Below are 72,089 nucleotides of genomic sequence, written 5' to 3'. Positions count from 1 at the left end.
GCAAAAAGGGTCGAACAGTGGGCCAAAACCTCTGACAGCAGGACCTACATGTGCAAGACCAAATTGTTTAAAACCTAAATATTAGAATGGTTCCTGTAATTGCACAATAATGTGCTATTAGACAACGGACCATGCACGTGCTAACCTCGATTGTAAACCTCAGTGCTTCCCATTATTTCCCTGCAACACATATAAGTTAGTTAGTCATCAGGTTAAGTAAGGGTTCGTATGCTATCAGTAAAATATGTTGATGAAAAATAATCACATTGGAGATTCATCAGATTAATTCAAGCCACAGGGAAACCCCATTTACCCAAACCAAGCATGATTAAGAACTAGGAAATATAGCACTTGTATATGTTTCTCATGTATTAAGTGCAGCCAAATTCGATTTATTCCTCACATGCACAACAATACAAAATTCTACCCACGACAATTGGACATCGCATTGCAGAATTGAACCAAGCAGTTAACTAAACACCACAACAAATGAACCAAACATTAACTGAGCACCACATTGCACAATATAACATTGAACCAAGCAGTTAACTAAACACCACAACAAATGAACCAAACATTAACTGAGCACCACATTGCACAATATAACATACTCCTAATAGAAGATCAGACAGTTAACCAAACAGTTAGCTACATCCAATTGTAGCAATTGTATTTGTTTCTCATGTATTTACTACAACCAAATTGAATTTATTCCTCACATGGTATACAATAACAGAATGCACCCACAATTTTGTAAAGGTAAATTTGATTTATTTCTCACATGGAAGACAATACAAAATTGCAGCCTGAAGAATTGAACATCACATTTGCAGAATTGAACCAAACAGTTAACTGAAGACGACAACTAAACAATTAATATGTGAGCACCACACTGCACGACATATAGAACATATACACTAGAGCAATAGATTGCATGGTAAAATTAGATAGCACAATTCACTATAATTTGTGAAGGAAAGGCAGGAGCAGCACACGCAACGGGTAAACCGAGCATGCTTAACCGGCGAAGCTAGCAAATGGCAAGGTGCTCCGTCAAGATTTGGGGGTCGGCACGAATGGCAGCCATCGTAACCTCATCCGCGCGTGCGACCGTGATTTGTTAATCCGCTGCCAAATGCTCCTTGAGGTCCTGGCTATACTGCGTGCACCATGGCTTAGGCCGGCGCTTATTTGGTGGAGGGGTCGGTGATTTGGGTGGAAGGTGTCACGCTCACACCGGCGGTAGGGGGCATGTGGGATGTGGAAGGAGGAGGAGGATGGGGGCGGGTGTAGATTACCTACCTGGATAGGTGAGGCCGAGGAGCGTGAAGTAGGGTCGCCGGTGAGGAGGCGGCGGCGCTGCAAGCAGGGAGTGAAGGTTTCAACTTGGAAAGGAAGGCGGAAAGAGGGGAAATGTGGCTTTTGGTAAGGGGGAGGGGGCGGGGAGGTAGATATTTCCGCGGAAGCCGAAAATTTGGAATCGCTTCAGCCAAAAAATTGGCGCGCAAAGTGTCATCAGACACGGTCCCTTATTCAGAACCGTACGTGTACGATATGTGAACATCACAAACAATTCAGATAGCTTAACCCGTGTGTGTTGAGTTTGAACGTCAACAATTTTGGTTCGAATTTCCCTGGTTATAGTGGTCATCCACATCATTGCATAATTTGGGTACACAAAGGAGACTAACTTCTTAATCGAGCAAGTTCAGCAATTAAACAGAGCTAGCTGACCTAAACATTACTCTAACAAATTAAATACCGGCACTCTTAATTAAACAAAACAAAGAGTAATACTACGTCTGGCGCTCGTCAATCTCCGCCGCCGCCTCCATGTCCAGCTCGCGCCCGACGGTCTCCTGAGGAAGGGGCTCCATGGCATCAATTGCACCATACTCGGCAAGCATCTCACCATCCGCGTTTGCCATATCTTTGGAAAAGGCCGCCACGAGCTGGGCGTGGGCGGACGCCATGTGGGCTCTGGTGGGCTCTGTTGTGGCAAGGTATGCCGCGCAGGAACAAACGGCTGCTCGAACTCTCTCGGCGATTGCCAGCTCTTCGGCTGTGGGTTGCCGACCGTTGTCGGAGAAGCTTCGTTCTATTTGTGCGGTGATCGCCACGGCCTGGGTGTGGACAGCCTCGATATGGTAGTGGGCGGCCTCCAGCAGGGCTAAGGCCGCCGCTGCAGAATGGACAGCTGTTGTGCCGCTCCCGCCAGTTGCTATCCCCGAGGCAGATGCTGCCGCCGCCGCCTGAGAAGCAACAGCGGCCGTTTGGGCTGCCTTGGCCGCCCGGACGCAGACTGCGGTCGCCCTCACGAAGCTTAGCACGCGCCTGGCGGCTGCGGCCGCGCTCTCGCTGGAGTGGGCCGCCGAAGTTTCCCTCATGACATGGGTCCACGTCCCCATCTTTCACCCGCGACGAATGAACAGTGAAATGATATTTGGGGAGTGAGCTAGCTAGTGTGCTTGCCACGCCGGCTGTGGACTGTAGCCGGCGCACCTTCACTCGTAAGGCATGGGCGTACTATACACCGACGGTGCTCCAAGATATTTTGTGCTGCATCTCACACGGTTGGAGATAATAAACTGTGTGCGGTCTACTTGATTTATCGTCTTGATCATTTGAATTACGTAATGGGGTCACAGCTACAAAGGATGGTGTTTGAATTGTTAGAACTTTTATCTGCAGTGAACATGCAACTATAGGTGTGTCGTCAAAAATATTGGAATTATTTAGGGTTCGTTTGTCCATTTTTATACATTAACTGGGTTTTCCAGGCATTTTATGCGCATAATTCAAATTTGAACTACATGCACATGCTCCAATGCCTATAAACTTATTGACAAATCAAATATGTGTCCTTGGTTGCACGCTTAGGTCCCATGCAAGAAACGGGAATGAATTTCAAACACCCTGCCACCGTCACTCGGCCGCAAACATTGAGATACCTGGTTTTTAAATTCTAGTAAATCCAGAACTCGTCTGAAATTCATGAAACTTGGCATGATATCATGTAGCGGCATCAACATGTCGCGGTAAATTTTCTGTCCCATTTGGGGCAGGTTTTGGTCTATGCTTCTCACAAACCGGAGCTTGTCACAACAAGCATGATAGTTTTCGGTAGGGAACGTCCCACCTTTGCGGACGGAACGATATCCATTGCCTCTTATTGCTTTCAAAATTTTCTCTCGTGTCAACATAGATACAGGAGTGTTGTGTGAATTTTTGTGATTTTTGGGGTTCGTTTGGACATTTTTATGCATTAACTGAGTTTTCAATGCATTTATGTGCATAATTAAAATTTGAACTACATGCACATGCTCCAGTGCATATAAATTGGTTGAAAAATCAAATCTGTGTCCTAGGGTGCATGCTTAGGTCCCATGCAAGAGATGGGAATGAATTTCGAATACCAGGGCACCGTTGATTGCCGACAAAACTTTGAGATGCCTGCTTTTTAAATTCTAGTAAATCCAAAACTCGTCTGAAATTCATGAAACTTGGGATGCTATCATGGAGCGGCATCAACATGTCGTGGTAAATTTTTTCTCCCATTTGGCACAGATTTGGGCATATGCTTCTCACAAACCGGAGCTTCTCACAACAAGCATGATGGTTTTCGGTAGGGAACGTCCCACCTTTGGGGACGAAACGATATCCATTGCCTCTTATTGCTTTCAATTTTTTTTCTCGTGTCAACATAGAACAACAGGAGTATTTCATGAAATTTTGTGATTTTTTGGGGTTCGTTTGGACATTTTATGCATTAACTGAGTTTTCAATGCATTTGTGTGCTTAATTCAAATTTGGACTACATGCACATGCTCTAGTGCATATATATTGGTTGAAAAATCAAATATGTGTCCTAGGGTGCATGCTTAGGTCCCATGCAAGAAACGGGAATGAATTTCGAACACCAAGGCACTGTTGCTTGCCGGCAAAACATTGAGATTCCTGGTTTTTAAATTCTAGTAAATCCAAAACTCGTATGAAATTCATGAAACTTGGCATGCTATCATGGAGAGGCATCAACATGCCGTGGTACAAATTTTGTCCCATTTGGGGCAGGTTTGGGTATATGCTCCTCACAAACCGGAGCTTCTCACAACAAGCATGATGGTTTTCGGTGGGGAACGTCCCACCTTTGGGGACGAAACGATATCCATTGCCTCTTATTGCTTTAAAATTATTTTCTCGTGTCAACATTGAACAACAGGAGTGTTCTGTGAATTTTTGTGATTTTTCGGTGTTTGTTTGGACATTTTTATGCATTAACTGAGTTTTCAATGCATTTATGTGCATAATTCAAATTTGAACTACATGCACATGCTCCAGTGCATATAAATTGGTTGACAAATCAAATCTGTGTCCTTGGGTGCATGCTTAGGTCCCATGCAAGAAATGGGAATGAATTTGGAACACCAGGGCACCGTTGATTGCCGGCAAAACATTGAGATGCCTGGTTTTTAAATTCTAGTAAATCCAAAACTGGTCTGAAATTCATGAAACTTGGCATGCTATCATGGAGCGGCATCAACATGCCGTTGTACAAATTTTGTCCCATTTGGGGCAGGTTTGGGTATATGCTTCTCACAACAAGGATGATGGTTTTCGGTAGGGAACGTCCCACATTTGGGGACAAAACGATATCCATTGCCTCTTATTGCTTTTCAAATTTTTTTCTCGTGTCAACATAGAACAACTAGAGTGTTGTGTGATTTTTTGTGATTTTTCGGGGTTCCTTTGGACATTTTTATGCATTGACCGAGTTTTCAATGCATTTATGTGCATAATTCAAATTTGAACTACATGCATATGCTCAAGTGCATATAAATTGGTTGAAAAATCAAATATGTGTCCTCGGGTGCATGCTTAGGTCCCATGCAAGAAATGGGAATGAATTTCAAACACTAGGGCACCGTTGATTGCCGGCAAAACATTGAGATGCCTGGTTTTTAAATTCTAGTAAATCCAAAACTCGTCTGAAATTCATGAAACTTGGCATGCTATCATGGAGCGGCATCAACATGTCGTGGTAAATTTTTTGTCCCATTTGGCACAGATTTGGGCATATGCTTCTCACAAACCGGAGCTTCTCACAACAAGCATGATGGTTTTCGGAAGGGAACGTCCCACCTTTGGGGACGAAACGATATCCATTGCCTCTTATTGCTTTCAATTTTTTTTCTCGTGTAAACATAGAACAACAGGAGTATTTCGTGAAATTTTGTGATTTTTTGGGGTTCGTTTGGACATTTTATGCATTAACTGAGTTTTCAATGCATTTGTGTGCTTAATTCAAATTTGGACTACATGCACATGCTCTAGTGCATATATATTGGTTGAAAAATCAAATATGTGTCCTAGGGTGCATGCTTAGGTCCCATGCAAGAAACGGGAATGAATTTCGAACACCAGGGCACTGTTGCTTGCCGGCAAAACATTGAGATGCTTGGTTTTTAAATTCTAGTAAATCCAAAACTCGTCTGAAATTCATGAAACTTGGCATGCTATCATGGAGCGGCATCAACATGCCGTGGTACAAATTTTGTCCCATTTGGGGCAGGTTTGGGTATATGCTCCTCACAAACCGGAGCTTCTCACAACAAGCATGATGGTTTTCGGTGGGGAACGTCCCACCTTTGGGGACGAAACGATATTCATTGCCTCTTATTGCTTTCAAATTATTTTCTCGTGTCAACATTGAACAACAGGAGTGTTGTGTGAATTTTTGTGATTTTTCGGTGTTTGTTTGGACATTTTTATGCATTAACTGAGTTTTCAATGCATTTATGTGCATAAGTCAAATTTGAACTACATGCACATGCTCCAGTGCATATAAATTGGTTGAAAAATCAAATCTGTGTCCTTGGGTGCATGCTTAGGTCCCATGCAAGAAATGGGAATGAATTTCGAACACCAGGGCACCGTTGATTGCCGGCAAAACATTGAGATGCCTGGTTTTTCAATTCTAGTAAATCCAAAACTGGTCTGAAATTCATGAAACTTGGCATGTTATCATGGAGCGGCATCAACATGCCGTTGTACAAATTTTGTCCCATTTGTGGCAGGTTTGGGTATATGCTTCTCACAACAAGGATGATGGTTTTCGGTAGGGAACGTCCCACATTTGGGGACAAAACGATATCCATTGCCTCTTATTGCTTTCAAATTTTTTTCTCGTGTCAACATAGAACAACTGGAGTGTTGTGTGATTTTTTGTGATTTTTCGGGGTTCCTTTGGACAGTTTTATGCATTGACCGAGTTTTGAATGCATTTATGTGCATAATTCAAATTTGAACTACATGCATATGCTCAAGTGCATATAAATTGGTTGAGAAATCAAATATGTGTCCTCGGGTGCATGCTTAGGTCCCATGCAAGAAATGGGAATGAATTTCAAACACCAGGGCACCGTTGATTGCCGGCAAAACATTGAGATGCCTGGTTTTTAAATTCTAGTAAATCCAAAACTCGTCTGAAATTCATGAAACTTGGCATGCTATCGTGGAGCGGCATCAACATGCTGTGGTACAAATTTTGTCCCATTTGCGGCAGGTTTGGGTTTATGCTTTTCAGAAACCGGAGCTTCTCACAACAAGCATGATGGTTTTCGGTGGGGAACGTCCCACCTTTGGGGACGAAACGATATCCATTGCCTCTTAGTGCTTTCAATTTTTTTTCTCGTGTCAACATAGAACAACTGGAGTGTTGTGTGAATTTTTGTGATTTTTGGTGTTCGTTTGCACATTTTTATGCATTAACTGAGTTTTCAATGCATTTATGCGCATAATTCAAATTTTAACTACATGCACATGCTCCAGTGCATATAAATTGGTTGAAAAATCAAATCTGTGTCCTAGGGTGCATGCTTAGGTCCCATGCAAGAAATGGGAATAAGTTTCGAACACCAGGGCACCGTTGATTGCCGGCAAAACATTGAGATGCCTGGTTTTTAAATTCTAGTAAATCCAAAACACGTCTGAAATTCATGAAACTTGGCATGCTATCATGGAGCGGCATGAATATGCCGTAGTAAAATTTTTGTCCCATTTGGGGCAGGTTTGGGCATATGCTTCTGACAAACCGGAGCTTCTCACAACAAGCATGACAGTTTTCGGTAGGGAACGTCCCACCTTTGGGGACGAAATGATATCCATTGGCTCTTATTGCTATCAATTTTTTTTCTCTTGTCAACATAGAACAACAGGAGTGTTGTGTGAATTTTTGTTATTTTTCGGGGTTCGTTTGCAAATTTTTATGCATTAACTGAGTTTTTAATGCATTTATGTGCATAATTCAAATTTCTACTACATGCACATGCTCCAGTGCATATATATTGGTTGAAAAATCAAATCTGTGTCCTAGGGTGCATGCTTAGGTCCGATGCAAGAAATGAGAATTAATTTCGAACACCAGGTCACCGTAGGTTGCCGGCAAAATATTGAGATGCCTGGTTTCTAAATTCTAGTAAATCCAAAACTCGTCTGAAATTCATGAAACTTGGCATGCTATCATGGAGCGGCATCAACATGTCGTGGTACAAATTTTGTCCCATTTGGGGCAGGTTTGGGTATATGCTTCTCACAAATCGGAGCTTCTCACAACAAGCATGATGGTTTTCGGTAGGGAACGTCCCACCTTTGGGGACGAAACGATATCCATTGCTTCTTATTGCTTTCAATATTTTTTCTCGTGTCAACATTGAACAACAGGAGTGTTGTGTGAATTTTTGTGATTTTTCGGTGTTTGTTTGGACATTTTTATGCATTAACTGAGTTTTCAATGCATTTATATGCATAAGTCAAATTTGAACTACATGCACATGCTCCAGTGCATATAAATTGGTTGAAAAATCAAATCTGTGTCCTTGGGTGCATGCTTAGGTCCCATGCAAGAAATGGGAATGAATTTCGAACACCAGGGCACCGTTGATTGCCGGCAAAACATTGAGATGCCTGGTTTTTAAATTCTAGTAAATCCAAAACTGGTCTGAAATTCATGAAACTTGGCATGCTATCATGGAGCGGCATTAACATGCCGTTGTACAAATTTTGTCCCATTTGGGGCAGGTTTGGGTATATGCTTCTCACAACAAGGATGATGGTTTTCGGTAGGGAACGTCCCACATTTGGGGACAAAACGATATCCATTGCCTCTTATTGCTTTCAAATTTTTTCTCGTGTCAACATAGAACAACTGGAGTGTTGTGTGAATTTTTGTGATTTTTCGGGGTTCGTTTGCACATTTTTATGCATTAACTGAGTTTTCAATGCATTTATGTGCATAATTCAAATTTGAACTACATGCACATGGTCCAGTGCATATAAATTGGTTGAAAAATCAAATCTGTGTCCTAGGGTGCATGCTTAGGTCCCATGCAAGAAATGGGAATGAATTTCGAACACCAGGGCACCGTTGATTGCCGGCAAAACACTGAGATGCCTGGTTTTTAAATTCTAGTAAATCCAAAACTCATCTGAAATTCATGAAACTTGGCATGCTATCATGGAGCGGCATCAACATGTCGTGGTACAAATTTTGTCCCATTTGGGGCAGGTTTGGATACATGCTTCTCACAAACCGGAGCTTCTCACAACAACCATGATGGTTTTCGGTAGGGAACGTCCCACCTTTGGGGACGAAACGATATCCATTGCCTCTTATTGCTTTCAAATTTTTTTTCGTGTCAACATAGAACAACAGGAGTGTTCCGTGAATTTTTGTGATTTTTCGGGGTTCATTTGGACATTTTGATGCATTAACTGAGTTTTCAATGCATTTATGTGCAAAATTCAAATTTGAACTACATGCACATGCTCAAGTGCATATAAATTGGATGAACATCAAATCTGTGTCCTTGGGTTCATGCTTAGGTCCCACGCAAGAAATGGGAATGAATTTCGAACACTAGGGCACCGTTGATTGCCGGCAAAACATTGAGATGCCTGGTTTTTAAATTCTAGTAAATCCAAAACTCGTCTGAAATTCATGAAACTTGGCATGCTATCATGGAGTGGCATCAACATGCCGTGTTACAAATTTTGTCCCATTTGCGGCAGGTTTGGGTATATGCTTCTCACAAACCGGAGCTTCTCACAACAAGCATGATGGTTTTCGGTAGGGAACGTCCCACCTTTGGGGATGAAACGATATCCATTGCCTCTTATTGCTTTCAAATTTTTTTCTTGTGTCAACATAGAACAACTGGAGTGTTGTGTGAATTTTTGTGATTTTTCGGGGTTCGTTTGGACATTTTTATGCATTAACTGAGTTTTCAATGCATTTATGTGCATAATTCAAATTTGAACTACATGCACATGCTCCAGTGCATATAAATTGGTTGAAAAATCGAATCTGTGTCCATGGGTGCATGCTTACGTCCCATGCAAGAAATGGGAATGAATATCAAACACCAGGGCACCGTTGATTGCAGGTAAAACATTGAGATGCCTCATTTTTAAATGCTAGTAAATCCAAAACTCGTCTGAAATTCATGAAACTTGGCATGCTATCATGGAGCGGCATCAACATGCCGTGGTACAAATTTTGTCTCATTTGGGGCAGGTTTGGATATATGCTTTTCAAAAACCGGAGCTTCCCACAATAAGAATGATGGTTTTCGGTAGGGAACGTCCCACCTTTGGGGACGAAACGATATACATTGCCTCTTATTGCTTCCAAATTTTTTTCTCGTGTCAACATAGAACAACAGGAGTGTTCCGTGAATTTTTCTGATTTTTCGGGGTTCAGTTGGACATTTTTATGCATTAACTGAATTTTCAATGCATTTATGTGCATAATTCAAATTTGAACTACATGCACATGCTCCAGTGCATATAAATTGGTTGAAAAATCAAATCTGTGTCCTTGGGTGCATGCTTAGGTCCCATGCAAGAAATGGGAATGAATTTGGAACACCAGGGCACCGTTGATTGCCGGCAAAACATTGAGATGCCTGGTTTTTAAATTCTAGTAAATCCAAAACTGGTCTGAAATTCATGAAACTTGGCATGCCATCATGGAGCGGCATCAACATGCCGTTGTACAAATTTTGTCCCATTTGGGGCAGGTTTGGATATATGCTTTTCAAAAACCGGAGCTTCTCACAACAAGAATGATGGTTTTCGGTAGGGAACGTCCCACCTTTGGGGAAGAAACGATATCCATTGCCTCTTATTGCTTCCAAATTTTTTTCTCGTGTCAACATAGAACAACAGGAGTGTTCCGTGAATTTTTGTGATTTTTCGGGGTTCAGTTGGACATTTTTATGCATTAACTGAGTTTTCAATGCATTTATGTGCACAATTCAAATTTGAACTACATGCACATGCTCAAGTGCATATAAATTGGATGAAAATAAAATATGTTTCCTTGGGTGCATGCTTAGGTCCCACGCAAGAAATGGGAATGAATTTCGAACACTAGGGCACCGTTGATTGCCGGCAAAACATTGAGATGCCTGGTTTTTAACTTCTAGTAAATCCAAAACTCGTCTGAAATTCATGAAACTTGGCATGCTATCATGGAGCGGCATCAACATGCCGTGGTACAAATTTTGTCCCATTTGGGGCAGGTTTGGGTACGTCCCTCCTTTGGGGATGAAACGATATCCATTGCCTCCTATTGCTTTCAAATTTTTTTCTTGTGTCAACATAGAACAACTGGAGTGTTGTGTGAATTTTTGTGATTTTTCGGGGTTCGTTTGGACATTTTTATGCATTAACTGAGTTTTCAATGCATTTATGTGCATAATTCAAATTTGAACTACATGCACATGCTACAGTGCATATAAATTGGTTGAAAAATCAAATCTGTGTCCTTGGGTGCATGCTTAGGTCCCATGCAAGAAATGGGAATGAATTTCAAACACCAGGGCACCGTTGATTGCTAGTAAAACATTGAGATGCCTCGTTTTTAAATGCTAGTAAATTCAAAACTCGTCTGAAATTCATGAAACTTGGCATGCTATCATGGAGCGGCATCAACATGCCGTGGTTCAAATTTTGTCCCATTTGGGGCAGGTTTGGATATATGCTTTTCAAAAACCGGAGCTTCTCACAACAAGAATGATGGTTTTCGGTAGAGAACGTCCCACCTTTGGGTACGAAACGATATCCATTGCCTCTTATTGCTTTCAATTTTTTTCTCGTGTCAACATAGAACAACAAGAGTGTTGTGTGAATTTTTGTGATTTTTCGGGGTTCGTTTGGACATTTTTATGCATTAACTGAGTTTTCAATGCATTTATGTGCATAATTCAAATTTGAACTACATGCACATGCTCCAGTCCATTTAAATTGGTTGAAAATCAAATCTGTGTCCTTGGGTGCATGCTTAGGTCCCATGCAAGAAATGGCCATGAATTTCAAACACCAGGGCACCGTTGATTGCCGGCAAAACATTGAGATGCCTGGTTTTTAAATTCTAGTAAATCCAAAATTTTGTTAACCAGTCACGTGATGCCATGTGTCTTGGTTTTAATGGCTGTAGGAGGTGCCGTGCAGACAGCTGCTTGACCTTGACTGAACGGGATTTCTGCAGCTCTTGATCGCAAACGATTTAGATAGAACACCCATATGCAAAGTGAGAGCAGCGCAGGATTTGTGCATCCCTTCAATGCAAACGGTTGTTCTGGATGACCCGTGTGGAACCACGTACAAACAATTCGGTAAGATTTGCATCTGTCATATTGGGTATGTTGCCATTTGTCAAACTGGAAAGATTTACATTTGTTGATCTAGTAACGTTGCCATTTGTCAATCCTTGTAACACTACGATTTGTCAAAATATGCAGCTAGAAATCATTAGCACTATGTCATTTTTGCAACTAAAATTCAGTAATTAAGCATAGATTTCATTCATAGATTAAGCATTCGTTCTTAATTTATACAAAGAGTTCAACTCGACAGCTGAACCCACCAAACTTCTCCCCAATTTATACAAACAGTTCAACTCGAATGCCCACTGCCGCTCCAGACGATCCCTCTTGAAGTGGCGGGACTGCTCGTAGATCTCCTAATTCCTCGCCTCTACGTCGGCGTGTGCTGCGGCCACGGCTGCGGTAAGGCTCTTTGCATGCTCGACGCCTCCTCCTCCCGCAGGAAATCGATGTAGCGCGCAAGGTCGCTAACGCATGTGCGGTCCTCCACCTCCGCCTCCCTCCTTCGGGCGGCGGTGACGGAGCGGGTGATGATCCCGGCGGTCGACGGTGGGCTGGCGGCCACGGTGGCCGATGATGGGCCGGGTGGTGGCCACGACCACCACCTCCCGCCTTCGGGCCGCGATGGCGAAGCGGGTGATGGCCACGGTGGCCGGCAGTGGGGTGGCGGCCACGACGGCCACCTCCCGCCTTCGGGCTGCGACGGCAGAGCGGGAGATGGCCCTGGCTTTCGACGGTGGTGTGGTGGCAATGGCGGCCGGCAACTGCTGCTGACGGGCAGCGGTGGCGGATTGTGTGGTGGGTGTTCCGCGCACACCAACAAGGACGCCACGTGCACTACACTACGCCGGGGACTACGCCGCCGCCGCGTTGTAGCCTCCCAGCTAGAGTTGTCCTCTGATGATGGCGGAGTGGCTGAGCGACGACGACGGACCGGTGCCATTGGCGATTGTGGGAGAAGCGGATGAGATAAGCTACATGGAGGGAGGGGAAAATGCAACGCGGGACTCGCCGGCCGTGAGGGTTTTTATAGCAGGCCGGTAAGCATTGGGATTTTGGGGGATTTCACCGACTCGGGCGGGAAGCTTGCGCGGGAACGGGCTCAACGACGATTCATTGGTGCCACCGTTAGGCCAAAAGAACGCCCCCGCGCGCTACGCAAGCTTGCGCTGTAAGCTGTCTGCGGCAGCGGGGTGACAAGACGTGCGAGAGGAGGACGAGAGGACACGTACACATACAGTTAATAAAAAAACGTTTGCGATTTAATTACCTACTATACCCCGTCCTGGTTTATAAGTAGGATTTAACTAATAAAATGCGAATACATGTCGCCATAGATTATATCGTTGGAGTCGTATTTGAACATAGTTTCTAGCTATACAATTTTTGTAACATGCATTAACACTTTTTTGGTTAAATTTCAGGTTATACACCAGCAGGCGTTTGCCCGCAACACACACGGCTTATTCCATCACAAACAGCTCTGATGGATCAACTGTCTGCCATGTATCGCACACGCAACTCTAATATGATTCGTGCTTGATGTCTCCGTCATCGCTCGCACACTTTGTATTATTTTCCACGTATCACTGTGCCGTCCTCTGCTCGCGTCCCTCGGCAAGCTCTGCTCGCCATGAGGCGCCGCAGCGCGCTGTGCTCACCGTTAGGTGCCGCGACGCGCTCTGTCGCGTCCGTTGGCGCGCTCTGCTCGCGTCCATCGGCGCGCTCGGCTTGTGGACAACTTTTCCTTGAGGCGACCGCGCAGCGCTCTCCTCGCGTCCCTTCGCGCGCGCTCTGCCAGCGGTTGGGCGTGCGTACGATCACGCCTGGGGCCCCATACACATGCGGTTGCGCCGAGCGTGTTGCCGCGCGATGCAGTTACGTGCGGCACGATGGAGTTTCATGCTGCAAATTAGAACTGCCATCAGGGCCTGCCGATATTCCTGGCCGTCCGACATCCCCTTTAATTCCCATGGCCATTATAACCTTAGTCTCTTCAACCTTTCGATCGTGCCCCACAACACAACAAGCACACCCACGAAGACACATAGAGAGGGGATGTCTGGCGGCGCTCCAATGGAGTTCGACGAGCATACAGTTGAGACCCACGCGAGGGAGACGGATCTCTCGGTGATGTACACCATCGACCCGGCCGTGGTGGACGACTACATCAACGGCGTTGAGCAGTTGCTTGCTGGAGACAAGTACAAGGTTTTTTTTTGACAGAAAGACTGTAAGGGAACCCCTTACAGTATAATTGGTGCAACAAACCCAAATTGCAACTACCATGCCTTGAACCTGGGTGGGTGGGAAGGCATCAGCCCCTTCCCACCACTAGGCTATGCCTTAGTCTGCGAGACAAGTACAAGGTGGTCGGCATCGACCTCTAGTACACCGCCGGTCATCCCGGCATAGATCAGAAGGCTGCCGTCGCCCAGTTGTGCATGCGCCATCATGTCCTCATCTACCACTATTGCATGGCCACAGAGCCTTGCGACCGTTTCAACAGGTTTGTCAACAGCACTGACTACAAGTTCCCCACGGTGGATACCAAAGACGATGTAAAAGCGCTCAGTGTTACGGGCTTGGCCTACAAGAACCTTGTCGAAATCCGTGACCACTACAGGGTCTGGGGCAGCACGAAGCAGGACTCCCTGGTCGAACTCGGCTCGGCCATCATCGACCCCTACTACGAAAAGATGAAGCAGGATGCCTAGAGAACAAGTCCCGTATCCTGGCACAAGGCCTGGATGCGGCAACTGGATGAACCTCACCTCAGGTTCGCGGCCAAGAGCGTGTACACATGATACGAGATGCATAGGTGGATCGTTGATATGAGGAAGTGCCTCGTTACCCAAATCGACGAGCCCGGATCGAGCCACAAGAAGAGCAAGCGTCACAAGAAGTAGATGATGATTAGATGATTGTTTATGCTAGTTAATCATGCATCTAATATATAGTTTACTTTATTGGTGTGTGTGGAAATGTCATGTGTGCAGTAGCCACCTATGTAATTATGCATGTAATAGTTTACTTTGGTGTGTGCAAATGCCATGGTTGTAGTAGCCACCTATGTAAGTGGATGTTTAATTTGGTTATGCAAGCATGTCCTTATAAGTGTGTGTATATATATATATGTTGTTGTTCTGTATGCAATCCCATCGCACAACACACACGTCTTATTAGCAGCAACCGTGTGTGTTCTTATCGGTCTTCAGACACATTTCTGATTACACACCTGTTTGCCGCGTATCACACACATCTTGTTAAGTTGAACCATTTCTGTTCTCATGTCTCAACGCAAACAGTTCATCCGAGTGAACCGCATGCCGTATATCGCACACACCTTTGATCTGGCTGACAGTTTCTTTTGTGTTGCCTAATCACAAATAGTTCATCCGAGTGAGCCGTATGCTGTGTATCGCACACGCCTCCATCTGGCTGCCCATTTCTTTTGTTCCTCCTCATCGCAAACAGTTCATTGAACTAAAACCGTATGCCCTTCATCGCACACGCAACTAAAACCTGAACCGTGTTTGATGCATCCGTCATTGCAAATGTTTTACACATTTCTGACGGTTTTCATATAACACGGTTTGCGATTATGGCATCGCACACAGTTTCTGGAAGGGTCTCTGATCATAGTGTCACGTTAGCAGCATCCTGCAGTAGTGTAAAATCATGCATAAAATAATTTAGAGAAGATTCAAATAATATTCATAGATAAGCTGATCATAAATCCACAATTCATCGGATCTCGGAAAACACACCGCAAAAAATTATTACATCTAATAGGTCTTCAAGAACATTGAGGAGAACATGGTATTGAGAATCAAAGAGAGAGAAGAAGCCATCTAGCTACTAGCTAAGGACCCGTAAGTCTGTGGTAAACTACTCACGCTTCATCGAAAGGGCAATAGAGTTGATGTAGAAGCCCTCCGTGATCGAATCCCCCTTTGGCAAGGTGCTGGAAAAGGTCCCTAGACGGGATCTCACGGGTATAGAAGGTTGCGGCGGTGGAAAATTGTTTTCGTGGATGCCTCTGGTGGTTTGGGGATATTTGGGAATATATAGGCGAAAGAATTAGGTCAGAAGGAGCACGGGGGCCACAGGGGTGGGGGCGTGCCCTACCCCCCTGGGCGCGCCCTCCGTCCTTGTGGCCGCCTCGTGGCTCCTCTAACTTCATCTCCAAGTCTCCTAGTTGTCTTCTGGTCCAAGAAAAATCATCGCGAAGGATTCATTACGTTTGGACTCTGTTTGGTATTCCTTTTCCACGAAACTCAAAAACAGGGAAAAAACAGGAACTGGCACTGGGCTCTGGGTTAATAGGTTAGTCCCAAAAATAATATAAAATATCATATAAATGCATATAAAACATCCAAAACAAATAATATAATAGCATGGAACAATAAAAAAAATTATAGATACGTTGGAGACGTATCACCTCACCGTGTACAGTCCTCTTCCGATGGCTGTCGTTCATTGACCGCGTTGACCACGCCGCGCGGACAGCACCAGGCGGTGGATGACGGTGAGGCAGGGAACGATGCAGTGCCTGGGAACATGCGGAGGGTAGTACAAGGGGTTGACTGGTTCGGCTGCGGTGTGAGGCTGCCGTCGCCGCAAAATAACAAGGGGTGTGGGTGAGTAGAGGGATGGCCTGGCCAGCGGTGGAGTAGTGGGGGCGGTGAGGCCTGCGTGACAGCACAACCGGCCACGGGAGGCAGGAGCACGCGGTGGTTTGGACGACTGGAGCATGAAAATCAGAGGTTGAAGAAGCAGGACGCCCGTTGGATGTTAACAATCCAATGGTCACTGGTGATAGAATCGTTTGTTGACTAAGTTGACAAAGCCCTGCATATGCGTCACCTTAGTAGGGCCACAAGTCAGCCTCAAAATCTTGTGGGCCCAGGTGTCATGGGGAGCACTCATTATTTTTCGCTTAATAAGGAGGCACTTCCTTCCGTGCCAAGATATAGCTGGTGAGTCCCAACTGTCATTGGGAGGGTTCATTCTTTTTAGCGTAATAAGGAGGTACTTGCTTGCGTGCGGCCATGGACCAGGTGGGTCCCAACTTTCAGCCTCTCCATGTACATCCCTCTTCCGATGTTGTTTTTTGTTGACAACGATGACCATGCCGTGCCGAGAACACTAGTGCGATGGACGACAACGAGACCCAGGAAGGGAATGACCCAGAGGCGGCGCAGCCACATCAGCGGAGGGACGTGGGTGAGTAGAGGGATGGGCTGGCCAACGGTGGGAGTAGTAGGGGGCGGTGAGGCCTACACGGCAGCACAGCCGGCCATGGGAGGTGGGAGCAGGCGGTCCCGCTGGCGCTGGATTTGGCGGCTGGAGCAAGAAGATCAGAGATTGAAGAAGCATGACGGCCGTTGGATTGCCATCCAACGGTCACGTCTGCTAGAATCTTTTGTTGACATATATAATAAGTAAACAAATCTTGCATACGCGTGAACTTAATAGGCCCACAAGTCAGACCATTCCCTATTTTTTTTAATAATGTACAGCTCATTGCAACTTCTTATGCAATTTATTGCAGTCCCCTTTTTGTTGGCCAGGGCGAGGGTAAAAAGTTTAAACGAAATTTGGCATATGTCGGTGGGGTCCAAACTATTTTTAATACCGAAATGTCGAGCCATATTTAAAGTACTTTCAAGATATATTTAAGTTAGGTTAAAGCCTAGTGAAATTGGAATATGAAAATGTGAAAAAATTCAGAAATTTGAAAGTAATTGCCAATTTGTCATCTGTTTTTAATATTTACAGCCCATTTCATATTACTTTGAAGATTTGAAGCAATCTTGAAAGAGTTGCAGCCCATCACGGTATAGAAAAATAAGTAGGCCTGCATTGGGTATTCTTCAGAAAAAATAAACTGGGCTCACTTTCACAAAGAAAAAATAGCTGGGCAGGTCATGTGGTAAAATATAAGCCTGATCTAGATGGGCCACAACCTAGTTGAAACGCTGCTCCGTCTCAACAATAACAAAAAACAATACTGCTCGAGCAGCTACATCCCAGGTGTCAGGCGATCTTGTGTTGTTCTCTTGTCTATTGACTATATACGCTGATAATGTCGTGGGTCCCAGATGTCAGCAAACCACTAGGAGGAAGCATTTTCTTTTTGGGACAATTACATTTTTACCCCTAGTTGGTTCCTACCCACGGGTTTTGCCCTTACTTTTCGAGCTTACTCAGTTTTGGCCTTACTTTTTCCGTCGAGGTCCCTCGAATGCCCTTTGACCGTTTGACCAAAACTTTGAAAATTCATAACTAATTCATATGAACTCAGAAAAATGCAAATAAGATATAAAAATGTTCAGATAAACCTTACATTTATGTGCATATCATTTGCATTCAGGACAAATGCACCCTTTCAACTACCTGAGTTAATTAATGTTATTAACATTATTAAAAATAAAAAGGTATAAACAATTTTTTTCATGAATAAAAATTACATGCAAATGTAGCTGATGTTTCTGAACATCCTGATATCTTATTTACATTTTTCTGAGTTCGTATCAACTTGTTATGAAGTTTCCAAATAATGGTCAAAGTCGTCAGAACATTCTTAACAAGATGATACGAACTCAGAAAAATGCAAATAAGATATCTGGATGTTCAGAAAACATCACCTACATTTGCATGTAATTTTTATTCATGAAAAAAATATTGTTTATACCTTTTTATTTTTAATAATGTTAATAACATTAATTACCTCAGGTAGTTTAAAGGGTGTTTTGTCCTGAATGCAAATGGTATGCACACAGAAGTAGTGTTTATCTGAACATTTTGATATCTTATTTGCATTTTTCTGAGTTCATATGAATTAGTTATGAATTTTGGTCAAACGGTCAAAGGGCATTCGAGGGACCTCGACGGAAAAAGTAAGGGCACAACTGAGCAAGCTCGAAAAGTAAGGGCAAAACCCGTGGGTAGGAACCAACTAGGGGTAAAAATGCAATTGTCCCTTTCTTTTTCTATACACTGACAATGGAGTATATAACAAAAAATGAGGAACTTCCTTGCGTACGGCAATGGACATGGTGGGCCCCTACTGTCATCCTCTCCACGTACAGTCCTCTCCCGATTGCACCAAAGCGCACGGCGAGAGGACGGCGGCGCGGCGAGTGCACCAAAGCGCACGGAGGATGACGGCGAGGCCTCGGACGTCGGCGTTAACGATTTAGGAGACGGTGGGACGGCGATGCGTGCGCTGAGGCGCAGCCAGCCGTGGGAGGTGGAAGCAGGCAGCCCTGCCGGCGCTGGTTTGGTTTTGGCGGCTAGAGGAAGATAGGGATGAAGAAACATGACAGACTGTAGAAGCAGTATGAGTACTTAACAACCTTAACTGAAACCAGAAGGGGCACTTAACAACCATATCTAAAAGCAGTATGAGTACTTATACAGGTTCAACCTGATGACCCACAAGTATCGGGGATCTATCATAGTCCTTTCGATAAGTAAGAGTGTCGAACCCAACAAGGAGTAGAAGGAAATGACAAGAGGTTTTCGGCAAGGTATTCTCTGCAAGCACTGAAATTATCGATAATGGAGAATAGTGTGATAAGATAATTATCGATAACGGAAAATAGTGTGATAAGATAATTCGTAATGGGTAACAACAAAAGTAACTAAGGTGCAGCAAGGTGGCCCAATCCTTTTTGTAGAAAAGGAAAAGCCTGGACGAACTCTTATATATAGCAAAGCGCTCCCGAGGACACATGGGAATTACTGCCAAGCTAGTTTTCATCATGCTCATACGATTCACGTTCGTTACTTTGATAATTTGATATGTGGGTGGACAGATGCTTGGGTGCTGTCCTTCCTTGGAAAAGCCTCCCACTTATGATTAACCCCTCTCGCAAGCATCTGCAACTACGAAAGAAGAATTAAGATAAATCAAACCATCGCATGAAACATATGGATCCAAATCAACCCCTTACGAAGCAACGCATAAACTAGGGTTTAAGCTTATGTCACTCTAGCAACCCATCATCTACTTATTACTTCCCAATGCCTTCCCCTAGGCCCAAATCATGGTGAAGTGTCATGTAGTCGACGTTCACATAACACCTCTAGAGGAGAGACAACATACATCTCATCAAAATATCGAACGAATACCAAATTCACATGATTACTTATAACAAGACTTCTCCCATGACCTCAGGAACAAACGTAACTACTCACAAAGCATATTCATGTTCATAATCAGAGGAGTATTAATTATCATTAAGGATCTAAACATATGATCATCCACCGAATAAACCAACTAGCATCAACTACAAGGACTAATCAACACTACTAGCAACCCACTGGTACCAATCTGAGGTTTCGAGAGAAAGATCGGATACACGAGATGAACTAGGATTTGAGTGGAGATGGTGCTATTGAAGATGTTGATGGAGATTGACCCCCTCTCGATGAGAGTATCATTAGAGAATATTCAAATACCACAAAGAGCCAGCTATATTAGGGTAATTATGTTAGAATTAAGCCGGATAGCTTCTCACTTGCTATGGCTTGGACCTTTTATGGCGGATCTCGGCGCACAGACTCCTTTTTTCTATATTTTTAGAGAGAGAGAATTAATATATGATCTATTTGAAGCTGCTATAGGTATGCGAATGTGATGACGATGGCTTCGATTTCCCCCTCCCGGAGGGAAGCTTCCCCGGCAGAACAGCTCCGCCGAAGCACTAGATTGCTTCTGCCCACGTTCCGCCTCAAGACGGCGGCGCTTCGTCCCGAAAGCTTCCTTCTGATTTTTTCCAGGTGAAAACACATCATATAGAAGAAGATCGGCATCGGGGGCCTGCCAAGTGGCCCACAAGGCAGGGGGCGCGCCCAGGGGGTAGGGCCCCCCCACCCTTGTGGATAGTTGGTCGCCCCCCTCTGGTGCTTTCTTAGCCCAATATTTTATATATATTCTAAAACAATTCTCCGTGAAGTTTCAGAACTTATGGAGTTGTGCAGAATAGGTCTCTAATATTTGCTCCTTTTCCAGTCTAGAATTCCAGCTGCCGGCATTCTCCCTCTTCATGTAAACCTTATAAAATAAGAGAGAAAAGGCACAAGTATTGTGATATAATCTGTAATAACAGACCATAATGCAATAAATATCAATATAAAAGCATGATGCAAAATGGATGTATCAACTCCCCCAAGCTTAGACCTCGCTTGTCCTCAAGCGAAAGCCGAAATCGAAAAATATGTCCACATGTCTAGAGATAGAGGTGTCGATAAAATAAAATACGGACATGAGGGCATCATGATCATCTTTAGAACAGCAACATATATTGTCATATAATTTCTTACGTTAAATTAAAAATTCATTCACAAGGTAAACTATGAATCAGAAACTTCATTGTAAATGAACAAACTATGATCTCAGTCATCGAAGCAATTGCAATTTATCATAACATCGGAAAGAGTCAATTCAAGAGCTTTTCAGCAAGTCCACATACTCAACTATCATTACTCATTCACAATTGCTAACACTCACGCGATACTTATGGGTTCAAGGCTTCAATAGGACACAGAAAAATAGGGGCTTATAGTTTCGCCTCCCAACCTTTTACCTCAAGGGTAATGTCAACAATAATACTTTATGATAACCTACATCCGAGTGCATATATGTATCCAGATCTCTCCAACACATAGTGCTTGCCAAAGGAAAAAGTGTAAAAAGGAAAGGTGAAGATCACCATGGCTCTTGTATAAGGGTAGAAGATAAAAGTAAAACATAGGCCCTTTGCAAAGGGAAGCAGAGGTTGTCATGCACTTTTATGGTTGGATGCACAAAATCTTAATATTGCCGCTTGTGATAAAGAACTTTATTATGAAGTCCGTCGCTTTTATTTCTTCCATATCACAAGTTCGTATAAAGCATATTTTCTGCACATTAATAGAGCATACATATTTAAAGAGCATTTTTTATTGCTTGCACCGATGACAACTTACCTGAAGGATCTTACTCAATCCATAGGTAGGTATGGTGGACTCTCATGGCAAAACTGGTTTAAGGGATGTTTGGAAGCACAAGTAGTATCTCAACTTGGTGCAAAGAATTTGGCTAGCATGAGAGGGAAAGGCAAGCTCAACATGTTGGATGATCCAGGATAATATAACTTCTATCCGGATAAAAGAAAACATAACCCATTATGTTGTCTTCCTTGTCCAACATCAACCTTTTTAGCATGTCATATTTTAATGAGTGCTCACAATTCCAAAAGATGCCCAAGATAGTACATTTATATGTGAAGCCTCTCTTTCTTTATTACTTCCTATTAATTGCAACAAAGACCAAAACTATGTTTGTCAGTTCTCAACAACTTTTATTCATCATACTTCTTGTATGTGAAGTCATTACTCTCCATAAAATCACTATATGATCTTTTTACTTCTTTTTATTATTTTTATTTTTATTTAATTACCCTCAAGATCATAGCAACATAGCAAAGCCCTCAACTCAAAACTCTTTATTATATATAAGTCATGGACTCGATTACATAGATAGAACTCCAAACAAAACTCAAAGCTAGATCATAGTAAAAACTTTATTCTACTAGATCAAGATATAGCCAAAAGGATCGAACTAAGAAAAACGATAAAGGTAAACGTGTGATGGTGATACGATACCGGGGCACCTCCCCCAAGATTGGGAGTTGCCAAGGGGAGTGCCCATACCCATGTATTTATGTCTCTTTCTTCGGAGGTGGTCATGTGATATTCTTGGCGATGATGCCCCTTAGGATGCGATTCTCTTCGGAGGTGGTCATGTGATATTCTTGGCGATGACTATAGCTCCATTCACCCATGGATGTTTCATAGCTACGGGGGGGGGGGGATAAACACTATTTTTCATATTTTCATAAGAGAGAAATTAACATTAGGAGGGATGACCGAATTTGGTATTGCTGAGCTCTGAAGTTCCTCCAGCATGAATCCTGTCTGAAGACGAGAGGTAACTTCTTGATCCTCCTCGATGGCATCCACCCTTTTCAAGTTGTCCTCCATCTCTTCCTCCCTGGATTGCCCAAAGTGGTCAGCTTCACCGTTTGCTCTTGGGCCTGGCGTCGGATGAGAGACACGACTGTCCCCGACTGACTCTTGTGAAGACATCTTGCTCCAAATCTGCTGCAGGAACAACTCAAAACGAAAACATGGGACTTTGTCGTGGTACGATGGTCAAAACCTTCGGGATATTATATAACGAATTTTTACGGACCAAAAGAAGTATCATGCAAGAAATCAGAGTCCGGAGGGCACACCCCGTGATCACAAGGAAGGGGGTGCGCCTAGGGGGGGGGGTAAGGCGCGCCCTCCATCCTTGTGGTCTCCTTGTGTCTCCTTCGTACTACTTTTAATTTTTCTAATTTTTTAAATATTCCAAAACGGAGAAAAATTGCCATTAGAACAGTTTTTGAGTCGGTTTACTTACCGTACCACATACCTATTCCTTTTCGGAGTCTGAAACGTTCTGGAAAGTATCCCTTATATACTCCTCCGGTGTTATGGTATGAATTATATTGGTCTCTACATTTATGGGAGTACCTGAGATATAATGTTTGATTCTTTGACCGTTTACCACCTTCGGATTTGTGCCTTCGGCATTGTTGATCTTGATGGAACCGGAACGATAGACCTCCTCGATAATGTAAGGACCTTGCCATTTAGAGAGAAGCTTTCCTACAAAAAAACTTAAACAAGAGTTGTATAGCAAAACATGATCACGTACATTAAACTCACACTTTTGTATCCTCTTGTCACGCCATCTTTTAACTTTTTCATTAAACAACTTAGCATTGTCATAGGCCTGGATTCTCCATTCATCAAGTGAGATGATGTCAAATAACCTCTTCTCATCGGCAAGTTTGAAATCATAATTGATCTCTTTGATTGCCCAATAAGCTTTATGTTCTAGTTCTAGAGGTAACTGACATGCTTTTCCATAAACCATTTTATACGGAGACATACCTATAGGGTTTTTATAAGCAGTTCTATTAGCCCATAACGCATGATCAAGCTTCTTAGAACAATTCTTTCTAGATCTATTAACGGTCTTCTGCAAAATCAATTTAATCTCTCTATTGGTCAATTCTACTTGACCACTAGACTGAGGATGATATGGAGATGCAATTCTATGGTTAACTTCATACTTAGCAAGCATTTTACGGAAAGGACCATGAATAAAATGTGAACCACCATCAGTCATTAAATATCTAGGGACTTCAAACCTTGGAAAAATAACTTCTTTAAGCATCTTAATAGAAGTGTTATGATCAACACTACTAGTTGGAATAGCTTCTACCCACTTAGTAACATAATCAACAGAACTAAAATATGTGTACACCAATTAGAGGAAGGAAAAGGTCCCATATAATCAAAGCCCCCAAACATCAAATGGTTCAATAACAAGTGATTAATTCATAGGTATTTCCTGACGCCTACTAATATTACCAATTCTCTGGCATTCATCACAAGACAAGGCAAACTTACGACCATCCTTGAAGAGAGTAGGCCAATAAAACCAGGTTGCAATACCTTAATTATGTGCAGTTCTATCTCCAGCATGGTGTCCTCCGTAAGCCTCAGAGTGACACTTGCGTAGGATATGTTCCTGTTCATGCTTAGGTACACAATGTCGAATAACACCATCTACTCCTTCTTTATAAAGGTGTGGGTCATCCGAAAAGTAATGTCTTAAATCATGGAAAAACTTTTTCTTTTGCTGGTATGTGAAACTAGGTGGTATAAATTTAGCAACAATGTAATTAGCATAATCAGCATACCATGGAGAATTACGAGAAGCATTTATGACAGCTAATTGTTCATCAGGAAAGCTACCATCAATAGGCAGTGGGTCATCAAGAACATTTTCTAGCCTAGACAAGTTGTCTGCAACGGGGTTCTCAGCTCCCTTTCTATCAATAATATGCAAATCAAATTCTTGTAACAGGAGAACCCGTCTAACAAGTCTAGGTTTAGCATCTTTCTTTTCCATAAGATATTTAATAGCAACATGATCAGTGTGAATAGTTACTTTGGAATCAACAATATAAGATCTGAACTTATCACAAGCAAAAACAACTGCTAAAAATTCCTTTTTAGTAGTAGCATAATTTCTTTGGGCACTGTCTAGAGTTTTACTAGCATAATGAATAACATTCAATTTCTTATAAACTCTTTGCCCTAGAACAACACCAATAGCATAATCACTAGCAACACACATAATTTTAAATGGTAAATTCCAATCAGGCGGTTGAACAATAGGTGCAGAAATCAAGGCTTTCTTAAGTATTTCAAATGCTTCTACACAATCATCATCAAAAACAAAAGGAACATCTTTTTGCAAGAGATTAGTGAGAGGCCTAGAAATTTTAGAGAAGTCTTTAATAAACCTCCTATAGAAACCAACATGACCAAGGATACTTCTCATACCTATGATATCTTTAGGACACATCATCTTTTCAATAGCATCTACTTTAGCTTTGTCAACTTCAATACCTCTTTCATAAATTTTATACCCCAAGACAATACCTTCATTAACCATAAAGTGGCACTTCTCCCAATTTAAGACAAGCATAGTTTCTTCACATCTCTGCAAAACTCGATCAAGGTTGCTTAAGCAATCATCAAAAGAAGTTCCGTAAATGGAGAAATCATCCATGAAAACCACAACAATCTTTTCAGAAAAAGTCAGAGGATATAGCAGTCATACATCTTTGAAAGGTAGCAGGTGCATTTCATAAACCAAAAGGCATACGTCTATAAGCACAAGTACCGAAAGAGCAAGTAAAAGTGGTCTTTTCTTGTTCCTCTTTTTACATAGGTATTTGAGAGAAACCAGAATAACCATCTAGAAAGAAAAAATGTGTATGTTTGGATAGTCTTTCTAGCATTTGATCAATGAAAGGTAGAGGGTAATGATCTTTCCTAGTAGCTTTGTTTACTTTGCGAAAATCAACTACCATTCTATAACCTGTAATAATTCTTTGTGGAATCAATTCATTCTTATCATTAGGGACAACAGTAATACCCCCCTTCTTAGGGACACAATGAACAAGACTTACCCATCTACTATCTGTAATAGGATAAATTATACCTGCCTCCAGAAGCTTTAATATTTGATTTCTTACCACTTCTTTCATCTTAGGATTTAACAGTCGTCGGTGATCAACAACTGGTTTAGAATCATGCTCCAAATTAATTTTTGCTGGCATAGAGTGGGACTAATGCCCTTAAGATCATCAAGAGTATATCCAATAGCGGCATGGTGCTTCTTCAGAGTTTTCAATAATTTCTTTTCTTCATGCTCTGAAAGGTTAACACTAATAATAATAGGATATATCTTCTTTTCATCGAGATAAGCATATTTCAAAGTATCAGGTAATTGTTTAAGCTCATACACGGGATCACCCTTGGGTGGAGGAGGATCCCCAAGGATTTCAACAGGCAAATTGTGTTACAAAACAAGCCCTAGATTAAAGAATATTTCATCTATTTCCTTTCTTTCATTTATGGACATATCATTTTCATGGTCTAGCAAATATTGTTCTAAAGGATCAGTAGGAGGCACGGCAATAGAAGCAAGACCAATAATTTCATCCTTACTAGGAAATTCTTTATCATGGGGGTGTCTACGAAATTTAGAGAAATTAAAATCATGAGACATATCCCCTAAACCGACAGTAACAATATCTTTCTCGCAGTCAATCTTAGCACTTAACAGTATTCAAGAAAGGTCTACCAAATATAATGGGACAAAAATCATCTTGTGGGGAAGCAAGAACAAGAAAATCAGTAGGGTATTTTATTTACCCATACAATACTTCAACATCTCTAACAATCCCAATTAGTGATATAGTATCTCAATTGACATGCTTAATAGTAACATCAATATCTTCTATCTCAGCAGGTGCAATATCATTCATAATTTCTTGGTATAAGGTATAAGGAATTGCACTCACACTAGCACCCACATCACATAAGGCATGGTAACAATGATATCCAATTTTAACGGAAAAAAAGGCATGCCAACAACGGGTCTATGTTTATCTTTAACATCATATTTAGCAATTCTAGCAGCTTCATCACAGAAATAAATAACATGCCCATCAATATTATCAACCAAGAGATCTTTAACCATAGCAGTACTAGGTTCAACTTTAATTTGTTCAGGGGGTGTAGGTTTTCTAGTATAACTCTTACGAACCACAGTTGAAGCTTTAGCATGATCCTTTATTCTAACAAGAAAAGGTGGTTTCTCAATATAAGCAGTAGGAACAATAGGATCAACATTATAAGTAATAGTTTCTTCTTCAACTTTAATAGGTTCTACTACTTTCACTTCAATGGGAGGATGATATTTAAACCAATTCTCCTTAGGGAGATCAACATGACTAGAAAAATATTCACAAAAATACGCTACTATCTCAGAGTCAAGTCCATATTAAGTGCTAAAATCACGAAAAGCATCGGTATCCATAAATTTTTTACACAATTAAACCAATAGGTATCCATAAAAGCATCACGAGTTGTGTTTAATTCTTACCAATGAATCCCATTTGAATTCAATATCCTTCTTCATAAAAGAACCAGTACAAGAAGTATCCAGCATGGATTGATCATTATGAGAAAGCCGAGCATAAAAATTATGAATAATAATTTCTCTTGAGAGATCATGAGTGGGGCATGAATATAACATTGACTTAAGCCTACCCCAAGCTTGAGTGATACTTTCTCCTTCACGAGGCCAAAAATTATATATATAATTCCAATCACGATGAACCAGGTACATAGGATAAAACTTCTGATGAAATTCCAATTTCAATCGGCTGTAGTTCCATGATCCAATATCATCACATAGCCTATACCATGTCAATGCCTTTCCCTTCAAAGATAAAGGGAAGACCTTCTTATTGACAACATCCTTGGGCAAACCTGCAAGCTTAAATAATCCACAAACTTCATCCACATAGATTAGGTGCATATCAGGATGTAATGTTCCATCTCCTGCATAAGGATTAGCTAGTTGTTTCTCTATCATACCTGAAGGAATTTCATAATAAATATTTTTAGTAGGTGCATTAGGTTGAGGAGCAACTCTTTGCTCTTCCGGTCGAGGTGAAGATACCCCGAACAAGCCCCTCAAAGGATTATTTTCCATAGTAACAAGTGACAGTAAATTTCAGCACACTATATAAATGTTTCCTTACCAAATTCCACACACCAAAGGCGCTTCCCTCCCCACAACGGTGCCAGAAAAGAGTCTTGATGACCCACAAGTATAGGGGGTCTATCTTAGTCCTTTCGATAAGTAAGAGTGTCAAACCCAACGAGGAGCAAAAGGAAATGACAATCGGTTTTCAGCAAGGTATTCATTGCAAGCACTGAAATTATCGGTAATAGATAGTTGTGTGATAAAATAGTTCGTAACGGGTAACAAGTAACAAAAGTTACTAAGGTGCACCAAGGTGGCCCAATCCTTTTTGTAGCAAAGGACAAGCTTGGATGAACTCTTATATAAAGAAAAGCGCTCCCGATGACACATGGGAATTACTGTCAAGCTAGTTTTCATCATGCTCATATGATTCACGTTCGTTACTTTGATAATTTGATATGTGGGTGGACCGGTTCTTGGGTGCTGTCTTTCGTTGGACAAGCCTCCCACTTATGATTAACCCCTCTCGCAAGCGTCCTCAACTACGAAATAAGAATTAAGATAAATCTAACCATAGCATGAAACATATGGATCCAAATCAGCCCCTTACAAAGCAACGCATAAACTAGGGTTTAAGCTTCTATCACTCTAGCAACTCATCATCTACTTATTACTTCCCAATGCCTTCCCCTAGGCCCAAATCATGGTGAAGTGTCATGTAGTCGACGTTCACATAACACCACTAGAGCAAAGACAACATACATCTCATCAAAATATCGAACGAATACCAAATTCACATGATTACTTATAACAAGCACTACAAAAAAAAGACTCATCCGTGACATTTTGGGCCGAACGAATTTTTTTTGTCATACATATGACACTTCTATGACGATAATTGTGACAAAACCCGGTATCATCATAGATGTGGTGGGCTCCTACTTCTATGACAAAAAATCATGACAGAAAATGGGCTTTTCGTCCTGGGCGGGCCGGAGACGCAGCTGCATGACATTCTTTGGGCCGTCCATGACGGAAAAAACCGTGGTAGAAGCGAGGGCGAGGAAAATTTTGGGGAGTTCCCGGTTACGGTGGGAGGTCGGGGGCCGAGCGATGCGCGTTTCTCTCGTACACGTACGCGCGTGTGTGCGAGGCGTTGGCTCTAACTGAACCCGAGCGAGGCGTTGGGCTCTAACTGAACCCGAGCGATTGCACTGCAGGCTACGCGTTACTCAACCCGAGCGATCGATCGATGGCTGTTAACTGAACCCGATCGAGCGATTCCTTCGCTATTGCTGCTAACTGAAGCTGATCGATGCTGCCTCTGGGATGAACAGTGAGCGTTGCGGCGGGGGGGGGGGGTTTGGATGAACAGTGAGCGGTGGCGTTGCCTCTGGATGAACAGGACCCCGTGGTGTGGTGGAGGGCTAGATGAACAGTAGACGGTGGAGGGGTGCCCGTGGAGGGGTGGTTGAACAGGACCTCGTGGTGTGGAGGGCTGGGTGAACAGTAGACGATGGAGGGGTGCCCGTGGAGGGGTGGTTGAACAGTAGCCGGTGGAGTAGCGCGCGGTGGAGGCTGGATGAACAGGAGCCCGTGGAGGCTGGAGGAGGTTGACGGTGGAGATGACCAGTATCCCGTGGAGTCCCGTTTTGCGGTACACCACACCCCTCCCGATGAACAGGACCCCCGTTTCGACCGTAGGAGGTCCGTTTCGTCCGTTTTGCGGTACGCCACACCCCTCCCGATCAACAGGACCCCGTTTCGACCGTAGGAGGTCCGTTTCGTCCGTTTTGCGGTACGCAACACCCCTCCCGATCAACAGGACCCCCGTTTCGACCGTAGGAGGTCCGTTTCCTCCGTTTTGTGGTACGCCACACCCCTCCCGATCAACAGGACCCCGTTCCGAACGTAGGAGGTCCGTTTCCTCCGTTGTGCGATACGCCAGGCCTCGTTTCCATCACCTGTTCCGTCCAAGCCCTCCCGATGAACACGACCACGCATTCCATTCCGACCCAGCCGGTTGGCTCCCACGCGTTCCGTTGCCTCCCGATGAACACGACGCATTTCGTTGCCTCCCCATGAACACGACGCATTCTGTTGCTTCCCCATGAACACGACGACGACGCTATTTCTCCGTTCCGACCCAGCCATGTACACGAGCCCTGGCCATACGTATGCGCGAGTAGGCGTTCGAGACCCCGCCCGTATGTACACATACATGGCCGTATTTTGTTTCTTGCACCCTGGCCGCTGTACGTACGTGTACATGCTACGTGCGCACCTCTACTACGACACGTACGTGCCTCTACTACGACACGTGCGCGCCTGTACATCCAGCACTATATATGTACGTACACGTTCGCGACCAGAATGACACGCTACGTACACTTCGACCAGGTGGGTCCCGACTGTCACGCACTTCCTTGCCTGCGAAGATGTAGCTGGTGGGTCCCAGCAGTCAGGGGCAAACATTTTTTTCGCGAAATATGGTGGCCCGTCCGGTGGGTCCTCGCTGTCAGATGGAGGAATAATTATTTTGCACGTAATAAGGAGGCACTTCCTTGCTGCGGCCGTGGACCCAGCTGTCAGCCTCTCCACGTATAGTCCACGTCCGATGGAAGCCGTTCCTTGACCACGTTGACCACGCCGTGCTGAGAGCACCAGGGCGGTGGACGACGACAAGGCCTAGGAAGGGGACGACACGGAGCCGGGGAAGATGGGGCAGTGGATGCCCACGCGTAGAGGAGTACGAGGGTTCACTGGTTCGCTGCGGTGTGAGGCTGCCGTTGCCGCAGAATAACAGGGGGTGTGGGTGAGTACATGGACGGCCTGGTCAGTGGTGGGAGTAGTAGGAGGCGGTGAGGCCTCCGCCGCATCGCAGCCGGCAACGGGAGGCAGGAGCACGAGGCACTTCCGACGCTGGTTTGGGCGGCTGGAGCAAGAAGACCAGAGGTTGAAGAAGCACTACGGCCGTTGGATGGACATCGTATGGTCACTGGAGCTAGAATCGTGCATATTGACTAAGTTGACAAAGCCCTCCGTCCCCGTCAACTTAGTAGGCGCACAAGTCAGCCTGCCACTATACTGGGTCCCAGCTAACAGGGGGAGTATTCATTTTTTTGTGCGTAATAAGGAGGCACTTCCTTGCGTGCGAAGATATAGCTGGTGGACCGAGCTGTCAGCGGCGGTAACATTTCTTCGCGAAATATAGAGGCCCTTTCGGTGGGTCCCTGATGTCAGGTGGAGGAATCATTATTTTGCCGTAATAAGGAGGCATTTCCTTGCGTGCGGCCGCGGACCCAGCTGTCGGCCTCTCCACATACGGTCCACTTCAGATGCATGTCGGTCGTTGACCACGTTGACCAGGCCGCGCCGAGAGCACCAGGGCGGTGGATGACGGCGAGGCCTAGGAAGGGAACGACACGGAGGCAGGGAAGAGTCGGCAGTTGTTTCCCACGCGGAGGGGAGTACGACTGTACGAGGGTTTACTGGTTCGTCTACCGTCGCCGGAGAATAGCGGCAGGTGTGGGTGAGTAGAAGGATGGCTAGGCCAGCGATGGGAGTACAGTGGGGCGGTGAGGCCTGCGGGGCAGCAGAGCCGGCCGTGGGGAGGAGGGAGCAGGCAGTCCCGCCGGCGCTTGTTTGAGCAGCTGGAGCAGGAAGAGCAGAGATTGAAGAAGCACGACGGCCGTTGGATGGCCATCCAACAGTCACTGCTTGTGCGTCAAATATGTGGAAAACAGCATACAACCCATCTGCCATTATTTCTAATAATTTACAGCCCATTTTCTAATTATTAAGGGTTTTTTTGGAGCCCATATTCTTTTTGTTAGCATTACAGCCCATATTGTGGCCACGGTTAAAAAATTATACGAAATTTTGCATATTTCGGTGCGGTCCGAACTGTTTTTAATCCTGAAATTTCGACTCACATTCAAACTGATTTTAAAAATAAATGTATATCAATATAAAATCCAACAAATTCTCCACGCATAAAAATTAATGTAATTTAAAATCTCGAAATGAAAAAAAAAGATATTTGAAACTAATTGCCGGTTTGATGTGTTTTAAAAATGTACAGCCCATATCTCATTACCGATGGGCCATTTTCTCGGCCAGCCGAATGAGAGCTCTCCTCGTCTTGAAAGATTTTCAGCCCAACAGGCCTGACAAAGCGACTTACTTGGCAAATCACAAAAAAACTGGGCTGTGGTCATGGACCCAGCTGTCAGCCTCTCCACATACAGTACTCCTCCGATGGAAGTCGTTCCTTGACCACGTTGACCACGCCGCGCGGAGAGCACCACGGCGGTGGACGACGGCGAGGCCTAGGAAGGGGATGACGCGGAGCCGGGAAGACGCAGCAGTGGAAGCCCGTGCGAAGAGGAGTACGAGGGTTCACTGGTTCGGCTGCGGTGTGAGGCTGCCGTCGCTGCAGGGCCTGGCCAGCGGTGGGAATAGTAGGGGGCGGTGAGGCCTCCGCGGCAGCACAGCCGGCCACGGGAGGCAGGAGCATGCGGCATGACCGACGCTGCTTTGGGCGGCTGGAGCAAGAAAACAGAGGTTGAAGAAGCACTACGGCCGTTGGATGGACATCGTACGGTCACTGGAGCTAGAATCGTTCATATTGACTAAGTTGACAAAGCCCTTCGTCCCCATTAACTTAGTAGGCCCACAAGTCAGCCTCCCACCAAGGTGGGTCCCAGCTAGCCGGGGGAGTATTCATTTTTTTGTGCGTAATAAGGAGGCACTTCCAGTGGGTCCGAGCTGACAGCGGGGGGAACGTTTTTTTTCACGAAATACGGTGTCCCGTCAGGTGGGTCCCAGCAGTCAGGGGGCAAACGTTTTTTTTTTTTGCAAAATACGGTGGCCCGTCCAGTGGGTCCCTGCTGTCAGTTGCAGGAATCATTATTTTCCGCGTAATAAGGAGGCACTTACTTGGTGCGGCCGTGGACCCAGCTGAGACTCTCCACGTACAGTATACTTCCGATGGAAGTTGTTCCTTGACCATGTTGACCTTGCCGCGTTCCATTGCATGCATGCGTCCATGGGCGTGGTGCGTCCCCACTGTCAGCCTCTCACGTACAATCATCTTCCGATGACTCTCGGTTGTTGACCACGTTGACCACACCGTGCCGAGCGCACCCAGACTGGAATGACCCAGAGATGGGGAAGACGGGGCAGTGGAGTCGCAGATGGAGAGGAGTGGGAAACTTCACTGGTTCGGGTGCGTGGCAGCACAGCCACGGTGCCGCCCACAGGAGACAGGAGCAAGAACAGAGGTTGAAGAAGGAGCACGACTGTTGGATTAACATCCAACGGTCCCGCTGCTAGAATCATTTGTTGATTAAGTTGACAAAGCCGTGCGTACACGTCCGCTTAGTAGGCCCACAAGTCAGTCACCAAATCTGACGGGTCCCAGCTGTCAACGGGATGAATAATTTTTTCGCAAAACAAGGAGGCACTTCCTTCCGTGCGAAGATACAGCCGGTGGGTCCCAGCTGTCAGGTGGAGGAAACATTTTTTTTAGCTTAATAAGGAGGAACTTTCCTTGCGTGCGACAATGGACCTCGTGGGTCCCAGCCGTCAGGCTCTCCACGTACAGTCCTCTTTCGATGACTCTCATTTGTTGACCACGCCGCACCGAACGCAGCGAGGCGGTGGACGACGGCGAGGCCCCGGACGGGAACGACTCGGAGATGGGAAAACGCGGCAGCGGAGTCGCAGATTGAGGGGAGGAGAAGGGTTATAACTGGTTCTGTTGCGGCGTGGGGCTGTAGTCTATGGAGAATAATAGGAGGTGTCGAGGGGTGGAGGGATAGCCTGGCCGGCGGTGGGGTAGCGGTTCGCAGCGATGCGTGCTAAGCAGAGCCGCTAGCTGCCGGAGGCCGGACCAGGCGGTCCCGGCGACGCTGGAGGAAGAAGACGAGAGATTGAAGGTGCATGCCGGCCGTTGGATATAAATCCAATGGTTGTGGATGACACAATCATTTGTTGACCAAGTTGACAACGCCCTGCGTAGGCTTCGACCTATTGGCCCACATGCCAGCCTGCAATAATGTGGGATATATTTAACCCATGTTTTGTAGAATGTACAGTCCATTTGCTGGGCTGGGTGAACAAATAATTTCGCGTCAATCAGGCCCATTTATATTTTCTAAGAAATCCCAGCCCATTTGCACTTCCTTGAAATACACGTATTAGGTGGGCTCCTTATATATACAATGTTATGTTAGAAGGAGCAATTAATATCAAAGAATAAACCGGAGAGGCACATTATATATATATATATATATAATTAAGAAATTAGTGAGTTATTGCTCAAAATAAAAATGAGCGCGTTATTATTAAATTGGTCCTTAAAATCTTCGCAAGCTTTTGTACGCAATCACCAGGATTTTCCTTGCCTGTGAGTCAAAAACAACCAGGATTTTCCTTGCCAACTTCCGTTAAACATTTACTTTTATAAGTTAATAACACGTGGGATGTTTTTATAATGTATATATAAGTCTCTATAAAATATACGATAATAGTAATAATATAAATATATATAATGTGTTTAGAAGGGAAAACATAAATTGGACACAGCATTACTTTTATAAGAGACCTGCGTTTTATACCCCACAGTAGGCATACTAACAAGTTCACACACAAATACAACAGAAAAGGTAAACATTCATATCAAACTCAGGTTCACAGGACACGTTCATATTCATAGCCAACATTCACTATCAACAACTCAAAAGATTCATATATACACAAGCTCAGCATATCTATGCATCCAAATGATTGATAGATCACACGACAATATTCATACATAATTCACAAAAAGATTCAGATATACACATGTTCAGTATGTTTATGCATCCAAATGATTGAGATCACAGCTAATATGATCCATGGACGAACTATAATTACCTAGGGTACAGACTGGTAAATGGTGTTCAATCGGAGGTACTTCTTGCTAAAATTAGTTCTTGTACGAGTAAACTGTCGAGTACATAAGAGGCAGCACAGACAATCTGAACTTTGCTTGTAGGTTTATCCTCAAATAGTGGCCTCGTGCCGAGGGAGGTTTGAGAAACTTGGCCACTACTTTCATCCAACTAGTTTACTGGCTCATCTTGGTCCTGTATCTCGCCAAAATTCTACATTGAAGACGAGAAAGGAGGCGGTTGAGAAAATGAACTACCCAAATTTTTTGTGCAGTTCAACTGAAATGGAGCATCCTTGGCGTGCAGAGTGATTAAGTGCCAGATGAATATACGCGTCAACCAACTTGTCTAGAATCTTTAGACTACATGCCATATAGTTCGCTACCATATGTGCCGATAACCAAAAGGCACAAGTTGGGACCAAAGACTGGACTGCGTTTTTCTGGGCTATGCACCAAGGAATATTTTTGGCGTTCACTCTCCTAATACTTGGAGTTTGACAATTGGTTGACGCCGGTTGATACTCGAATGAATATAGGCACTTCTTGTCAACACTGATGCTTGTCTGAGTGAACTTTGGAGTACATAGCAGCAGCATAAGTACCTGTCCATCTGATCATTTTGTGCAGTTCTACTGAAATCACCCGATGTACTGATTTTCCTGCGAGTTCAGGCTCCAAATTAATCCTTTATGAAATCGGCAAATAGTAGCACAATACCAAATTACCAATACATATGACAGGCACAATAATCAGGATAAAGACCAGTACCAACCTGTGTGAGGTAGCATATCAATTACTATTTCCTTTGACTGGAAGCCGAGATAAGCCAAGCGACTGACAGCAAAGGAAGAAAGCAAGCGGAGATTAGCAACTGACAGGAAAGGACGGAAGCTGTCGAGGCAATGAAGCACCCAATGTTTTTGTGCAGTTCCACCAAAATCGAGCATCCCTGTTGGCACATATATTGAGAGAGTGAGATTACTGTAATAGTGGGGCTAGTTGATGAAACATACACTAACAAATAGAAGCACCCTCCTTATCTTAATGGGTAAAGTTAGCAACATAGTAGTCTTGCTTAAAGAGGGGTATTAGTTTATTTAATCAGTGCCAATTAGCTTAACTCAACACTCAAAGCATTGCCATTTATCATAGGTTGCAAAACTTTAACGTGCAAAGATAAAGGAGTTTCTCATGACAGTAGCATGATACAAATAGAGATGACAGCAAACTAATATGGATGAAGGCCTTAGGCCCGTACCAACCTGAGAAAAAAAGCTTATTCATGTAGTCCCATAAGAGATGATAAAGCACTCACTGGAATCACACAATAGTATATATTTTTGTGCACTTCAAATGTTGGTTGAAATCACTCTTGTTTACCAGTGCTGAGATTATATCGAAAGATTATCAAGAACTTCCAGCAGAGTTAAAGCACTGGCTGGGATACAGTTCATTGTATTGTCTTGTGTAGTTCCACTAAAATGTATGATTGGCACAACATGATCCCTGTTTGCACAAGTAGGAACAAGGTGAAATCTTCATTAGCTTAGTGAGAAAGGATAGGAAGACATTAGCATATTACTCAAACAATAGCATCAAATTCATGATAGACAATACACAAAACATTTCCTCATTGAACCAATGGCAATAAATTGACATGCAAAATAATAGCACTATTTTGTCATGACACTAATAATATTCCCTCCCTGCTCCACCACATGATTCACCTCCATAGACAAACATACACACGTACATGATTCAGCATAGGGTCCTACTAAAGATTTGTTTAACTCCAACAGGAAAATTAGGCAGTAATAAATTAGTGGTACTTAAGTACTCCTAATTAATTAAGTGAGACAGCAGAAGTGGAAGGGCTCCCTGGAGGATCGTCTCACATGTAAGGTAGTCATTGCCGGAGCCCTTGAATGGCCTCGACCGAGGCCTCTGGCTTCAGCAAGATCGCCTTGGCACTGTTTATTCTTCTTCTTCTTCCTCTTCATGCTCTGTTTCTCTTTCTCCTCACCAGTTGGTGAAACCAAGTACATGATTGGCCTTCTAATTCAGGATTGGTTTTGTCAGTGAGGGAGTACAAGTGTACTAGTAAAAAACAGCATTATTTTCTCATGGCAGTCGGAAAATAGAGATGAACACATGCATTAAATATCATTCTTACCTAAAGGAAGGTTATGGCGCCAATATGGATGATGAGGATTGGAACACAGATCTCCCTTTGTGCAGTTCCACCAAAATGAACCAACTGTTCCATTCTGACATTCTAGTTAAACAGCACAAAAGTCACTTCTTTTAAGAAGAGTTTTGTGCAGTGCACCAAAAGGTCACAACAGCAACCAGGTGAATTGGATATCCCTGTTTGCACAAAAAGGCACAAAGGAAACAGTCAGAGTCTCAAACAATTACAGGCAAAACACATTTGGCTAAACTTGTCATGGCTTATAACAGTGGCATGGCTTCATTTTTACCAGGAACATTAGATTAAGAACAGCTAAGGCTGCGTTCGATTCACAGGTTTGGCGCAGGATTTCGTAGGAACACAATTCCTACGGTATTCTTTCCCTTCCAACCGTTCGGAACACGGGAAAGGTGAATAGTGTTTCATAGGAAAGCTGGTCTGGTAGTACTGATTCCATAGGATTAGAAACATCCACGCGCTGCTCATTTTTTGGGCAGAAGCTCGAGGCAGGCGCTCGCTGCCATGCGTTAGACAGCTTGCTGTGCTGTGTTGCCGGAATAAAAAAACAACCTATGTGTGGTACGTGAGGTGAGGACAAGAGTAGTCACTGTGCAGCTGAATAAAAAAAATAGCATCTCATACTGCCAAGCATGCTACTCTAAAAAAACAAATCTCTACATTTCGTAGTCCATCCGAACACATTCTCTTGAGAGTTTCCTCCGGTTCGCTGTTCCATAGTTTTATACCTACATTCCTTTCCTATTCCTCTATTTTCATCAAGACCTATGAGTTCTGTCCCTTTATTCCGAACGGAGCCTAAATATTTGGTATAAGGGCATGGGACAGTGGGTGCACCAGCAGTCCAGCACCATGTACGTAAACAGGGGCATAAAGTGGTGATTCATAGTTTGTTGCCCCGAGAAACAAACAACCAAGAAACATATCTGGGTTGGTCCCATTTTTGTTCACTCTAGCCACATACTCCTATGTGTGGATAGCAAATCTAGTCCTGGTCATACCACTGTGTACAGCGTTACCCCTATATTTCCCTTTTCGACCAAGAGACCGGTTGGATGACTAGTCTGTACTACTTTCACCCCCTTTCCTTCCTATTTGTACCATGTCCGATGTACATACTAAATTCCCCCACCCCCACTTTATTTCTTGTTTGAACCAAGTACTCCCTCCGTCCGGAATTACTTGTCATCAAAATGGATGTGTCTAGAACTAAAATACATCTAGATACATCCATTTCAATGACAAGTATTTTCGGACGGAGGGAGTACAAGATTCGACTCCATGAAGTAGCTTTACCTCTAACAATAGAAGAAAAAAATATGTGACGTTGGACCATCCGATCGAGAGGGGCTGAGAGGTAGAAAATGATGCACATGCAGCCACGTAGCGAGCTGAGGAAGTAGAGCTAAGGCGGTTTCGAACGAAGATATATCTGAAGGTCATCGGGATGTGGATAGGTCGGCGGTGGGAGGCCGGATCCGCCCACAGGCAACGACGAAGGGATCGGAGCACCTCCTGCGCCGGCGCTCGGCCAGAGATAACGGTGCATCCGGCAGTGGGTCTCCTCCCTCGCTGTCGACGATGGCCTAAACGCTGCCTCTCCTCCCCTTCATCGATGGAGGGGGATACGTCCGGATCTGTAACCAGCGGTGAGGATAGAAAGCCAGTGTTTTTTGAAGGGAGAAAGACAGTGTTACTACCCCTATCTTGTTTAGATCTGGAGAGGATGAGAGTGTGTGAATAGAGCAACCCTAGCAAGCAAGCGCGGAGGCTCCGGCCTATATATACGTAGTGGGGTAGTTTTCCTTTTTCACTCCATCAAAACAATCGTTTAAAATTGTGTACTACCACATGCCAGGTCGCAGTTTTTTTAGTTGTTGATTGTTTTTTGAGATAGCTACCCGCTTGTTCCAAGTGCTGTTACGGTGTGCCTGGTTGCACTTTGCATCGTTCAAGTCTGGTACTACAAGTCCCTCCATTAAATGAACAACCACCCCCTCGTAAAAATTGTGAACAAGCCCACGGCTAAAATTAGCGGAAACGTGGGTTGCCCCAACATGCATTATTATTTATATTTTCTACTCCCTCCGTTCCTAAATATAAGTCTTTTTTATAAGCCACACCTAAGACAAGAATTTTTTTATTAGCAGTGAACCCCACATGTCATAGACACAAAAATTGTGGCAAGATTCCCTTAGGCAAGCCAAAGTGTGTCTAATAATTTGAGCAACTCAGGTTAGGCAAGTGTGGGAAAAATAATGTGGCAACATAAGACAAACATAGTCACAATCCAAACAGCCCCGTAATTTTTTGTGACATGCATGAAAATTTGGTTAGTTAAATTTATAGTCAAAATTTGGCAAGGTGCATCAAATCAACACATGCAAGTATCAAAATGAATGTCACGGCATGCATGCATGCGTTGTACTCCCTCCGTTTCCAAATATAAGTCCTTTTAGAGATTGCAACAGGTGACTACATACGAAGCAGAATATGTCTACTCCTACATACGAAGTAGCCCATTTGAAATGTGTAAAAAGACTTATATCAAGTGCAGTGCTTTGATGTGTCGCGTCAACTCGTACAAGACCGAGAAATTTGATTACTACAACGCCCTCTCCCTCGCGGACTGAGCTCCGGTGCCTTAACTGCACCTGCCTTTGGCTTCATGACAGGAGGGCCAACCACCTGTTGGGCCCACCTGTCATAGACGCAAAGGCAGGAGCAGTAAGTAGAAGCTTTCGCTACACGCTATCCCTCCCGCACGAGGTGGACGGACATGCAGCAGTGGATTCGATACTGTAGAAGTAGGAGTAACGTCATTGTTCGTCTTCTCGAAGAGGCGAAGAGCCAAGCGCAACCCGAACGTGGCAGTTGCGAACGCTCGCGTGGTGCGGTTCCTTGGAGTACTAGCCAGGCTCTTGAATGAGACAAAATTGCTATTGTTTAACAATTAAACTCCATTATCCATTGGTTGATACTCATTCTACATAGGTCCATGCGCTTAGCACCGGTTCCTCCTAGGGTCACCCATGTTTATTTGCTAATTAATAGCATTGCATGCAATGAACTAGCCATTGCAAGTCATTAAAAGCCTGCACACCTCTCATCTCTTATTGGTTGATATGTCAAGAAACAAGAAACAAGGTAGAAGTTAATGCACCGCGCCTAAGTGTTTTGGGACTATTTGGTTTTCGTAAGATGACTTACACACCTAGACGGAGGGAGTAGTATAGCCCTGTAAACCGGAAAGGAGTATTTGCCTTTCTAGAGATTTCAACAAGTGACTAGACTACACCGTGTGCAGTACTCCCTCCCTTCCGGTTTATAGGGCTCAAATCTCAAATCTCATGAACCAAGGCATTTTGCGATTTGAGGAATGTATCTCGTACTTTACTAAACTACCCTAATTAAACTCATGCATTAATTACGTAGTTCTCTCATTTTCCTCTCCGTCTTGGTCGCGGTGGACAATATTGAGCACTCCTATATGACTAGCCGCTCTATCTACATGCGGGACATTTCAAAGCATCCAGGCCCGCGTGCCATCCACCAAATCACAGCGAGGTGCTACAGGCGAGACTCACCTGTCACCCCGGTGTGGCCGTCATGACCCGTCATATCACAAAACCCACACCTTTACGAGCAGTGGTAAGGTGGCCTCCAAGTTGGACTGGACGAAGCAACCATCATTTCACTGGAACGCTCGTTCAAGCCCTTTCTTCCCTTTCTTGAAGAAAACCTCACTCCAGGCTACTCACTTCTGCCATTTTTCTTCTGTACCGACGAAGGAAAGGTGGGCGAATCAGTTATGCTGCTATATTTTCATTCCAAGAATCTTCTTTTTGCGAAGCACCGACCGATTCTCACATCCTATTCTTTTCCCGTTTTCATTGCTATTGTGGTTTTCTTTCGATTGCCTTTTGTTTGTCAGTTCATTGATGGATCCTGGAGTACTAGGCAAAGAGTTGTCGGCGGACAACCCACTGGAGACAGCGATCTCCAGGAAGCGAGCACCGACCAACGAGTTGACCATGTTGGCGGGCCAACCCATGGAGACGAAGAACTCCAAGAAACAAGCACTGGCCAAAGAGTTAAGGACGTTGGCGGACGAACTCCTCAAAGAAAGTTGGAAGAACAGCAAGGGCCCCACCGTGCCTACCCCAGGAACTCTGGTTGCCACCTATGTGAGGCTCAAGACCGAGTTTGAGGAGATAGTCGCCGTTGAGAAGCAGTATTCCCCTCGCAAGGTGATGGCCCCCATCGAGGACGAGGAGATGGCCCCCGGAGGGATGAGCTCCCCCGGTGAGCTGCACAAGGTAAAAAATAATGGCTTATTACCATAGTTGTGGTTTTTGATTATTTGCAATGTGCTTGCTAATATGTTAGGGTTGTGCAGGTGCCGGTGGACGTCCTTGATGATTCCGATGTCGTGGCCCGTCCTGTTGGCATCGCCCCGGAGATCGATTCCGATGCTGCTGTCCATCCTGTGGACATCGCCCCAGAGATCGATTCCGATGTCGCGGTCAGTCCTGTGGACATCGCCCCAGAAATCGATTCCCATGCCGTTATCCATGCTGTGGTCATTGCCCAAAAGATCGATGACAAGAAATAGTTGGTCGCGCTAATCCTTCGGGGTAGTTTGCATTGCCCTGTGTTTAATTACCAGAACGATGCGTGTTATCAAACCATCTTAGGGCTAGTGCACTGTCTTGTGTGGGCGGATCTTGCTACTTTTGTTTGATAGTGAATCATGCGATGACTCATGCGAACCCTCTCCGAGTTATGGAAACAGATGTATCCTCACCAGCTTTTGATGTAATATATGGCATGCTTAGATGTAAGTTTGAACTGTTTATCATATCAGCAGGGCTTGTTTGATGATTCTTGGTGTTAGTAGGCTAGCTACTGTGCGCTCTATAGTACTTGCAAAACACTCACCGAAGAGAAACGTTGGGGCTGATGAGCTCGTGGTACGCTTATACTTATCCCTCGTCGATCAACCAATAGCCCAAGCTCCTAAAATTGTAGGCTTAGCGATCGATCAGAAAATAGTCGACATACATTCAGGCCTCATTTGGTTCATAGGGTAGGAAAATCGTAGCAAAAGTACAGAGAACGTGCAACACAAAATCATAGCAGTGTAGAGACGTACTCCCTCCGTTCCAAAATAGATGACCTAGGCGGGCTAGTTTGGCCTAGTGGGTTTCAGTGATATGACATGGTACAGTGCCGTCTAGTCTTCGTGTGTGGTAGCAGTATTGCGGGTACAGTAAGTTTTCTTGAAGAAGCGGAATTCAACGAAGTCATGATGGTTCCTTCGTCCGAACAACTTACAGTGGGAAAGGTTGGGCCAGCGATACGACCGGGGTAGACCAGGATAATTTTGTGCATGGCAGGTGGACCAGGATGGTCGACGTCCCACATGTCGGCGAATGAAAGTATTCTTTCCGATATAGAGGACGAGCAACGAGTATTCATTGTTTATTTTTGATGAAAGCTATTGTCTCCACTGTTACGACGGAGGAGTGTGAAACACGGCAGCCCGATGAACTTGGCATGTGCACCACTCCCTCCTTCCTCATGTAATGCCCAGGTTACAGCTTTTTCTGACTTTCTCTCTATCTATTTCCTCCCAAATGTTTTTTACCTTTGTTTTTTTAAGACACATTTGTTTTTTATGCCTTTTTTAGAATTATTATTTTATACCTAGGAGAACGTGTAGAGACGGGCTCTTGCAGAGCCCACTCCTTGACTTTGTCAATGCCTCTCTCTCCTCCACATAAGGAGTACTACTTGCTATGCATGCATGCGGCGGGCAGCTGGCGTCTTGAGGGGCCAGGGCGGTGAGATCGGGCTCCGGAAGCGGTCCGGACTCCAGCATGGCCCACCTCACATTATCACCATATATTTCTTGGAGTCCGTGCGTGGCGGGCGGGCGATCTCTTCTCCCTCCCCCGTTTCTCTCTTCTCAGCCGACGCCCGCCGAGCGATTAGATTTCGGCTATCGATGGTTTATTCAATTACGGTCCCACATGTCAGTGAAATTGCAAGACAACGCGTGTTCCCTCTAGTGAGCGGCGTGCGAGCCGGACTGTCGGGGTTGCGACGCGTACGAGTCGTAAGTGTGCCGCCTTTTCCTTTAGAACTTGCGAAGCGTAACATTTTCGCGCGATCGATCGATAGAAATCCAGAACAAAATGACGAGGGCGGTGCTTTCCCGCTCGTTAGGCGGGCTAGTTCGAGTGATATGACGTGCTACAGTGCCGTCCACTTGCTCCATTTTTATGTAAGCAAGAGTTTACACTCTTACGCGGGAGGAGTGTGAAACACCGCGGATCTGATTTTGGTCGAGGGATAACTGTTCCTTGCCAAATAATGGAGGATTGTTAGCGATTATAGCATGATAGTTAGGGCATCTCCAGCGCTGGCCCACAAATTTACACCGGCATCTGTCCGAGGACACTGATGGATGCCATTCGATGCTGCCCGCATACCTTTCGACAACTATATGAACTAACCGGACGAAATTCGTGCAAACAAAGCAAATTTCAAATTAACCGGATGAAATTCATTACATTTCGAAAACTTTACCTACAAACTGGACGAAATTCATTACATATTTTGCACAAACCGTACTAAAACCTACTGTAAACCTAATCTAAACGATCGCCGGCGCCCGACCACCATGTCCGGCCATGAACCCGAGAAAGCCGGCCATTGCCTTTGCCTCCTCCTCATCCGCCTCGATAACCTCCTCCTCCGGAGCACAAGGTTCTGAAGATTTCCGCTTCCACGTCGCCGTTAAGCGGCTAATCGGCCGCCGATGTTTACCCCACCAAGCTTGGCGTCGACTGAGTGGAGTAGCGGCGGCCTTCCCGGGACCAGAGCGGCGGCGACCTACTGTGTACTACTCTTCGTCGCTGCCGGCTGCGCCCTCGCACACGCGCCGGCTTCGTGGTCGTGGCGGCAGAGGGCGGCCAGGGGGGTGCCGGCGATCTCCTTCGTTTGCTCCTGCGACAGTACGTTGAAGAGAGCTTTGGAGCGCGCCCAGAGCGGAGCCGCCGATGTCCCTCGTCTGCTCCTGCGACAGTACGTCCAAGAGAGCTTCGGAGCGCCAGGAGGTCATGGTTGAAGTGGTGCCGACAGAAGGAAGGGACCAAAGGAGAATAAGTGTGGGTCTTTGGCTATGGCTGGGAGCTGGGGCTCAAGTTAATATAGCGGGCGAATGGCAATGAGCCGCGGCAGACGGATGGACAACTAGCGTCGGAGTAGGTTCGTCGGGTGTGAATGCGGATGCTGCTTTAGTAACTTAACTGCAGATGCGTTTGGGTTACTGACATGTGGGCCCAACGGGCATTTGGCCCGCATGTCAGTGACACACCAATTGCACCTGCAGTTAAGTCCGGTGAATGCGGCATTGACATTCTGGAGAGACGGTGACCGTTTCAGGCGGGAAGCGCGCGCTAGCGATGGAAGGGGTTTCGGTGTGCAGTGGCACTAAGATCGGTCGCTCACGATAGTACATACTCCGTACCATACTACCATAGTACCCTCTCTAGCTTAGGCTGTTTCATAGATTGTCGTTGTGATGGACGATATACATGAGCAAGGCGGTCCGAGTATGACCGTTGGTGTTGAGCCAGGTGAATACATGCTCGGCGTTCGCGTAGGCCTCCATCAAACGTCTAAACAGTAATGTCAGGCACCGCCAGGGCGCGCAGGTGATAGGCTCACCGTTTGCGTTGCGCCATGAGCAGGACTTTGATTTAGAGGGCGACGTGCATGCATTAGCATGCTTTGACAGCGTGAGCATGAGTGTCTGACGCGAAGTATTTCATTTTCATTTGGCTGACGAGGGTGCGTTGCAGCGACGAGTCCGTGGTTTGATTCCCCACATACGCATATTTTTGGTTTTTACAGTATTTCTTTCTCCATTGACAGGTAGGCCCGCGTATATAGATAAAGAACACGAGCTGATGAGGCGCATGCGGACTGTTTGACTGGTCCACCAGACAAATACGGAGCTATACGCTGAGCCAGTGACCGTATAATCACCATATCTCGTATACAATGATCAAAGTGAACTATCAAGACAAGTTCGATGACCGCCAATGCATTTTACTTGGTAATAAATGACCAGGATTGAAGGGGAATCCAAATTTGCTTCGTCTTCTGTCCTTGAGATCTTGACAAACCAATGCACTATACGGTTGTCCGGCCACTCCACCCCAGAGCTCTCACCAAGCGTCGTTCATGCCACCGCGCCGCACACTACCCGGTAGGCAGCGATGGCATCCCGCCGCGCCGAGTTCCTCGCCGCCCACGACCGCACACAAAATGGTTGGGAAGCGATGGCATCCCGCCGTGCCGAGTTCATCGTCGCTCGCGACCTCACAACTATGTGGGAGGAATTTGAAGATGCCAAGGCCGAATGGGTGGTAGAGCAAGAGGCGGCCAAAGCCGCACAGAGGGAGCAGAAAAGTCAGAAAGCACTCAAGAAAAGAGAGGCCCGCTGCCGCAAGAAAGAAAAGGACGCACGTGCTGCTGCGGAGAGGTCGGCGGAGATCCAAGCACGGTGGGGTGTCGCCGACAAAGCCGAGAAGGAGAACGACGGCGTCTGGCCAGCATGTGAGAAGTAGTAGTACTAGTAGTTAGTGTGTGTGTCTGTGTGTGCGTACGAGCATGTACCAATACTACTAGTTACTACTGTAGTTTTTAGAGCAAATTACCAGTACATTAGCCTAGACTAAATGGAAAAATTCCTATCCTAAGCATCAAATGGCATCTCTTTCTCTGTAGGAATTGAGATGCATGTCATCTCACTTCCTATGATTTTCATATTCCTATCCTATGAACGAAAGGAGGCCTCTGCTGGTACAGTAGTTTTCTTCAATACGCGGAATTCAACGAAGTCATGATGGTTCCTTCGTCCGAGCAACTTCAAAGTGGGCAGTGGGCCTCTGATTTGACGGCTCATTAGTCATTGTTACTGCGGCGCGACGACCTGGGTGACTCTCCCTTGGAGTTCTGCATGCATGGCAAGTGGACCAGGATGGTCGACGTCCCACACGTTGGCTAACGGAAGTATTCTTTCCGATATCGAGGAGCAAGGAAACCGCGTGGTATAGTATCACTGTTGATTGGTTCGCAAAAAAATAGTATCACTGCTGATTTATAATTATTTTTTATTTCTGATTAATGCTAGCGTTTCAACTCTTACGACGAAGGGTGCCAAACACGGCACGTGCTGGATGTGCCACACGTCAGCGAAAGGAGTGGGACATGAACAGCGTGGTAGAGCCCAGCGTAAAAAAACAGCATGGTAGAGCGTCTCCACTTCTTCCTCTTCTGCGTCGGAGACCACACGTAGTAGTACTTAGTGGTATGAACGATACAAAGTGCGACCTGGAGAGAAAGACACATCTAGTTGGAAGGTCTCGGGGCATACACGTAAACAAATATAAAAGTTAATATGTGCCTCCAACTAATATAGTAGTAGTAGAGTACTTAGGCACGTACTCCATAACATCACCGTGCATTGCACGTACAACATTTAGTGGTAGTACATAGTAAGAGACAAATGCCACCCAAGAGTTCCCTTCTCGACCTACCTTTGGGTGTTTGGTAGAGTGTATGGAGGGTGCATGAGTCCACACTAGTTTAGCACAAATACACTAGAAGCATGCATGAAGAGAGCATGCATGAAGAGGGGTGTTGAGTTGAGCATGCATGAAGAGGGAACAACTATGCTGAGACGAGAACGCAACCAAACACACCCTATATGCCACGCATGTTCATACCATTTGTGCCTTTCTACTTCACTTACTGCACTACATTACTCAGGTTCGTACGTCCACTCCTGGGTACATGTCCGTCTCGAAGTTCCAGTCCCACGTGTTCTTCATATAGATGGAACGATCCTTGCATAACACATGGACCTTGATGCTAGATGTCTCGCGTGTTGGCAAAAGGATGAACAAAGCTCACGTAAAAAAATAGAGTGGAAGAACATAGATTCCGGACGACCGAGAAGGAGCAAGGAACCTCGTGGTGGAGCGTCTGCACTCATAATATTTAATATTATTCAGCGATATAAAATTAACCAATCATCTCCACAGTGGACTGGAAGAGTACGAAACACGGCAGCCCAGTGTAGTTACATCATACTAGTACATGGCTAACCCATGCTATCACCATATTTCTTGGCTTCCGTGCGACACCTATCTCTAGTAATCCAGCAGCCTGTATCGCTTCTCCCTCCTCGTCTCTATCAAAGTGCGGCGGGCTGGCGTTTCTGCTGTCTATTGAGGTCGGTTAACTATCACATGTTAGCGACATGCCAAGAGCATTCTAAAAAAAATCCTTTCACGTTCCATTTTCAAAAAGAAAAAAATCCTTTCACGTACGAATTTGCCTGTATGCTTTGAGCAACTTGCATGTCCTATACTGCTCCTGTTTGATACTCTAACTTAGCTAGAGGTTAGACTAACTCATGACTAACCCTGAACTAACTGTAGCCAAACAAGTGTTTGGGTGACAGGGTTAGATTGACAATAAATGCACTTCATGGAGAGAGAAAAGTAATTTTTCAGTGGTCCCAATGAGAACTATCTTCAGTCAGCACCTCTTGGGTGGGATAGTTTTTTTTGGTGGGTTCGGTGCAACTTGCTCCAATTTAAACCCTCATGCTTGGGTACTTTAGGGATATTAGAGCCCCAACTAGCTCAAACTAACTCTAACCCATGGATCCAAACAGGGCCTATGGCCAGTCTCGACGCGGAGCAGTCGCGTGCACCGGGAAGCGACGCTCTCTCGGCCGTCGCGCCACTTCAAAGACGGCGCCAGTGAGATGTCTCCTCCGCTCTGGCCGGGCATTAATGCGGCACTGACGCTGTAGGGCGACGCTGACCATTTCACGCGGGAAGCGCGCGCTGGCAAGGGAGTATAGGTTTTGAACCGTTTCAGCTGTAGTACTGGTAGTTTGCAAAACTACTCAATTATTGCACTCAGTTTCCTAAGAAATTGTGGTAAAAAACATTACTCCACAGCCCGCTTCCCTTCTCCTTCCTCTTCCAGCGCCCGCGCACGTCCGTGGGAAACGACCGGTCAACCCTTATATAGGAGTGCTAGCACAAAAAGATGCATGCATGACCACTAAAATTTCCATATTAAAGCGCCGCTCCGGCGGGAGTATGGCGTATGTTGTTACCTTCGGCCGGCCCATGGCTACCGGGCGACGGCGACCAGAGAAGAGGCTGCGGGAGGGGAATGAATGCAGCTACTGTTTGGGTTCGCCTTCCGGCTTAAATAAATGCGCAGCATCACGTGTACCCGCGGGTGCAAAAATTGTAACATACGTGTCTGCTTAAGTGGGCGTCACGTAACTGGTGTGGGTGTGAGAGAGATTCTGAGAGACAGAGTGCGTGTGTGCGACTCTACTCTTCGGACATGTACTCAACCTTTTTACGTCGGGATATAAGTATAATGGTATTTACTTTAGCTAGTGATTTTACGTGGCCATGTTAACGTGGTTGTGTCAAAAAAATGTCACTTCCTGCTCGTGATTTGCGTTATATAATTACAAGCAAGATTCTCGTGCATTGCACGGAACATCAATATGCATTTTTTTACAGAACACCTGTTGTGATTGACCCATGTAGGAGTAATCCCATGTGTAAAAACTAATGATATCTCGAGAATTTTATCGGAAAACTGGTATCTCGAGAATGTCATCGAAAAAATGAAAGATGAGAGATAAGGCGAGGAGGAGTGGAGCGTGGTGGTGACTGGTGGTCGGAATGGGCGGAGGCATGGGGATGGACGGCGCCGGCAGGCGGCAGCGGCCACCATGCATGCTAGATTGTTCCAGAGACTTATTCCTTTTTTAATTGCTGAGCAATGAGGTTGCGGGAGATAATGATGTGGAGAGAGGTGCGGGTATCTTTTGTAAAATTATCATAGTTTGCTTTCTATCCTCAGATATAGATCATACGGTCTGTATTACAAGATGGCAGGCACACCATCACCGCCAACTCGTTTTTTTATAAGGGTACAGATGATAAGTTTGCTGACTACTAAAGTAAAGTGGAATTTGTCCATGTTATGCAAGTAAATAAAGGTGATTGTTTATCATACGGGTAAGGTTGGATGAAGGGTGGTAGGAACAAATGCTCCGCCTAGAGCATGTGTGTGTGAGATGGAGTCTTAGTGTGTGTGTGGGGTGTGTGTGTGTGTGTGAGAGAGAGAGAGAGGAGAGAGAGAGAGATGGAGTCTTAGTTTGTGTGTGTATGTGTGAGAGAGAGATGGAGTCTTAGCGTGTGTGTGGGGGGGTGCGTGCGTGCGTGCGTGTGTGTGTTTGTGTGTGTGTGTGTGAGAGAGAGAGAGAGAGATGGAGTCTTAGTGTGCGTGTGTGTGTGGGGGGGGGTGCGTGCGTGCGTGCGTGTGTGTGTGTGTGTGTGCGTGTGTGTGTGTGTCGCGGGGTCCTCTGTGGAGGATGAAATTTAAGTGTGCATGGCTTCATCATAGAGAGGTGATGTGTATGGCAGAGGCCACCAACGATGGGGTGCGAGAGAGAAAATGCCCGTAGAGAGGGAAGAGAAGGTGTGTGCACGTGAGAGGAGTCGATATCGAGAGAACGTATTTGTTCGAGAGACATCGAGGAAGACTACTATATATCGATGGTGCATGTAGGCGGGAATTAAACAAAGGGATGGTCTTATTGGTTTCGGGGATATAGGGGAAGAGTGAGAGGCGGGGGGGGGGGGGGTTAGCTAGAAGGAGATTGTTAAGTGTGAGTGTGTGTTTTACCCATCCAGGCGGAAGTTATGTGCACAAAAGAGGAGAACGATTCGATGTGGCATTAGGATTGAGGGTAATTAAACGTATGGAGACATAGAGACCTTGAACGTGCATGTGTGAGAGGTATACATGTATACGTGGGATGTGTGTGTGTGCGCGCGCGCATGATCGAGATAAAAGAAAGAAGACATAAGTCATAAGATCAACAACATGGGAGAGACGGATCGGTATGACCATATGCATGCATGTGAGAATGCAGGGAAGAAGGCTTGACAATTGAGCATGTGTTTTTGTCTTTAAGAGATAGTGGCGTGGGCTGGAGCATGCATCTATGGCAAGCAGAGGGAGTGAGGCACAACGATTATTGTGCAAAAGAGACCAACCTATAAATGCATATGTATGGAGAGACATATATAGTGTGGGTGATAGGAAGCAAGACTCCGTGCGAGAAAGAAATGTTGACGGAGAAACTACAGATAGATACAGAGATGGAGATGTTAGCTAGAGGGACATCCGCTAGTTTGGGTGTTGGAGATGACCGTCGGGTGGTTCAAAGGGTGAAGTTATATATGTGTGTGAGAGGGCACTTGACTGCATATAGAGAGAAACATATGTAGTGTGCGTGATAGGAATCAAGAGTGAGGGCGAGAAAGAAGGTTGATGGAGAAACAAATAAATAGAAAGATAAAGATGCTAGCTAGTGTGCGTTAGATATAGGAGTTGAGTGGATCAGAAGGCTGGGTTATGTGTGTGGGTGTGAGAGAGATAGAGAGAGGGTGCATGTGAGTCACATACAAAGAGATATCAGAGAGAAATGAGATCCAGAGAGATGGAGTTTTGTGTCTGCGAGAGAGAAAGATATTTCACAACAAGAGTGATAGCTAGAGAGACATACGAGGGAACGCAAGATATCTCTAGGGAGAGAGGGTGTGTGTGAGCGACATACAAGAGAACAATGGAGAAATATGAGACCCTGGGAGACAAAGTTTGTGTTTGTGTGTGAGAAAGAGATATTGAAGAGGAAGAGTCGTACGTTCTCATATCTAAGGAGCGAAAGACATCTCTCTATGAGGGGTGTGCGAGTGGCACACATGGGAATAGTAGAGAGAAATGAGACCCCGGGAGACAAAGTTTTGTGTTTGTGTGAGAGAAAGAGATTCCACATGGAGAATCATAGTTAGAGACACATAGCAGGGAGCGAGATATACTTAGAGAGAGATAGAGTGATGAAGGTCGAGGGAGAGAGTACCGTCAGTGTGTTACGAAGATAAAAGATCATTGTCGACATACAGGTAGCACGAGAGATACCTGAGAGACGATGAACGCGTATAGGTCCAGAGAGATAGTCCTATATAAGCATGAGTGATAGCTATATGAGACGAACATCTGGATTAAAGGGGATTCAAATATTTAAACTGGAGATCACGACATCGATAATATCATAACGCAAATTGGTGTATCAAACATGCATATTCATTTGAATTTGGGCACATGTGTAATGTTATATAGTTTATCAATATTGGTGATCCATAGATTCTTCAATTACAAACAATGCATGGTTTATATGCAATTAATGTCTAAACGGGATTACACTATATGTTGCGTGTGTGAAACACATTATACATGTTTGAGAATAAAAAAAGACCCGCATGAAACACACATTAATTGGAGACAATTAGCGAGGAATGCATACATTGGATTTCAACATAAAGTGGTTTCAAATATTTGAAAATCCAAATTGATGGATACAACCTTATGAATCTGAGATCATGCCATTTGTAAACCATATTTATGTATAAATGGTGTTGTGCTTTTGAAAGTATGTATAAAAAATGATGTATATAGAATGTAATTCCAATTGAAAATGGATCCCGCCCGAAAAAATAGAATACAAACGGGATTCGAATTGAGTTGGAACGGTAAACGTGCACTCTGCAAAATTTTATCGAAGCGGGGAAAGTCGCAGTAACCGCCTGAAACAAAATCTGCGAGATGAAAATCACTACTGCCTATCCCTGCCACGCAAAGCCTATTTGCTGGATTTCTATAGGTTTCGATAGGGGTAGGTTTGTAATTTCACCCAAACGTGACGTAACCGCCTCTCACCCGGATTCATACACGGTGGGCGCCAAAACACAATGTGTCCTCGGCCGAAATCGACTCCCTCCCCGATTCATATTCATACACCGTGGGCGCCAAAAACAAACTCTCATCGGCAAATATTCGGTGTATGCGAGATTACCGTCCTATCCCCAACCGACTAATGTTGCTGTGATGTAGTAGAAATTTGAAACGGGGGCTAAGTTTGTAAATTTCCTCGCATTTGAGACAAGCGCGCCCTGAATACATGGTTCCCCGCTTCCTCTCTACCTCCCTTTTCCCAATTTGTACTCCATGGGCGCCAAAACACCCTCTCCACCCCACCCTCCTCCGTCTGCCGCCGTCCGCCACCCCATCCACCGCCATCCTCCTCCACCATGCCGGAGCTGATACCCCGACGCCGCCGTCCATTACAAGAGATCGACCTCTCTCATCCCCGGCTTCGGACCGGGATCCTTGCATCCCGTCCTCTCGCTTCATCCCCGCCATCGTCCACCTTGCCGGCGCCGCTCCTACGACCGTCTCATCCACCGCGCCCCGCCACCACCGTCTACCCTCCTCGATCTGCTTCCACGCCACCGACAGCCATCGCTACCGCAGCACCGTCAAATTCTCAGCAGATGCGTACACGGCGCCGCACCAGAGGCGGTACTCTTTCGTATCTGCTCAACTTATTTATCGCAGCAGAAAATAGATCGCCACTGCTTTACTCTGATTTCTTGTCTTGGTTGCGAAGTTGCCTTTGTCCGGTTTGCACCTTCAGATCCGCCATGGCACGCTCAACACTATACTCCCAATGCTTATGGTTTTCCCCTTTTATATTCCACACTAGTTAAATCACAGTAGACTAAATTTCAAAATTGGGTCAGTCGATTTTTCAGAGCTCGCCGGAGTTCGCCGGTGCGATCGAAGGGGCTCGGGTGGTTGTGGGGCCTCGCCGAACGAAGAAAACTCGACGCGGGTGGGGGTTGGGGCGGGGGTGGGGGGTGGGGTGGTGGAGGAACACAGGCGGTTGGGGCCGGTGGTCCGGCCGGCGGCCCGTGCGGTGTTCTGTATGGGAAGAATCAGAGACGAGGAAGAAGAAGGGTTAGGAGACGTAGGATCTTCATCCAACCGCCTGAAATGGTCGAGAGACAGCTGGGAGTTGCATTCTTAGTGCGCTCTGGTTCATCATGTGTGGGCACTGCGCAACCAACATTTTATTATCCAAAATCTGCTTGCTCTTCTTTACCATGTTCCTCTTCCGTTCTTCTTTAATATGTACTCTCTCCGTTCCTAAATACAAGTCTTTGTATAGATTCCACCATGGACTACATATGGAGCAAAATGAGTGAATCTACACTCTAAAATGTATCTGGATACATTTGTATGTGATCCATAGTGGAAATCTCTACCAAGACTTATATTTTGGAACGGAGGGAGTATGATAGTAGTACAGTATGTTCCTTGTACTGAAGATGAGCAGGGACATTACAGTGTAGAGGTCTATACGGTCGGTTGTGATGGACACTTTGAGCCTCTTTGATTCGTAGGATCTTGTAAACATAGGAATAGGATTTGTAGTGGCCTGCCCACTTGAATCCTATAAGAATAGCAAGGAAATGCGGGGAGCTGTGTCGCCTTTGAGAGTTACACTGATATTAACAGTACCGCACCTTCACTTGAAGAGAGCTGGTATCCGAAGCCTTTCTAGCCGTACCGGCAATACTAGCACATATATTCCAGCAAGTTCCACTTTGCTAATTTTACTCTGATGCTTAAGGTTTTCCCGTTATATCTACACTATGATCTGCGTAGCTGCTATGTGTCGCACTAGCAGTAGTCCACCTTGAAGCTAAACACTGCAATGACTTACAAAATTGGCACCAAGGCATTGAGTGCCATTCTGGATGCAATGAAACTCATACGCTCCCCACCTGTTGATTCTTGTTCATAATATGATCCTAATGACTATTCTAACCTCGAGGAGTCAAAGGCAGATGGCCTGTCCTGTTCACCCATCAAGGTGCCTGTTCTAATTTGGCAATGTTTTATTGATTGCGGGTATCTTGCATACGTTGTCTTGCATTTCTTCTACTTTGTTGCACCGCCATCTGCTTAGTTTACTCATCATATATGTCGAGATGCCATGCCCATCCATTATCAATACATATTCCATCTGTCATCATACCATGTTTTTCCACTCAAATGCTGTTCTTGTGCATCAGACATCAAAAAGGAAGAGGGTGATTGCCGAACCTGAAGGAGCACCAGCAAAGTCCTTGAAAAACGTGGTGGTGCCGGAGAAATCAGACAGCACCCCACTTATATTGGCTGTACAACCAGTGACACAAAACGTAGGACCGACTCCAGCAGACTGTACCCATACTTCACTGGCCACACCACTAGCCCCTCCACACAGGACCTGCACTCCAGCAAAAGGTAAACCGATTTCATTTGCCATAGCACCAGCTGTACCACTGAAAAATCCCACTCCAGCAAAAAGTACAGCAAGTCCACCGGCCGAAGACCTATCCCAACTGCAGAGACGGCCAATTCCTGCAGATTGGAACCCCATTCCATTTGTTCCCAGTTTAAAAGACAATGCTTTCAATGTTGTTAGGGATTACGTGCATATCACTACTACAAAAACAGCTATAGCCAATATGGACACTAATGGCGCACTATGCATGTGGTGCGCCATTACTAAATAGTAATGGCGCACCATGTGTTGGTGCGCCATTAGTGTGCAAATACTAATGGCGCACCACATCCACGGTGCGCCATCAGTAATTTTTTTTATTTTTTCAAAACTACTAATGGCGCACCAGGGGATAGTGCGCCATTACTAGTTAAACTAGTAATGGCGCACCACTCCCACGGTGCGCCATTAGTAAATATGTTTCAATTTTTTTTTCAAATTATTATTTTATTTTATTTTTTAAACTACTAATGGCGCGCCGTGGGTGTGGTGCACCATTAGTAGTTTGGCCCAAACATTCCCCCGAATGCACCCCCCCCGGTGGACCGCCTTTTCAGTTTTAAAAAAATAAAAGAAAATTATAGAAATGTCAAAAAAATAAAAGAAATAAGATTCCCATGTGATATGTGGTCTAGTTGTTAGCAAAATTTACAAACATGAATTTTCGACTTTTTTGCAAAATTTCTCGAGAATTTGTAAAATGGGCATAACTTTTGCATACGAACTCGGATGAAAAAGTTTTTTATATGAAAAATCATCTACTCAAAAAGTTACATCCGAATTTAACTTGGGGAACCCCGTTAAACATTTTCAAAATCCTCAAAAACCTAACAGAAAAAAGATACGGGGCTTTTAAGATCTGGAGAGGCAAAAAAATTCAAACTTACTAATGGCGCACCTGCCCATGGTGCGCCATTACTATCTTCCCGCCTTCAAAATTCAAAATAAATCAAAAAAATAAAAAAAAATAGTAATGGCGCACCTGCCCACGGTGCGCCATTACTATGCCGTATATATGGCTGGGCGTGGTCCTCTCCTCCTTACCTCTTCATTCTTCTCCTCCACTCCACCTCTCCTCCACTCCATCTCCTCCTCTCCTCCACTCCATCTCCCCTTCTCTCCTCCACCATACTCCGCTCCTCCTCTCCGACGACCTCCTCCTCCTTCTCTCCGGCGACCTCCTCCTCCCTCCTCTCCTCCCCTCCCCTCACGGTTTCTCCTCCCTCCTCTCCGGTGATCTCCTCCTCCCTCCTCTCCGGTGATCTCCTCCTCCCTCCTCTCCGGTGAGCTCCTCCTCCCTCCTCTCCTCCCCTCCCCTCATGATTTCTCCTTCCTCCTCTCCGGTGCTCCGGTGAACTCCTCTCCGGCGACCTCCTCCTCCTCTCCGGCGATGTAGGCGAGCGCCTCTCCGATGACCTCCTCCTCCTCCTCTCCGGTGACCTCGGCCCTCCTCTCCGGCGAACTCCTCTCCGGCAAAAGAACACGGCAAAAGAACGTACAAGATCCAAAAACGAGAACAAAATTTGAAAAAATTTCGTGCAAAAAAAAAGCAAAAAAACGAGCAAAAAAATGGGCAAAATAATCGTGATCCAGATCCAGATCCAAATTCAAAATTCAAAAATAGCAATGGCGCATGGTGGGGGCTAGACGGTGCGCCACTACTATTTTCCCGCCTTCAAAATTCAAAAATACCAATGGCGCACCGTGGCCTGTACTAATGGCGCACCAGTGGCCTACACTAATGGCGCACCGTGGCCTATACTAATGGCGCACTGCCTGGTGCGCCATTAGTATACCAGATACTAATGGCGCACCAGTGGTGCGCCATTAGTAAAAAATACTAGTGGTGTGGTACTAGTGGCGCACCAGTAGTGCGCCATTAGTAGGCAAAACTCGTGCGCCACTAGTAGGCCTTTTCCTAGTAGTGTATATTCCCTTCATGGGAAGATTATTGTGAAGACAAACACCATTTTCACATCTTCCTGTCCAACTTACGTGTAAGTGCTATTATTCATGGTTATTATTTTCCCGGTTTCTGCTGATTGAACACATCAATGATTTACATTACATTGTTGTAACTAGGCGAGGGTCAATCTGGATAGTCATGACGAGCAAAGCTTGCTTGTGCTTTTCAAGGAAGCATTGCAGCAGTATCGGTGTTACCTGAGGAAATCACACTTTGATGGCAAGTCTATAAACGAATTTCCGGTGAAGTCTCCTGTGCTAAATTTAGAAGACATTGAATGGAAAAACCTTGTTATGCACTGGTCTCGTTCCCAGGATGAGGTACTGTCTGTGAAATCACATGACAATTTGAACTTCTACTTTTCTGCATGTGCCTTACGGATCTTTTTTGCAGGAAATCTGCTCGAAGAAGAATTCCGGTTTGACAAGAATGACAGGATATCGCAAATATGCTGCCCGATGCTTTGTTCTTGTTAGTACCTGTTGTCCTGTATCACTGTACTTGCATACATACCTGATTCATTATGTGACAGCAGTATGCATGATAGCTTGCTTATCAATTGTTCGCTCCAAATTATCTCATCTGTATGAATGGTTACATTACTGTAGAATATATCCAATGCCAATGTTTTTTAGCTCTGCATTGTTCTTGTAAGTACATGCTGTCCTTTATCAGTGTACTTATAATGACAGGTAGTTGTTCATGTACCATCACTCTGCAGCTTATTTTCCTTTGCCCTCCATTTTCTACACATCAGATCTATATTTACTCTTACCATAAGGTTGGTACTGAAGAAGTTTAGCTATGCATTGCTCTTGGCTGTACCTTTTGCCTGTATCGCTGCACTTACATTTATAGCTACTTGGTTATGTAGCATCACTCTTCATCTTATCTTAAATATTCTCCATTTTTTTGTATATTATCACATCTATATTTACTCTTAACAAAATGTAGAATAAAGGCAATGCTTTTGAAGAAGATTCTGTGGTAAACTTCTTGAATTGCCCCCCATCAGCATGGACAAGGCCTTTATAGAGCCTGTCTTCACCAATAATGTAAGTTTGTCCATCTCAAGCCTTCAAACTTTGTAGTATATATTTGGTTAGGCATGATTACAACAACTGTTTATTTTTGGTGTTTGCATCAAATTGCTTGTTTAAAGTTTATTATGCAGTTCATAAACAAAAGTTTGTCCTTTCTCAATTTAAGTTTTCAGTTGTACAACCAAGTTCCTTCTTCATACCATGTAAATTAAACTATACAGAGCAAGTCATCTTCTTTTGCACTGCATGTATGCTTCTGTTCTTCATCTGTAATCCAGTGGTGTGGTGAACCTACCCACTACAGCAAAATGTCATATTCTGCAATGACTTAACTATGAGCAATGTCATATCATTCTACTATTATTTAAACCGTCTCTTTATTAGCCAATCTGAAATGGTATAAATTGACAGCACACTAACCATTGATACTTATGAGTTCTTGATCTGTAATCCAGTGGTGTCGTGAAGCTGCCAACTCCTTCACAATGTCATTTCCTGCCATGTCTTGACCTGAACAATACCATATTGTGTTAATGCAATTTTAAACTGTGTCACTTTATTGGTCAGTATGAAATGTGATGAATTGTCAGCACTGATACTTTTATGTGCAAAACTTGTCATCTGTCTGCTTGTTTATCTTTCAGAGTGAGGAAGATATAAGTGTTGAACAAGCACAGTCTCATCATCTTGCTCAGCTGCTTGCGCTGCAGCTCCCCAGCAGGGCTAACCTTTCTTGAACTCTATTGAGGTCCTGTCGGTTTTGTATATTATTTTGTCGGCGTGTTTATTTGCATTGGTGGCGATCTTTGATGCCCAGTGTATGTAATCTGCTGTCTGCTTGTGCTTTATTATCATAGTGGCGAACTTTGATGCCCAGTGGATGTAATATGCCGTAATTTCTTTATTGTATAGTCTAGGTTTTTTCTTATTCACGATGCTGCAGTTATTTTACTGTATATATATCCTGTCTTCGCAGTAAACCGGCCAAACCGTAAAATTACGGTACATAATCGGGCCGTCATGCAATCACGATGTAGGTTGGGCCTGAAACATGCCGAACAGCTCACGGGCCGGCAGCAGCCCGAAATGAACCCCGGCCCATGATTGTGCGAATCAAATCACGGGCTTTTAACAGGCCAAAATTGTCTCGGTCCTTGTTTGGCCCAATCAGATATCGGCTGCAAGCAGGCCGGATGCAAACCGGGCCGTAGTTAGGCCCAACTATATGACGGGCTTTTACCAGGCCGAAATTAATATAGGGTCAAAATGTTAAACGGGCCTTTAACAGGACAAAACTAATATCAGGCCGAATTACTAAGTGGGCCTTTAGAAAGTGGGTCCAAAAGCATAGTGTCCAGTTGACGGGCCGAGTCTGATATGGGCCATAATTGAGACCAAAGCCTCTTAAAGGGCCGGACCTGATCTGGGCCGTAATTTAGCCCAGAACGTGGTAGGCATTTATCGGGCCGGATCTCATATGGGCCACTATTAGGCCCGGAGCATGGCAGGCCATTAATGGACCGGATCAAATATGGGCCGGCATTTGGCCCAAAACATGGCAGCCAGTTAATGGGCCGACCTACTAGGGTCCTCAAAATCTTGTGGGCCTACAGCCGGGCCGGCCCATTAATGTCGGCGAAATCTCGTGGGCCTTTCGCTGGGCCGGCCCATTATGATCCACAAGAATCTTGTGGGCCTTTACCTGGGCCGGCCCATTATGGCACACAAAAATCTTGTGGGCATTTACCTGGGCCGGCCCATTATGGTCACAAAATCTCGTGGGCCTTTAGCTAGGCCGGCCCATTATGGTCCGCAAAATCTTGTGGGCCTTCAGTAGGGCCGGCCCATTTAAACTTGATGGGCCGGTCCGCGTGTCAACATATCATAGGCGCGTCTCGCCCATTGGATGAGTGACACCTGTGCCAACGCGGACCTGACACATGTCTCCTCCAGCCAATGATGATTTTACACGTGGAAAATCCCCATTGGTCGGGGCTGTTAACGGGTTATCGGATCCAAAACCCGACCCGATAGCTTAACGGTATTCCGTTACGGTGGATGCCATGTGTCGGTCACCCTTGACGAAAGCACTTCTGTGACGCGCGATTTATCGTCATGGAAGTGGAAACTTCCGTGATGATAATTTTGGTAATGTCATGGAACACTTCTACGACAGCACAGGTATGACTATCTTGATTCTGTCATAAATTTGTCATCGATGTACATGCATGACAAAAAACGCGACCTACTGTGACAAACATGTATCATCACGGAAGTGTATTTTTTGTAGTGAAGACTTATCCCATGTCCTCAGGAACAAACGTAAATCCTCACAAAGCATATTCATGTTCATAATCAGAGGAGTATTAATTATCATTAAGGATCTGAACATATGATCTTCCACCGAATAAGCCAACTAGCATCAACTACAAAGAGTAACCAACATTCACTAGCAACCCATAGGTACCAATCTGAGGTTTTGAGACAAAGATCAGATACAAGAGATGAACTAGGGTTTGAGAGGACATGGTGCTAGTGGAGATGTTGTTGGAGATTGACCCCCTCTCAATGAGAGAATCGTTGGTGATGACGATGGCTTCAATTTCCCCCTCCTGGAGGGAAGTTTCGCCGGCAAAACAACTCTGCCGGAGCCCTAGATTGCTTCTGCCCAGGTTTTGCCTCGAGACAGCGACGCTTCATCCCGAAAGCTTCCTTGTGATTTTTCCAGGTCAAAACACATCATATAGCGGAAGATGGGCATTGGAGGCCTGCCAAGTGGCCCACAAGGCATGGGGCGCGCCCAGGGGTAGGGCGCGCCCCCACCCTTGTGGATGGCTGGTGGCACCCCTCTGGTGCTTTCTTCGCCCAATATTTTTCATATATTCTAAAACAATTCTCCGTGAAGTTTCAGGACTTTTGGAGTTGCGCAGAATAGGTCTCTAATATTTGCTAATTTTCTAGTCCAGAATTCCAGCTGCCGGCATTCTCCCTCTTCATGTAAACCTTATGAAATAAGAGAGAAAAGGCATAAGTATTGTGATATAATGTGTAATAACAGCCCATAATGCAATAAATATCAATATAAAAGCATGATGCAAAATGGACGTATCACTGGTATGTGTCGCTGCTATTCAAACAGTTTTTAACCCCTTTCCGCGACGGCATTTGGAACCATCGCCAAGTGAGTGCGGGCGATAGGGGGTCCTTCCCACACGACCCAGAAACCATCGGGAATATGGAGGAATGATCCATAGGCCTTCCAAAATGTAATCGTGTGTGATGCAGCACAGACTAAATTCTTTCGCACGTGTGGGATCGGTGATTAAATGTTTCTAATGATGCAGTGAAACCAAACAGTGTGTCATAATGAACCATTTGGGAAACAGTATGTGAGGCACACGGGCCAACATATGAACTGTCTGCGATTTGTGCCCCTCTCATACATGAGTTTTCTACGTAACCCATCTGCCATGCAAGACTCCATCGCACACGTTTCCCAACAATTACCGTCTGCGGTAATGTTCTATCACAAACGGTTCAGGAGCCCCTTCGCGCACATACAAGTGCTGCAGACCGTTTGTGATTTGTTGTGTATCACCGACGGTTGCGGAAAGAGTGACGTGTGCTTTTCGTTTGGGATCCCACATGTTTCGTGAAAAAATTACGACTAGGATTGTATTTTACAATGGGCACGGTTTACTCCAAGTTCTCGTGTGCGATTGCGAGATATCACAAACAGTTCCGGAGACCCTACGCACACGTAGTAGCGCTGCAAATCGTTTGCGATCTGCTATGTATCACCGACGGTTCCGCTACGATTGACGTATGCTTTCCAATGTGGATCGCACAGAATCATTTAGTTGAACCATGTGCGGAGCAATTGCTAGGTTAAAACAAAAATATCCCACTTTGAATCGGCATGCAAAAAGCAAATTTGCCACAATATTCAATTGAACAAATAAAAGAAAACATCCCATTTTGAATCGGCACACAAAAAGGAAATTCGCCACAATATTCAATTGAACAAATGAAAAAAATCCCATTTTGAATCGGCACGCAAAAAGCAAATTCGCCACAATATACAATTGAACAAATATTCTCCACAGGAAGAACATTCATCATATTTCGCAACACTTGCAATTGAACATATGGTAGCTAAATTCCAATGGTTTGTCCACACATATATGCATTGCATAATTAATCATAGTGTATGAAATACGAAGACCTCATCAGATGCAAAACAATGGATCCATGTGTATATGTTTAGCAGCTAACTCTTACTCAATGTATTAGGAGAACGCATGTTGAAATCTTCATTATCACCAGTGGGACTAATGTAGTGATTCAGGAAGAAGTCGCTGATAAATCTCTGAACCATCAACAATTCACCAGCCGGGAGCGGTTCAGGGGTCCTCGGTTCTAAGATGAGCTTTAGTATTTTTAAGATCAAAATGTGCTATATGAGTGGACTAGAAGATATTAATTAAGATAGACTTACTAGTACTAATTCGCGAGGATCGTCACAACTATCAGCAGATTTGCAGATGGAGATCATGTGTCTTCAAACATATAGTATCCACAAAGGTTGGTCCCTGCTTCTTGCTGAGGACACTGAATTTTTTTGTACAGAATTAGTAATGTATTTGTCCTGTTAGGAACAATCTAATCTGTGTTAGACGTATTATTTTTTCTTTGGACAAAATAGAAAGAGGTTTATTTAGAAGCTTGAACATTTGACTAGCGTAAGAAAAGGTATTTGCAGATAGTCGGATAAATTTTCCAAAAATAATGGATTTCGGTGTGTTATCGGAGAAACGATCTCGTGCTGCAGAGGTAGTTCCCTCTTGAACAGGTTCCATAGTTTAGTTTTCCACAATGCGAGCACACTGCAAATGAAGATGAATTTGGACAACATCAATTATTGAACCAGATATGAATGCAAATTAATTTCAACATCATTGAATTCAATACCTATCCATGAATAGCTTAAGATGTGTCAGATCCTGAGCATTCATTGACACTCTAAGAGAATCAATGTAGTAAATTGTGTTCTTGTTTGGAACAATGAATACCAATATCCAGTGACTGCTAAGTATTAAGAAAGCCATGAACTTACGAATTACGTCAAAATTTGAAAGACAATCAGTGTATGCGTGGTTGTTTACTTGACTTACCGTTCATGATATGGCCAGAAAAATGATTCTGCATGGGACGTGTTTTCGAAGAGACGGACGACCGTGTTAACGGCCCAGTCCCGTAGGTCCTTACCATGTATTGTTGTGCCATTTTCGAATTCAGGATCTATGAAATACACACTCTCCCTTTTTCTTCCCTGCGCGTTCAATCCCCTGAGAGGAATAAAATGCAGTTAGTTGTTTATCATTTACAGCCTTGTATGGAGAAGTTGATCAGAGGTTGTTAAGTACTTACAAAATCAGGCATCTAACAAGAGTGGCATCGAGCTCGTTGAAGTTGAAGAAGAGATGTAAGTCCTCGAAACTCACATTGATGGAGCGAGCATCGTGTCGGAAATGATCTCTGTTGTTGTGGACTAGCAAACCATGATGACCTGCTGACATTTGATCCATGCAATATTCATGTAACTCGCGGCAACTGGAGCTGCACTCATCAAAGTATTCGCCAACAAGAAATGGCTGGCCATGGACGTAATTGCATGCTGCAAGTACGTCTGCTTTACTTTTAGCAAGCAACAAATCTACTTCTTCATCATCCATGCCGTCAGAAATAATATTACTCCCTGATTCGAATAACCTGTTCTCTTTCCTGTTCACTCTCCCGCCGCGCTTCCTCGTGGATGTAGCCTTTTTGGCCACTTCCTTCTTGGTACTTAAAGCATTTCTAGCAGAACGTCTGGTTGGCTGCAAGGTAGACTACCGAGCAGATGGTGAAGTTTCGATGGACTGCGTTAGCAGACGGTTTATCTATGCCGGACCGCTGAGCTAGCAGTGCTACTGTGATGGACTGCTGGGCTGTAGGAGCAGAGGCATCGGACTGCTGACCATGCGTTGAAGCTATGTTGGCTTTTTGCGCAGGTGGTGCCAACTTGACGGTGTGCTTAGGAGGCCATGCCAACGAGTGGGTCTGCTGAGCAGGAAGTGCTGACGCATTGGTATGCTGATCACGTGACTGCGGACCGACGGACTGATGAGCAGTCGGTTCTGGACCTACAGACTGCTTAGCAGGCGGTTCTGAAGCATGAGACTACTTAGAAGTCCATTCCACCAGGTTGGTCTGCTGAGCATGTGCTGCAGCTGGGTCTCCCCTCGCTGCTTCAGCGGTCGGCATCTGAACCGGTGGTGCATCTTCAGCAGTTGTAGGCCTTGCCACTGGCTCCTTTGGGGAGGAGGATGACATGGCCTGTACGCCACAAAGTCGGGTCGGATGATCACAGGTTGATGCATCAGCCGTTGGATTACGAGTATTAGGTTCTTTGGGGGCAGCACGCGAGAGCTGCTGTGGCAAGGAGAGCGTCACCGGTTGAGGGGCGACATTGGTTGCTCTTGGTGGGGCTTCATGGATCTCATCGATGAACTCTATTTCCTTTCATGGCCACTAGATGTGATGTAACATTGTTTCTCCCAAGGTCCTTTGCTCGAAGTCTCCTAGGACATTCATCAGGGCAAATTCATTGAATCCAGGCTTTACTTTAGTCACGTAGCACTTCACACGGCCCGGCTTCAATGGCACATTGTCCAACAAGAGGCCATCTTCCAAGAAGGGTGGGAAAACCCAGGCTATTGCACATTTTATTGTACCTTCATAATGTGTAAGTACACCCTTCAGTCTGTCTTTCATTCCAGATAGATCAGATATAGCAATATCACGAGTAGCTGCAGTCTCAGTGTCACCTGGGTCAGCTGATGCACAGCTACTCTTGTGCAGTGTTGTCACACAATAAGTAGCATACTTCATGCCCGCCTCCCCTCCCATCTGCTGGCTACCTATCAGTGTTAGAGTCTTCTGCATCATCATTGACTTCTCAATATCCTTTCGAATAGCCGGATATATGTCCTTCCTCAACCATTCATACAATGCATTCTGCTTCATTTCACTCCTCGCTTTTTTCATGTTGAGCCTCTCTTCTTTGCTTAGTGTGAAAGCCCTCTTGTGCGGGACATTAACACCTATACCCCTTGCACGGCCAGGGGGCTCTCTTGTTTCCAGAGCAATGGACATAATGTCACATGGCCCTGAGTTCCTATAGAACCTTCCAGGGATCTTGGAAGCCTCTAACATCACTTGATACAGTTCTTCATCATGTGAGTTTTTAAAGTAATAAGTTTTGTCATCACGCCTCCTTGCACATGCCCGCAAGTAGTCTTTGTCGCGTTGGCCCCTGATTTCACTAAAGGCCGGATTCCCACCAGCCGCTACTGCTTCTTTGTCCTCCTGGTCCCATATCGGTTTCATGCCGTAGTATCCTGCCACACCCATACGGTGGGGGTGTATGTTCTTCTTTTGAAGTTCTGATTGCTTGAAACTCTTCTCAGCAACTCTTTAATTGCCCTGACCCTTTTGAATTCTGCCCAGTCTGCCTTTGTAATTTTGGGGTATGCGGGTATTGGGTCCTTGCCTTCACTCAAGTACTTCTTATACAGCACATGCTACCAGTTTCTCCAAGCATCCCTAGCCTTCTTCAGTGCACCGTGTTCCACTTGCATTCTCCACTGCTCTGGAACGTTGAAGTGATCCATGATCTCCCGGACTATCCATCGCCGTGTTTCTGTGTCAGCCTTCCGAAACCCCTGTAGATTAATGTTGAGCCTTGCCCTGCCAACAAATCCACAGACACTCCTGAACCTCATGCATGCTTTATCTGGTTTAGTTGGAGCCCAAGACTTTAAATCAATCTCGGTTACTTCATATACACCTTTAGGCTGGTGTGTGGGCTTCCTTCGAGCATTCCTCTGTGTCCTGACCAGAAGGGTAATTGCTGCAGCTCTATCCCGTTCATGATTACTTGATCCCTCACCATCTGCTGAAGACCTAGGGTTGTCAGAATCAGATGAAGATACATCGCCTGAAGCATGAGTGCTGTCGCTGCTAATCGGCATCTACAGAGAACACATGCGAAACTCAGGAAAGGAGGATAAGCATAAAACTAACAACTTGGTATCAAGCTTTCTAAACTTGTCATGCAATGATTTAGAAAATGTACGGCTAATTTGTTAAGTTTGTGTGACTCGAGCGCCTGCGATCTGTAAATAGGCAGTAACTTATTGGAACAAATACAACTTATACGTACTAGTTAGGAAGGTAGATAATAAAAATATATACGCTCTCCATTATTTTATAGCCAATTTGGGAACATATCGAACGAAATAGGAAGAGGGATTGCGAGGAAATATGCCTCACCACGATGGAGAGCAGTAACTAACAATCTTCTTAATGCAAACCCGGGCGGACCACAAGAGAGGCGAGGGTTACATCAGCGATATGCTCAAGGGTGGCTGGCGAGCAAACGAAGACGGCGAGGCGCGGGCAGCCGTGTGTTGGGAACGACAGTGGAGGTAGGCTTGACGCCGAAGTGCGGGCATACGACCGGGGTGAGCACGCCAGCGCCGGAGAGGGTCCTGCTGTGGATCTTGGGGAGGGGGAGCTGGCGATGGAGATTGAGTGGACTAGTTGAGTGAAACGCGGGCGGGCGATGGGGGGGGGTGTTGGCGACCTAAGTGAAAAGGGTGAAAAATATCCCCGGTCGCCGCGCGGAAAGGCCTATGCATACGGTTGCCTCTAAGCACTTGTGTGCACAAAGAGAATAATTTCGTTTGAAATGAGGACGTACTAATTTTGAAATGAAGCCGTAAGTTCATCGTTTCGCCTATATGTTTTTCCCACGTTAACCAATCACCATTATACCACGGGTTTGATTTGCTGGCGCATTTCTGGTCTCATGTGCTAGAAGACAATTTTTAGCATTTACTGTGTATTTTGGCATATAAATCAATTCCTAGCCAGACTGCATTTCCTGTCGAAAGGGGTGAGGATTGCCGCTCGATTTGGGAGCATCCAACGCTGCAGATGTATGATCTGTGGGGTTTGGGGTTCTAGCCAATCGGATGTAACATCCCAATTTTCAATATGGATGTTATACTTAGGTCACCATATGCATATCATATTTTTCTTTGCATTTTGGTTGTGATCCTGGAAATCTTAAGCAACTCAAGGACCCAAGGAGAGAGTTGGAGGTTTCATTTATTTTCATGTTTGAATTTTCTCAAATTTGAAAAGAGGATCAATTTGATTCTAAATATTTTTTTCTCCAATTATTTCCAATAATAAAAAATAAATGAGAGAAGATAAAAGGACTTCTTCAAAATAGAGGAATATTGGTGAAGAAATTTTAAAATCAATTTAATATTTTATTTGCATTTTATTTGCTATTTTTATTTGAATTAGAAAAATATGCATTTTTGAAAATTGCATTTTTAGGCGAGAAAAATGTCCACCTTGTTCTAAATATTAGGTTTGGATAGTGAAAATTATTTCTGGTATTTTTAGAATTTTTTTATATTTTATTAGAATCGTTTTTCTCTTCTTTCGGGAGAAATTTATTTTTAAAAAAACGTTTCGTCGCTTGACTGGGCCGAAGGCCCAGCCAAGCCAGGCCGGCCCGCTCGCGCCGCCGCCTTCCTCCCGGGCGGGAGGAGTCCCACTGCTGCCTGCCGCCGAGGGAGTCCGGATCAAACTCCCCTTCGCCGCCCCTGCCGCACGTCGCCTCCAACCTCGGGCCTTTATAAGGCCAAGCCGCCCCGCCGCCTCCTCACCCCGCCACCGCAGCCGCCGCCGCCTCCTCGCCGCCACAGCAGCCGCTGCGCCACGCCCCGCTGCCCGCCGCCGCCATCGCCCGCTGCCGCGCCGCCGTTGCTGCCAACCACCGCGCCGCCTCGCCCCGCCAACCGCCGGAGTTTGCCGTTGACCTCGCCATCGTTTTGCTCCGGTTAATCGATAAGAAAACCGTTCGGTTTCCTCGGTTTTAATTCGGTTTATTTTTTAGGGTTAGGGTTTTTCTTGATTTTTTCGGTCGGATCTAATTAGCGGACGTTTGTCCGTTAATCCGCGGGTAGCGAATGATTTTCGTTCGTTAGTTCCTGTTAGTGAACGTTCGTTCGTTAGGTTTTTCTTTTTTATTTTAATTTTCGGCCAGGGACCTATCTGCGAATACTTTTATCATAAATTAGTCCCTGATCTTCAAACCCTCGTTAATTTTTACTCGTTTGTCCAAATCCAGTGAAACCAACGCCAAAATCTTCGTCTTGTTCCCCTCTTTCCAGACACCCAACTTGAACCTGATTTTGACATTTTAAAATTTGGTTACAAGAAGATTTGATTTCGATCTTTTTTATCGTAGTTTGTGTTTCGTAACTCCGATTTGGTTGATTCTTTTTGCAAATCGAAGCTCTTCAGTTGAACTTTTAGTTTGAATCTTTTCTCTTGAGTTTTACAATTGCATCTTATGCTTGAGTGCTTATGTATGCTATTGTTTGTTCACGATAGAGTTTCCGGCGTGTGAAGCGTGCTACTACGAGTCACTAGGGTTTTCAGATTGTCAGCAAGGCAAGTAACACTTTGATCATACCCCTTTATTACCCAGTTTTTATGCATTAGTTTCAACCCTCAAACACTGCATGGTTAGGACTTGAATACGTGTGGGTATTGTGAAGTAGTTGATGAGGTAGAACCTATTGTCTTGCATTCAAACCCTGGGTACTTACTACGTTATGCTTATGCTATGCTATGCTCGTAGACGTGGTTTGGTTTTGAGAGATTTCATGAAAGATGTGAGAGATTATTGTTAATTAAGGTTTAACTTAAGGTGGCTACTTTAATACACATCTGGGTGGATTGGTTTGTGGGCACCTGGGGAATTCCAGTGTTGTCCAAAGGAGAATCCCGGGGTATTCGTGTGATTTTTCCTATGGTTTGCCACCCAGGCTCAAAGGGATCATTATGTTGTTCATGCTGGAAACTTCTGTGTGCAGCCACAAGCCATTATGGGCTCTGGCATATTTGAGTATGCTGTGTGATCTCTTACAGTGGTAGACTAGCAGATGTAGGGGATGTAGGTGGTACTGTCTACCCGTCGTAACGAGCTAATGCTTCTGAAAACTATGTCTCGGTCATCCGTTCTCAAACATTATGAAGTGCAAGAAATCCAATGGAGGAGATCGAGTCTTGTGGGGAAAAGTGAGCAAACCTCTACAGAGTGTACAAACTAATCATGGTTAGCCGTGTCCCTGGTTATGGACATCTTGAGTATCTGGTGCTTGAATTATTATGTTGATCTCATCACTTTACTTAATTAATTTGTTGGGTTATCGATTATTAATTTGGGATTAAGATGGGGTTACCATTCTCAATGTTTTCAACAAACCTTGTAGTTAAATGAAATATATTCCTTTGTTGTAGGAAAAAACTAGCTTTCTGCAAAATGATAACCATAGAGCCTCCACCAGCCATATATGCATATAGTTATAGTTGTTCCATGTTCTTTGCTCTATAGTGTTATTTTGCCAGCATATTCCATGTGCTAACCTACACAGGCTGCAACGTATTATGTTGCAGAGTTTTCAGACGAAGAGTAAGGTGCGCTAGGTCGTTGTCGTGCACTCAGCTATGCCATTGGAGTTGATGGACTCATTTACCTTCAAAGCTTCCGCTGTTATCTTATTTAGATGGCCTTCAGCCATATTATTGTAATAAGTTCTCTTTTGAGACATTCGATGTAATAAGTGTGTGATTGAACTCTGTTATAAATCCTCGAGCACTGTGTGTGTCAGCATTACCGATCCAGGGATGACACTTATACACAGAGATTTGACCGTCTGAGGTCGGATCGCTACAAGATGGTATCAGAGCACACGCTGACTGTAGGACGCGACCACTAAGATAAGCCATAGGACCCTCTTCTCTACTCATTTCTAACTCTTCTCCATTTTCTACTCTATAGATGGCGGACCTAAGAAACAAGTTTGCTCAACCGGATGACGACACACCTTTTGGACGACACTTGAAGGAAGCCACTAGGTACCTAAACATCAGAATACCAAGTTTCACCGGGACCTACACCGCCACTCTACCTGAAGAAGAGCGTTGGATGATTCGAGTTCATGTTCCAGGAAGGACGTTCATGCCAGTTACTAAGCCCATAGAGTTTTCCTTTGATGCACCAACCTGGAGTCTAGGAAAGAGCATGGCAGCCCACATCGCCATGGGACGTATCGACGAAGTTTATCACAAGGATCTTAAGGAGACCATCTACCAGATATGTGGACGCCGAGATGAGCAATGGGAGATGATTTGCACCAGGAGGGATAAATCCATTGCAGCCTACATCCAGGAGTTAAACCAACACATTCGTCGTCAGGAGAACCAGATGTGCGCCAGCATGATAGACTTGAAGAAAGTGATGACCAGAAACATGGAGCTAGAAGAGGAACTCAAGTCTACACGCGATGGATATGAAGGCAAAATTGCAGTACTACTTGAGAAGAATGAAGACCTGAAGAAGAAGCTAGGAATATTCATGGGAGATCCCGCGCCAGGGGAGGGCAACCACCCCAAAGACTACATCATCATCGACGACACCGACTCCGACCCCGATAGTGATGATGATTATGAAGACGAAGCTGGAGCAGATATCATGGAGTCTTCCTCCGATTAAAATTTCTAGTCGACCACCATATTATCAGTAGTATTCCCCCATGTATATAGTAATAGTCCGAGTATTCTGTAACGGCAGCTTAGATCGATTGTATGCCCTTGTTTGAATTGAGTGGTGTGTTAATGAATGCGTTTGTCTCATGTGCATATGGGTAGTGAATTCTCTTTAGACCTCACTCTATTCTATGCTCACCCCTCTAAACCTATCAGATGCCTCCAAGACGTGACCCCGGATTTGTCTTCCCACCGGAGCTCACTCAGTTGATCCAACAACAGAATGCCTTGATGCAGCTACCAGTCCAGAACCAAGGCAACAACAATAATGACCCACCACCACCACCTCCAGTTGACAACTTAGCCCGTTTTCTGAGGTTGAATCCGCCGGTGTTTTCCAGTAGCACCGAGCCGATTGTTGCTGATGACTGGCTCCACAGGATTGGAAGGGAGCTGACCACCACAGGTTGCACAGATGCTGAGAAGGTGCACTTTGCCACACATCAATTGTATGGACCTGCAGCCTCGTGGTGGGAGAATTACACAGTTTCTTTCCCCATAGCAAATGTCACTTGGGATCAGTTTCAGCAAGTTTTCTGCACATCACATGTCTCAACTGGAGCAATGAGTATGAAGAAGTGAGTTTTGCAACTTACGCCAGGGAAATCATACCGTGGCACAGTACGTGGATGAGTTCAGCAAATTAGCCTGATATGCCCCGGATGATTTGGCCATAGATGCCGCAAAGCAGGAAAAGTTTATGGAAGGGCTGAATGATGAGCTGAGCATGCAGTTGATGGTGGCAACATTTGCGAACTACCAGGAGTTGGTAGACAGGGCTCTTATGATGCAAGGCAAGCAGCAACAGTTAGAGAGCTGTAAAAGGAAGTATGGACAGGGGAAGTATAATTCTGGAGCTCGGCAGAAGCCTCGCTTTACCCCTAACTCGGGAGGTTACACCCAAAACCATGGAGGCCACACCCATAATGGAGGAGGCTCAGATAACCACAGTTGTCGGGGATATACCCCGTGGTATGACCCGGCCGGACTTGGCGATTCACTGGTGACCCGCCCTTAATTGGCGACTCACTGATGACCTGCCTGGATCTCTCCATTCACTGATGACCCGTCAGAGCTAGGTGACTCATTGGTGACCCGGCAGGCGGGTCAAAGGACCGACATGACCCGGAGGCCCGGAAGGCTCAAGGCCCAGAAGGCTGGCTTACGTTATGATAGGCCGGCTTAAGATGAAAGGCATAAGGAATATTCTCCTACAAAGGAAGCAAGACTAGGACTCCACTAGTAATAGAGTAATCATAATCCTACTAGGACTAGTCATGTAACCTGCCCTTCCAACTTATATAAGGAGGGACAGGGAACCCCAAGAGGGACAAGTTTCACAAGTTAGGTTTAGACAGACAAGTCAATAGCTCTCGAGATGAGCACCCTTGTAATCATGATCATCATCATCAATATCAATGAAGCAGGATGTAGGCATTTACCTCCACCGTGAGGGGACGAACCTGGGTAAAACCTCGCGTCTCTCGTCCCACTCAACCCCTCTCAAGCTACCACATAGATGCGTTGGCCTCACGACTAAGTCCTGACACTAAGGACATCTGCCGTGACAAATCCATGACAGTTGGCGCCCATCGTGGGGACTACACACAATGGTGTTGAGTTTTTGGAGGGATCTTTCTAGGGTTTCGAGAAGTTTACAAATTTCCGGATGAGGAAGGACTGATTTGGAAGGGTATGCACTGGCAATGGGTGAGATTTGTGTTCGAGGAAAAATTAGGGTTGCATACCGTGAAACAGATGATCATGACCCGGTGATCCGTCGAGTCAAAAGACGACTCGGTATGTGCTGCAATAGCCATCATTACGTGTTAAGAAAAACATCAAACGCTGGCGAGTCACCAGTCCTGGTCGGATTCTTTGTTGGGGTATTTACTGAATAAACAAGGCAATATCCAGGCGGCCTCAATCCGTCCTGCCGCACCCGCCGGCTCTGCTTCCGATCGCGACCGGTTACCCCGCAC

This window comes from Aegilops tauschii, chromosome 5, assembly GCF_002575655.3.
Source record: "Aegilops tauschii subsp. strangulata cultivar AL8/78 chromosome 5, Aet v6.0, whole genome shotgun sequence".
NCBI classification, from domain to species: Eukaryota; Viridiplantae; Streptophyta; class Magnoliopsida; order Poales; family Poaceae; genus Aegilops; species Aegilops tauschii.
This window is presented reverse-complemented; position numbering follows the sequence as displayed.